At 37.5% G+C, this 72,089-nt stretch overlaps 2 protein-coding genes across 6 annotated transcripts in view; one reads left to right on the top strand and one right to left on the bottom strand.

Moving 5' to 3' along the window:
- Positions 1-10,830, bottom strand: part of CHID1 (chitinase domain containing 1) — a 339,220-nt gene extending 328,390 nt beyond the window's left edge. For 2 of the 3 annotated variants that reach the window (XM_072421678.1, XM_072421680.1), the window contains exons 1-4: positions 10,765-10,830; positions 4,430-4,558; positions 2,695-2,844; positions 935-1,067 (exon numbers count right to left, since the gene is read on the bottom strand). In XM_072421678.1, coding sequence (XP_072277779.1) covers positions 935-1,067; positions 2,695-2,844; positions 4,430-4,543 — 397 coding nt within the window. In that variant the 5' untranslated portion in view covers positions 4,544-4,558; positions 10,765-10,830. Of the gene's footprint in view, positions 1-934; positions 1,068-2,694; positions 2,845-4,429; positions 4,559-10,704; positions 10,745-10,764 lie in introns of those variants that run through there. The other variant, XM_072421679.1, reaches the window with a different exon arrangement.
- Positions 10,831-18,249: 7,419 nt separating this feature from the next.
- On the top strand, positions 18,250-66,467 carry SLC25A22 (solute carrier family 25 member 22). Of its 3 annotated transcripts, XM_072421674.1 has the most exons (11): positions 18,250-18,473; positions 28,495-28,581; positions 39,501-39,600; positions 41,718-41,843; positions 46,318-46,373; positions 48,407-48,497; positions 54,535-54,653; positions 55,125-55,281; positions 57,511-57,665; positions 59,720-59,795; positions 62,020-66,467. In XM_072421674.1, the coding sequence occupies exons 3-11, from the start codon at positions 39,581-39,583 to the stop codon at positions 62,171-62,173; spliced, it is 954 nt and encodes a 317-aa protein (XP_072277775.1). In that variant the 5' UTR covers positions 18,250-18,473; positions 28,495-28,581; positions 39,501-39,580; the 3' UTR covers positions 62,174-66,467. The 3 variants fall into 3 exon arrangements, with proteins under 3 accessions (XP_072277775.1, XP_072277774.1, XP_072277776.1); XM_072421673.1 differs by lacking the exon at positions 28,495-28,581; XM_072421675.1 differs by lacking the exons at positions 18,250-18,473; positions 28,495-28,581; positions 39,501-39,600; positions 41,718-41,843; positions 46,318-46,373 and adding an exon at positions 46,729-46,747.
- The last annotated feature ends 5,622 nt before the right edge of the window (positions 66,468-72,089 follow it).

Raw genomic sequence — 72,089 nt, 5'->3', positions numbered from 1 at the left:
CAGGTTGCAGACCCCTGGGCTAGGGAAAAGCAAAAAAAGTACATGAGAGTGCAAGTAAGGTAAGGATAATAGGCAAGGTGTTTTGACTCTTAGCTTTGTGAACTAAAATAAATATAATTATGTGAGGCAATAAAAGGAGATGTCTAAAAATAGGGGATACCCTGTCCATATGTGATCTATATATAAATACAGTGAGATTATTTCCACCAATATTCAATTTTACAAGAACTTTTAACATATTTACTTTCTAACACAACAAATATTTGGGATTGAAACAACCATTTCTTTGTTTGCAGATGACAATACACCAAGGTTATGTACACACATCAGATGATTCACGGACAACGCTTGCCCCTCTCCATAGAACAAAACTGTATGTACGGCGCTCATTCATTCATCTTTCTGTCGTTTGTTACTGGAAATGATCGTGAAAGATTGTTTCCAATGACAACAAGCGTGTGTACATTGCCAAAGTAATGGAATGAAGTCCTTACAAGATGTCTCTATCTGATCTATGTGTCTGATCAGGATGCATTGTTTGTTTAGACAATCAAAGTAGAAAATCCTTATTTAATATTGATAAATGGAAAGTTATGTGCTGGGGAGGGGGGGCTAACAAGAAGCATTGTTAGAGATGAAGACATACTGTATATTCCCAAGACCAAGATTTCCTCCCTCAAAATACCATAACCAAAAGCATCTTGGTATAGATTCAGGTCACACCTGAAAGTGTATCCTCTCCAGCCTTGGAGAGTTTTAATAAATCAGGCCCAATATGTAAGTTGCTTTGTTACTGACTTTACAATAGAGGTTCTCCCTTTGACTACAGAGTGGGGCTCCGGGTACAGTGAGAACATTGTCATGAAAAATGTTACTTATATACAGAGAGCTTCTATGTCTACCAGACATTTTACAGGACTAACAGGGCACGTACCTTGATCTACATCATGCAATCCAGTCATTTGGTAGGCCTGTCTGCCCTTTCTTCTGATCTGCAGCCATACTGGTGAAATGAGTGTAAATTTGGATGCAAAAATCTTTGCAATATCATATCCATGACCATTCCACTGTGGGTAAAGAAAACATCACTCATTAATGCAATGTATTATTTGTTTATATTCAGGCAAATAAATGCTGATAAATATCTTGAACAAGTTTTATTGGAGCATTCCAGAACTGGATAAACAAATTTGCAATACAACCAGATTCTTTTACCCTTTTTTTTAAGGTAACATTTAATGGTGTACATGTCTAACTTACATATACTTTCTGATAATAGTAGTTAGATGTGCATCTTTAAAGTCAAGGCCTGTTCACACTACAACACCCAACACAGGAAAAAGAATGAAGGCGGCAACTTTTTTTTATAGCACAGGTACATTGTTAAGATGAGTAGGGGTGCCATTCAAAATGTTTAGCACGACAGCGAAACAAACGCACATACTCAGTTTTAATGTGCATTACTGCAATGTGTATGTGTGAAAGGAGCCATCAGTATTTAAAACTTGATAAGCAGATTGCTTTATAGATTGACTGCTGGACAAGTTGTTAGTCTTCATCTTTTGCCACGACCATATGATCTGAGTTTTGAGTTGTTTGTTTTTTTGGCAAATGATATACATTTTTCTAAACTTTACTTGAACATATGTAAACATAACCAAATCTTTCATGGAACAACAGCGACATCTCCTGGAGTTTCTGTAAAAAAACATCTTCGGTCTACTACGAAGTCATTAAATATTGTAAACCTTTTAAAGGTTATTTTTCAATGTTTGCAGAACATACTCCTAAATTTTTAACATATTGGTTAAATGCTATGCAGCTTCTGGGTTTTTAGGGATTTGTAGATTTTTAAACAAAATGTAAACCCCAACAATTAACTCCTTTTTGCTTCATTTGACTTAACAAAACATTTTGTCATATCTGTATTTAAAGAGATAAAGCAGAAAGAAGTGCCCATATGATCCACAGATGTACTACATTTTTTTATTTAATTATACCTGAACCTACACCCTCTTAGTGGCCACTAGATAAACACAAAATTATTATAATTATTAGTACACAGTATTTATATAGCACCATCATTTTACGCAGTGCTATACAAAGTCCAGTCATGTCACTAACTTTCCCTCAAAGGGGCTCACAATCTAATGTCCCTACCATGGTCATATGTTATTTATACAGTCTAAGGTCAATTTTGGGGGGAAGCCAATTAACCTAACTACATGTTTTTTGGATCTGGGAGGAACCCCACGCAAAAACAGGAGAACCAGCAAACTGTAACGGTAAATAGCTATTTACCTGGTTTAGTGAACAAAAATGCACGGTTTATATTAACATAGGAGCCCTGATTTTTTTTAAAAGGCTGGAGAAGATAGACTTGCATCAGTGAACCTGGGTAATCCAGCTAACCTGGAATGAATTTCTTAAAGGTCATTTGTTATGTGTTAGCAAATGTTTTCGACCCTGGACCAGGTCCATTTCAGGTTTGCTGGATCACATAGATTCACTGATGAAAGCGTATCCTCTCCAGCCTTGGAGAGCTCGAATAAATCAGGCCTAGTGACTAAAGGGGGGCAAATAAGGTAATTTTAATTGATGGAAGGTAATTTAATTTACATACAGTAAGAAAAAAAATTAATTAATGCAAAAACTACTAGGAAAATACATTGAGTTAAAAAAATACTGACTTACAGGTGTAACATATCCAAGAACATCCCCAACCACATGACGTTCCTTCACATTTTTGGAGCAGTAACTCTGGTGATCAAGCACAATGTCCTTGGCTTTGACATCGTTGGTAACTAATCCTCGGGCTTGGACTGGGATATCAGAAAGGCGCGTCTGCAGCACCGAGAAAAACAACATTTAGGTGGACAAATACTTGGTAAATTGTACACATACACACTTCACAGACTTACCTACAGTCCTTTAAAGAAGTCTAATATTTGCCCATTTAGGAAACAGCATTTAGGATAAAGCAACAACCTATTCCTTACATACCACCAGTATAAATTCACCTTTCCTTCACCCCTCCACTGCTCTGTTAAGGGTGGAAAGCCAAAGAAAATACCTTACATGCAGATAATATAATAATGGTGGGCTAATATGTGATGTCACATGGCAAGTCAATATTCCTGTGTAACGTACAACCCCTTCAGCTCGAAGCTTTCATGAATCTTTCCTTTGTCCTAACAGCTGAACAGAGTGACGTGAGAGCAAAAAAAAAAAAAAAAAGAAAAGTATTTGCTGCTGGAGAGCACTTCACTTAATATTACCATATTGCTAGGTTTAAAGTGTAAGTATTGCCATTTTATTATGTTTACTTTGCTAGAGATGCAACAGAAAAAGAGAGGACATCTCTACAAATCGGAAATTTTGTCTTCACGGACACTTAACCTACCAGCTCGGGAACACACTGGTCAGACAACCTAACAACCACAAATCATTATGTGAGCACCATACTGTTCACGGGGAAAGAAAGCCCTGTCACATGAATCAGGGTGGAGGCTCTGTAGTTAATGTTTTTAGTATAGATAGGGATGGAAAGGTGGTGACTGCATACACACCAGTTATTGGGTAAAACTGTATATGTGGCTGGTAAGGAAAGAAAACTATATAGGCCTGTGTTGATGGCAATATTTGGTATCAGGTTGAGATGCTTCTGGGATCATTCAGAATTCCCTGACACTGAATGACCTACATTTTACCTGCAGATTTTGTATTCCCAAAGACATATGGGAATTCAAAACGCAACAGGTGACTGGCAAAAACAATAAGGTACATTACTATACAACCAGGTGGTTGGGCACAAACTCTTCTGCATCCTGAACCTCAGTGAGGCTACCCAACAAATTTTCAAATAATTTGTCTAAGGTCAAAGAAGGCAGAGTCATGTCATTCACTATTCATTTAGTATTCAAGACTTGGTTTAAAATGATTCCCAAAAAAACCTTCAAATTGCCTCCAAAAGTATAGCATACCCAAAAGCAAAGGTATGGCTTACCCAAAACATTATATTAGTAGCTTACATATTCTCCACATCTGTCAGTAAACAAGCATAATGGTCTGTAGATGCGTGGGTGCCATTTTCTGCAGGAAAAGCCATCAATACGCAACAGGAAGAGCTTATTGCAGCTTTTTGCATCCCAAAACAACTAAATCTAAATAACTTAACTCAATATAGACTATAATGAGTTATATGTATACTTAGAAAACTGTAAATAATATTCGTTCAGTTATTGCATCCACATCTCAGTTTAATAAAGAGGTTTCACTTGTTGGTACAGAGAGTGTCTGTGACCCTTTGCACAAGATAATCACTACTGCATACATGTAAAGATTCTTGACAACTAAAACTCAGTTATACAATGTGGGATTTGTGCAGAGTTAGTGTTTATCTCACACATCATAGTGGTTGGTACATTACCTTTGTCTCCAGGGTCTTTGCAGATGTTTTTTTTGAGTCGCTCTTCGACAAAGTGGCATTAACCAAGTAGCAAGTAACAGCTCCCAAGAGCAGGACACACAGCAGCCTCATCATTTCCAAGCTGAATCACTGCAACAAGAAAATGTCCAAAGTGACACTGCAGATACTAACCAGAGCTGTGAGTTTTGCTACTGAAGTGAGGGAGGGAGTCTGGCACAGAGCTGGAGGCAATGTCCGATCATCAAATCCCTCATTTCTACAAGCTGTGACTTTGTAACAAGCAAGGCTGGAAAGCAATGACACGCTTCTCCTCTGAACTGGAATTCATGCACAGCAAGTCATTTATCCCTAAGCAGATTCTAAACGCACTGTGCAGCTAGCTCGTTGCAGAAAGAAATTTTCTACAAAGGTTGAACTTTTGTATTAAAACAACGACTTGTCAACCTATGAACAATAGGCCAAAATGTAAAAATGTTATTCAACATTCAATCCCACCATAAAAATACACACAGTGACAAAATACACCTGTGTACTCCAACAAAGATATTTCTAATCCAGCTTCAGCCAAAATGTTTTATTTCATTTTAAATAGATTGGGGAAGGATAAGACCCTCTGTCAGGTTTTTAAATGCCACCCATGTCCTCCATTACAAGATTTTCCCATAGAACCTGGAACAGAAATTGATGAGAAATGTATCCCAAATACAAAAAAAAAAAAAAACACACTTTGTGTAAGGTTAAATGTCCTGGCAATATTATAATAATGCCTGTGCCTTTCCTGTGTAAACGTGTCAGAAGATTGGTCAGAGCCTGTTCACAATATTTTTTTTGGCACGTTTTAAGTGTTTTTTAAATGCCTAAAAAACCCTACCCTAGGTTACTGCCTGGTTTTGCTCCTGTGTACTTAGCTGTTGCCAGTGCGTGCCTAAAAGCAGTAAAATATGGCCAGCCTGAACACAAGCTAACAGAAGCTAAATCTTCCTAGATCTATCCAAAACTAATATAAAATTGACTAGATTCGGTTACATACACATTACAAGTACCTAAATCTTGGTATCACCCTTATCATTTACTCAGGGACACTGGGAGAGCGAGAGAATCACAGGGAGCTAATCAGATTCTGACATCCACACATAGGCTGACCAGAAGAGAGAGCAGAGCTCACGACTTATCATTGTGTGGCTGCCCTTTTCCACGTTCAATCAGCATGGCGACACCTTTGTATGCCTTGATTCTACAACATAAAGTAATGTCACTCTTCTTGCTTTGCTGTCTGGCAAAGCTGCATGAATCACTAAAGTGGCTGCATAGATTAGTCCACATTAGACCGGTCCAATACCTTGTGTGTGTCAAGTGTGAGTGTGGCCATTTGCCTGACAAATCAGCTTTCAGTGTCATCTCTACATAAACTGAGGTCACCTTAGATTGGAATCATTTAAACTCTGGCAATTATTCCTGAATTGGGAGCAGTTTTGAGTGATTTAGTACCATCCACTAAAAAATGTTCAAAAGCTGGTTCATTATAAACCTCTTAGATTGTAAGCTCTTCTGGGTATTGTCCTCTCCTCCTCCTGTGTCACTGTCTGTATTTGTCTGTCATTTGCAACCCCTATTTAATGTACAGCACTGAGTAATATGTTAGCACTATATAAATCCTGTTTAATAATAATAAAATAATTATAAGCCAGCGCACTGGCGGAGGTGGCACTGCTGGCTGTTCCCCCACCTGTATGAATGAAACCAAACTATAAACACTGAAAACTAAGTGTTGTATATTCTAAAACTTTTACTGCTAGATCCATAGCAATATGTTATAAAATAAAGTTTAGGAGCTCATTCCCACAAGTGAAATACATTAACACACACATTTTATGAAGAAGGACTGGTATGGTAACACACAGGACACGGATCATCATTCATTCTTAATGCCAACCCAAATGCACTTTGGCAAAACACTGCCATGCATTGCTGTATGCTACGCTTTTATAATCACAGCACGTATGATTTTTTTTGTTACCCCAATGCCGAGGTTCCAGCCTAATGCCCCCTGGCCAATCCGGCCTAATGCCGGCAACCTGCAGCTTCAGAGCCTCCTCTTGCTGTGGCTCCCGAAAGGGAACAATCCCTCTCCTCCGTTAGCATTGCGGAGGAGAGGGATTGTTCCCTATTTACCCCGCTGGGAGTGTTAACCCTGGCTGGGGTAAATAGGGAACATTCCCTCTCCTCCGTATGCATTGCGGAGGAGAGGGCATTCCCTTCAGGGGGTGTTCCTGGTAGGGGGTGGAACCATTAGGGTGAGACTCGAGAGAGAGTCCGGCCTAGTGTGCTCCTGCCCACTCCTGAAATTGCCTAGTGACCAAAAAAGTTTGATGACCCCTTCCCTAATGTAAGGTACATCAATGTGATGACACTGTGTTGTGTGTGTTTCACGTGTCATAATGCCTTGTCAAACCTTCCTATGCATCCACAAGTGTTCAGGCCCCAAAAACCATACCTAGGTGTGCAAGAAAGGGTCAGGTGAGAGAAAAATATAGGGGGTCTGTATATAGCATATAAATATACTCTGCTTCTATGAAGAATAGTTACTGCTTTGTTTGATTGTTTTCAGAGACCAGCACCTGTAACAGAAACAATCGGCGAGATGACCCTGAAAGCTGAGCACAGGATGGCCTTGAATGCTGATAAGAGACCCGGTGCAGTTAATACCAGCTTGATCAAGAATCCAAGATGGTGGAGAGTCATTGCAGTGCCAAAAGCGCTAGACATGTGGTTTATCCACCCCATTAACTGTTTGTGAATTTTTCTGCTTATATGGACTTCTGAGTATACGCTATTGGACTATCTGCTTAATGACAATTAGATAACGGCTTAAGCCCTCCTATACAGAAGTAATTCTGTATGCCTATAAAGATTGATGTATTTCCTTGTTTTAGTTAGAATCTCTTTGATTTAACTGCTAAGCATTTGATTTTCTCTGTTGCAACAATAAATCTTCCTAATTAGGATCTACTGTCTCATCTCTGATGGTCTGTTTGAACCCCCTAAAAGAAACAGACACAGGGATATTGTCATTGCATGGATATTACCTGGGGGCCCCATAAAATTAATGAACCCCCGCATTGTATAAACACATGTACAATACAACACTAATGCCTCCACATAAGAATGTGATCACAGGAGGGCAGCAGCCTGACAACCCAATAGTAAATAACATTCGGCAATAATGGTGGAGAAGTAAAAATCAATACCATTCAGGTGAACTTTCATATTGTGCTGATTTCAAATAGGAGAAAAAAATGAGGAAAGAAAAAGAACAAAAAAAAAAGAAATGTGTATTTATTTTACCTATTTATGCACAGGAAAGTGGAACTCCGATTGGTTTTAGTATAGTAGAAAAGGATTAGAAGAGATATGAAATGCTGGTGTGGGAAGATACATAATACAACAAACTGACTCAAAGACAGCAGTCACCAGGAGAGGAAGTGAGAGGAAATCTCCATAGTGGGGACACACATACAGCGATAAATAAATGTTTCGTCTATCCAAACATAATGCTTTGTTCCTGGGGGTAATGCGCCCACCCGGCTTCAATACATTCCAACAATAACTCAAAGACTTCTCATATGTTAAATTAACCTCCCTAGCATTCTAATTCTGTCTATATTTTCACGCAAAAAATGTTAGTTTTTCGCATGGAAATTTATTTTACATTGTAGGCCTGTAATTTTTAGGCATAACTCACCGAAATATGTCCCATATTAAATAAATTAAATATTACTTTAAAACTTTACATTAAAAAACAACACTTTGAAAAAAAATAGTGAAACCTGTAAGATAACTGTACAGTAGCATGTATAATATATATATATATATATATATATAATATAATTATATATATATATATAAATATTATAATTATATATATATTATATAAAGATTTGTCGCTGTAGTCGCTGGCTGAAGATTGGAGGAAGAGGATGTGTCCTGAGGACCTACGGGGACCAGCCAACAAGACAAGGTATGTGGGTTTTTTTTATTGTTTTGAGCTACCCCGAGTGTGACTCGGGTCTACGGCCTTTAGCATCTAAAATCCATCCCAAGTCACACCCGAGAATACCGCTAGGGGGGTTATTGTGACTTAAAGTGGAAAGAAAGTTTTAAGTTTCCATAATCAGGCCAGTCAAAATTTCAAAAAAGGTCAGGCAATGTCCCTTTTGAAATAACATGTCTTACCTGCCTGATCCCCAGCTCACCTGGAAGTTACATCATCCCAGCGCAGCCAATCAAGTAGGCAGAATATCGTCATACAGGAGGAAGAAGAAACAGAAGATGGCAGCACCCTGAGATGGAAAGTGGACAGATAAGTCAGCCACGTTTAGTTACACTTTAATATGTATGGGGGTGGGGAATCAACATCATAGCCAGCTAATATATGTTGGAGGAGGGTACCAATGGCAGGAAATGGCAACACTATATACAGGTAGTCCCCGAGTTAAGGACATACAAAATACGCCTTCTAGATACGAATGGGGCTTCCCTGCTCGCTGGTGTGCAGGACGGAGGCATGAAGGGGGGAAAGGGTGGTTTGCATGACTTGCAGAAGAAATTTTTTGCTAAACACAGCTGAGGTTGTGGGTTAAGAGCTGAGCTGATCTGTAGCATCTTGTAATTCTTTAATGACCAAGACAAACTCTAAAGTTGTTTCTTTTTGCATATCAAAGCACAGCTTTTTCCAGAAGTTAATGAATGTCTAGGCTCCATAGCTTAGCATATACAGTATACAGTATTCAGTGCTCAACCCAGAAATTTTTTTAAGCTGGGTGGGAAGAAATTTTAGGCGGATGGCAGCCCCTGTATTATGACCCAACTGTTCTGTAACCACCCAAAAACAGCTGGGTGGTTACTGAAATGTGCCAGGTGGTGTGCCCAGCTAAAAGGGGCTGGGGAGAACACTGGTATTATTATACAGTAACTGACACCACGCTGCCTGATATTATGTTGAAACAAACATCTGTCCCAATTGCATTTATTAAAATAATGTACCTGCTCCGACTTACATACAAATTCAACTTAAGAACAAACCCACAGTCCCTATCTAGTAAGAGGTCTCTATCTCATATGTAACCTGGGGACTTCCTGTATGTATAAAACAGAGGTCCTCAAGCACTGGGCCAGGAACTGGTACCAAGCTGTGGGCTGTGCCAAACCTGGCCGCAACCTCCTCAATGGCTGCCAATCATGTAAGCTGGCATCAATAATTAGCTGATCGAAATGACAGGAGAGAGGAGCTGTTTTTTGTGATTGCCTGAACTAAATGACAGGGAAAGGGACCAGCCTATGTGAAGGGCAGAACAAAATGACAGGAGAGGAGCCGGCTTATGTGATTGACTGAAGAAAATGACACAGGAGGAGCTGGCTTATGTGACTGGCTGAACAAAATGACAGGAGAGGAGCTGGTTTATGTGATTGGCTGAAGAAAATGACACGTGAGGAGCAGGCTTATGTGATTTGCTGAAGAAAATGGCAGGAGAGGAGCCGGCTTATGTGATTGGCTGAAGAAAATGACAGGTGAGGAGCCGGCTTATGTGACTGGCTGAACAAAATGACAGGAGAGGAGTCTGCTTATGTGATTGGCTGAACAAAATACCAGGAGAGAGGATAAATATCCTTCATGTCAGTACCAGTGCTGATGTTCCCCCCACCCCTCTGACCAGTTACATGCAAAATCCATGGAAGCCCAACCACCCCCAGTCTGTAGAATAATTTTCTTCCATGACACTGGTCAATGCTGCAGAAAGGTTGGGGACTGCTGGTATAGAGAACAGGAAGTGCTACAAACCAGACAGGAAATATGTGAACTCAGACAGTTGTCACCACATTGTGTCCCCATTGGAAGATGTCCCTTTATTTCTGGTTATAACAGTTTTCGCTTACTTTCAGTCCTAGTAACCCCCGGATTATTAGGGTGACCCTTCATAGCTAGGGGTCACAGGCAGCAATGAATCCTGACACCAATGTATACAAAAGTACAATAATATTCAGTATACAAACATAAACCTAATGACAACCAGAAAAGCAATAAGACACCTCACACACAGTGACATCTATTCCAGTCACACCCCTCCCACATGGCACCTCAACTATGACTGAACACTTCACCTGTCAGCTCACACTGTACTCACGTCTGCCTGTGACCACCATTTACTACAATACACTCCACATACACAGAATGCTGACACAGGGAAGCGTGTCACATAGTCATTATCACAACCTACAGAAGACAGAAGGCGCTTATTACTGTCCATATGTAACACTGCGAGACACTTCCGCATTACCTGACTCACTGCCGACGTCACTGTCCGCGTACAATCAAGTTTATTGAAGTGAAAAAAAAATTCCCGCCCCGACTACTAAAACATAGAAAAGGGAAGAGCATATTCTCACACCGATTGGATGAAATGACAAAAAGGGGCGGGTTAAAGTGGGATTGGCTGCTAGAGGTTGACCTGATTTACTTAGGGTCAGGGTTCTCAGTTTATGCTATCAGTGATAGAGAGGAGGGTGTGGCGATAATCAGAAGCCCTGTTTGCTCATATCGGTATTGTAACGATATGATCTGTCTGTAGAATGTCCTAGCTTCCTGTAACTTTAAATCATGGGTAGCACCATCTGATAGGCGGGTAGCTCACATTGGAGTGACTCCTATACAAGCCAACTGTGCAGTCTGATTGTAGTACCAGCTCACTAACACCCCCTTTAGGCCAGGGAGGGGTATAGACAATCATTCTGTCAGGTTGTTTTACCAGTCTCCCCAACAGGAGCCAATCCAATAGAATTATGGACAAAAGTCCTGCCAGGTGTCATTCCCAACTCTCCATTATCCTGGAATATGGACATTTGAAAATTTCTGGGCATATGTATGGATAATCATCCTGTCAGGTTGTGTTACCAACCACCAGCAGCTTCCCATAGGTGTAGCAGGACAATACAAACATTAGATGTACGGGTAGTCCCCGGGTTACATAGGAGATAGGGACTGTAGGTTTGTTCTTAAGTTGAATTTGTATGTAAGTTGGAACAGGTGTATTATTTTAATCAATCACAATTAGGACAGATAATAAAAAAAAATAACAATTTTACGGAGGTTAGACATTGATTAACTTCTGGAGCAAGCTGCACTTTGATATGCAAAGAGAAACAACTGCAGAGTTTGTCTTGGTCATTAAAGAGTTACAAGAGGTTGCAGAAAGAGCTCACCCCCTAAGATCACCCACAACCTCAGCTGTATTTAGCAAAAGATTTCTACTGCGAGTCATGCAAACTGCCCCTCCCCCCTTCAAGCCTCCTTCCTGCACACAGTGAGCAGGGAAGCCCCGTTCCTATCCAGGAGGCATCCATATGTCTGATGTCCTTAACTCGGGGACTACCTGTATATATATAAGTATTCATTGCTACTTTAAATGTAAAAGACATCAAAATTCTGACAGCCCTTAAAACACTTTTCATGTGCACATGGTTCAGGTTGATTTATATTATTGGGTGTGTAAGAGATTTGATGGAATAATTTGACATTGATTGTTTTATTTATGGGTGATTGTTATAGATACACATTTTTATTATCCTCCTAGTACTGTGCATCCATAGATGGGATTAGAGTCACCCATTTTTGTTGGACATTATGATAGTGCCCATGTTTAGACCCTCATAAGGTAAAATAGTACTACTAGATTGAAAGCTCTTCGGGGCAGGGTCCTCTCCCCCTGTATCACTGTCTGTATTAGTCTGTCATTTGCAACCCCTATTTAATGTACAGCGCTGCGTAATATGTTGGCGCTAAATAAATCCTGTTTATTATTATTATTAATAATAGTAATAGGATTTATGTTTACTGTTAGTTTTACTGTGAGGATTTATGGAAAGGGATTGAAGGATAGTTATACCCAGCATCAGTGGGAGCTGATGGCATCTACAATGGCTGCATCAGTAGCTGTTCAAGAAGATTGTTGGATGGTCCCAGCCAGTCCGTTATGATGAGTAACAGGCAAAGGTGGTATAATGATAATACTATGCTAACCAGCTATTGCTTTAGTGTATGAATAGATAATCTATGTTGTCTTTAGGACCATAAGAAAGAGGTACAAATACAGTCCATATATTGATTTGTGTCCAAGGGGATCAGACAGGGAGAGTGTTTGAAATATATGAAGCAATTTTGGAAAAGGATCATCTTTATTGAAGCCAACTTTTCCCATAAGGTCAACAGGCAGGTGAATCAACAGTTTGGAAGTAAGTAGTTGTCCTGTCTTGCTACCCATTTCAGGTTTTGGTTGTTGTATATATAGCAACTTTTCCTTCATTTGGAATAGCATCTATAAATTGTAGTAATCTGCAGATGATTCCGATATGTATAGTTCCTCTGCTCTGAAGACAGCAGCTTCTAATTCTTTTATTTGGACTTATGTCTAATAGTTTCTACCGAAGGCACGAAAACTATGCTCTGGGATATCCTAAAAGCTACTCCCTGCAACAACAGAGGATGAAGAATTATCCTTTAATTCTAGTAATGTTTATTTTAGTGGAACATCATCTTTCTAATATGGGATCCTCTAACAAGATTGATTTCCTCCTCCAATGTATTACACCTTTGAAGATAAAATAGTGAGCAGATACTAACATTGAGGAGTGATCAGATACTTCGGGGAGAATGGAAATGTTTTAAATAAAGAGGAGTAAAGCTATGAACTGATGCTAAAAGATTGCAGCCTAGCATGTGTACAGCAGTAAACCCTACGTCTCTTAGTGATACGGTATGGTGGACTATTTAACTATGGAGGAGAACCCATCAAGGTGCCACTCACTCATCCTCCCCTCTCCTTTCTCAATAGAACAGAACTTTGGATATAGCTTGTTTTAAGGATGTACTTCATGAGGGCGGTTGGAGCTGTAAACTGAATGGTCAGAAAAAAGCACGCAGCAACAACACTGTAAGCAAACACCTGTAAAAAACATTCAGCCCATTGGTTTCACTAGTAACCATATTTTGAGGGGTGTTGAAAATGGTTTACAGGGGTTAACCACAGCAGTACTGCTTGACACTATTATTATTCCTAACTTAGCCTAAGCAAAAGTCTCAAAGTGTCCAAACCTAATCGGCTACATACAATAGGGTCAAGGCCTGATTCTGCAGAAAAAGGCCAAGGAGGCCATTATTCGACCATGCAGAACAGAACCAAGAGGCGTAATACAAAGCCGGAGGGGCCAATACCCAACTAACCCACACAGGGTCAATATGGCCAGCATGTAGATTGTAAAATATCTTGTCGCTTTTCAACCTTCCAAATATTATGAGCAACATCATATTTGGAGAATCATCTTCTGTACTTTCAATGATTACTATCTTTGCTTGCCTTTGGGTGACCTTATCATGTTTACCAGGCACAATTAGTGTGGATAGGACAGCTGTAAGCAATGCTCTTCTATTTGTTTTTTCACATCCTCAACAATTCCATATGATAAGATAGAATCCGATTTAGATTGTTGGTTTCTTTGGCTTTTTTTTTATCTTTGATACCATTTATTTATACACAATTCACACATATACACATGTATATTTAATTATACATGCTACAAAACATGTTTTATATAAATAAATAAATATAAATATATATATATATATATATATATATAAATAGTTTCCTACTTCCTGGTTCAGCTTTATAGAACTTAAATGACATCTGTGTGCTGTGGTGCTTAAAGTTATCTTTTAAAATGTCCGTTCTTTTCATAATCACAGAAAAATACAGCACATTCTTGGAGTTGTAGTCTCTATACATATAGAGACAGAAGTGACTGAGAACTGCTTTCTCTCTAGTGACAGTATATGCTGGAAGTTGTAATTCCTCTACAGACAGGTGGAAAAGGCTGGGAGTTATGGTCCCTCTACATACAAGTACAGGGCAGACCGGTAGTAATAGTCCCTCCACACAGAGCTAGTGCATCCTGGAAATTGTAGTTCCTCTACAATAAAGGAAAGGCAATGACTCCTAGTGTATCTACAAACAGGACAGGCCAGATGTTTAAATGATTTTAATATCACTTTGCTTGCATTAACACATACTTGAATCCTTTTGTATAGGATATGCTTAAGCACACTTAAAGTGTACCTAGAATATAAACAAATTATATTACAATTACATATTCATAGAAAGCTTTAAATCAAGCCACCCTGACCTCTCTAGCTGAACTAAATCCCTCCCAAAGATCCCAATGAAGACTGTAAGTTTGGTTTTTGTAATAGCTCACAAATCACCAGTGTTTATACACACTACAAGGCTGGCAGGCTGACAAAAATTCAGTGCCTCTGTTATGAATTTTTCAGATGAAGTTCTCCACAATGCCTATAGCTACAGAGGTAGAAAAAAGCGCACTGTTTTCACTGCTTGTGGCTACTTTACTGTGCATAGTCTGGGCTGTTAACTTTAGGTTGTCAATTAGAGCAGAAGTTAGTCCTTCTAACACTAGAGGGCAGCAACACAACACCTCCAGCTTGATGAGCTTATGTTCTGCTGTGTCTGTTTATTTTGTTGAGATCAGAAGTTGAAGAGTGATTCAGTTTGATGATTGTTAGCTTTGTAGTAATGGCAGGATCACCTGAGCACAAGGAGAAGACTTCATCACAGAGCACAGGTAGTATATTCAATATCATGCACAATTTGGATTTTTTTTTGTTTAAAATTTGGCATTAAGTATATCAGATTTATGTATGTATTTATCACATGACAGTTTTGGAATGTCCAAAAGTGTTTTGCGTGGATAACCTAAATCAAAAGATTTTTTGCAAAGATCAAGTCAACCTTGTTAGGTTGCAATAAAAAATGTTTGTATTCACTTCTTCAGCATTTCGGACTCTCAAATATTTCAGGATTGTCAGGTGGCTGTGTGCTATGCTGTGCACCCCCTGTGGTTCTGTCCTCCCACTCCTAACCCACTACAGAAGACAGCAGTGATGAAGGTGGTGGATGACAGAGGACAGAATCACAAGTCATGGCAAGGGACCTGGACATCTAACATTCCTGGAAGTGTTGAATGCGGAAGAGTCTAAAGCTGCGTACACACGTGCAATAATTATCGTTGGAAACTAACGACCTTTTGTACGATAGACGTTAACAAAAAAAGTGCACAGGAAAGTCCCTGAAAACTAATGATTGTCCTGGTGGATCTGATTGTGCGACAATTGTTAGCTATCTATTGTGTGTACAGTCGGACAGTGATTGTGAATGTTCTGAGCGATACACACAGTGAAGCACCCTGCAATGAACGTTCCTCTGGTACACGTCACTTCCTGTATCATTCAGCCGATCGCATCTAGCATGTGTACATTATCTTTGAACGATCGTATCATTATCAACATGTACATAATCGGACACTATACGATCGTTCACAGATATCGTTACTAATTGTTGATCGTTCGTTTTTAAACGACAATTATTGAAGGTGTGTAGGTAGCTTAAGTCTGCAGTGCTAGAATAGAGCAAAGGTCAAGGGCCACCAAAGATTTTACTAGTTGCAGGGTGCTGCTGTTTATTTTTTGACTGACAGAGTTTTAAAAGCAGCTACTAATAAAGTATCCCATCAGCTTCATAAACTCTCCAATAGAAATTCATTTAAATGCCCAACAAGGATGCGTGTAGCAATGACCATTATTTTCAGAAATGAATTGGAGTTCTATTACCTGCACAAAGCTTTTTAAGATATAATATATTATGATATTTATGATATACAGGAATCATATTATGTTGCCTATAAATGGCAAAAGAAGCTTTTTCCTCTATATTCTTGAGTTATCATTTTATTTATGCAAAAATATGAAAAGTCACCTGATAAAAAATAATTTAGATATTCTTACACTTCTAAGCCAGGTAAGAGATGGGAAAACAATGAGATGTCCTGCAAAGAATAGCTAGTCCTAGCAAAACAAAAACAGTGATGGAAATCTGGGATGACGAGGAAACCATCTCACTGTATTCCATGATGATGAGTGAAAGGGTATAGTTGCCAGTAAAGCTGAACTCTGTGATGAGTTGTACAAAAAGAGGTTTGTGTATTCATATTTAAATCTTGGTGTTTATTGGGGTTTTCCTCCAGATATGTACAGTTATCCAATGTGTTTGTCTTTGTGCTGGGGCTTCCTGTATAGGACCAGTCACTGCTGTTCTCTCTCCTAGTCCAGGGCGATGGGTCTTTCTGTAGTTTCCTGCAGGTAGCCGGTTGTGGGTGGATCTGTTTTTTTTCCTCTACTTTGTATGTGTGTAGTACAAAACATCTCAAGCTGTCATGGTCCTTTGTATTACTCACATTGGGATGTAAATAAAGGACTGACTACTTATTGTACACTGCTGATGACTCCTTATTTGTATTTTTCAGTTCATTGGACTCAGCAAGGTCTGAGTAGCTGGTGGCATTGTCTGTGCTGAACAGTGGGGCCGGTCTCTGTTCTCTTGCACCAACAGGACTGTAAAAATTACAAGGTAATAACTGGGTTTGCAAAGGAAAAATGTATTGTATTCTTGATTAAAAATATAGACTTGGTTCAATAAAAAAAATAATACTGTATATAGATTTGGTAAACATTGCTTTCTTTTATTCTGTTGTCCCTTTGTTTTAGAAAATTTGCTGTTGAAAAATGTAAATTTTTGTATAGTTTAAATCAAAAACAAATCAACCAATTTGCCTGGGAGCAATAGTTAGCCTTGCCTTTTAATTCCACTCCTTTATTTTGGCGACACTTCTGGAGTGTTCTATTTGCCCCTCCACTTCATTCTTCCTTGGTGTTCAGGATATGTCACTGCAGAATTCTTTCCATCTTTTTGTTTTGTTCATTTGTTACCTTTCTGTTGTCTTTCTACACTGCAGCTCTTCAGGACAAAGCTTTACAAAGCAGAGATTATTCAGATGCAATATGGAAACGACACGGCGCAGTACCAAAATGTAAAGCTGTTATTTTGATGATCTCACATATTAGGGTATATTAGGAATGCAGTGAATCTGACATTCATTGAAGCATTCTCAGGCAGTAACTCTTCCAGGTCCATGTGTTTCAATGACAGTAATTGATTCTCCACCAGGGAATGTTTCAGTGAATATCAGATTCACTCCTTTAAAAAAAAAAACATACAATGCGTTATAGAGAACCGCAACATACAGAAGGAAATATTTTGTGCAATTCCCTGGAAAATAAAAAGGTGCAGCTGAGGTTTGTTATAGGCAATTATAAAAAAAAACGGACTAATGCAAAAAATGTGTGAACTAGATGCACTAGATGCGTTTTTGTTAACGCTGAATGTGAACAGAGCTTCTCGGTGTAATGCATGTGGCTAATTATACTAATGTACAGAATGCTGCACCTCTACCTGGCATCAACAGAGGGTGCCCAATGCTTGCCAGGGGCCCCATAATCCTGGCATTCTGTCACCATAAAGCAACTTCAGCTCAGGTTCTTTATTGGATCAAATACCACTTTCCAGCTCAGCCGATAAGAACAAGTGGCAGATTGTCTGAGGCTGCAGATTTCACTGTCTAAAAATTAACTTGAACTGCTGACTTCCGTAAATGATGACAGACTTCCCCCTTTTCCTGTGTGCAGGCTCTGCATTAACCCATCAGTGCAGCCTTTACTCTACTGCTTTCATTTCAGATCTGTGTCACTGCTCCCACTTTTCCAGTACCTAATGTTTTATAATATTTATTCTTTCAGATTGAATCCTCAGCTCTAGGTTCCATAACTGTCCTCAGAATTAGTCTATGGCCATCCTCTCCAATCAGTGAATGGCATCCTGTGCTCCCCTCCTCTGTCACTCCCCTCCTCTGTGCTTGTGTTCCTCCTGTAGGGGTTGGGCTCCTTTGCTCACACACATCTCTCTATCTGCCACCTCCTCCCTGTATCTCTCCTCCTCTCTCCCCTTTACACATCTCTTCTACACCAGGGAGTGGATTGCTGCTACATCTCAGTGACAAGGACCTGTCTCTCCAGCTCTATCACCAGCAGGTAAGATGCTGATGTTTGCAGGGCTCTTCTGCACTCCTTCTTGCTGCAGCTAAGTTATTAATTCATGTGCTCCAATACAATCCCTTAACCCTCTCTGTGAATGTCTGCCAAGCTATTGGTGTTCCTGTTTCGTCACTGCTGCATCTGTGCTCATTTTATTTCTATTACATTAGGTCAAATAGTGGCACAGATCACAAGTGACGTTACTGTGTAACATTTTTAAAAGGTTTATTTAATAAGCGAATGACGCTGCCCAGGGTACTGTAATGCAAAGCAAGCCATTAGTAATTATCCTTCATTGTTCTGCCAACATAAGAGGTGACATAGATGTTATGGGTTACTCTTTGCAAGGTAAACTGGGATGGAGCGATCACACTTTACATTGAAAATCTACTTATTTATTAAAAGAACGACAGTGTCCAGGGTACTGTAACCCATAGCAGATCATCAGTTATACCTTTCATTGTTCTGCCAACATAAGAGGTGGCATGGATGTTATGGGTTACTCGTTGCGATGTAAAGTGTGATGGATTAACTTTGTGATCTGTGAAGCATTTCAGCTTGGATTAAATGAATCCTTTGATCTGCTGGGATGTACATTGTGTCATTTTACACTGTACAGGAAATAAATGTGGTACATCTGCTCCTGTACAGTCTAATTCCAGTTCAAGAGAAGACCATGTCACCTGTCATTCATATGGCTTTCTTTCACAACTGTACTTTGCACGGCATTTCTGCCAAGCCGTGCTTTACCATAATGATTTTTTCTACATGTTCCAAATTAATCTTTTATGAGTAGCTGTTCAGCCTATCTAAAAGAACTTAGCATATCTCTGTAGAAATATTGCTCCCCAACAGAACTATACATGACAGGTGTTCACCCTCTCTGTCTTTGTGATTTAGTAGGGATGATGGCTCTTCTTTTGACAGCTTGCCCTTTGATTTTTTTTTCTGTTTACCTTTTTTCATGCATATTACAATTAAATACATTAGGCAAAGCCATTGATCATTTAGAGGTTTGAAAATACGCATTATCGAAGTACATTTTAAGGTGACTTGCAATTCGCATTCTTTCTGGCAATATTGCTGGACTGTGCATTCTAGAATAATATAAGATTCTTCTGTTGCAGCTACAAAATGTTTTTATGATCTTGTAAGATGTGAAGGTGCGATGATAAAGCAACACTAAGTCAACAGTCTCTACTGTTGTGACTTTCTTGACAGGAGGTAGAATGCCACATACTTACCAAAAGCCACCCTTTTATAGCAGGAAGATAGCAACTTTATCACATGAATCCTTAATTTTTATATGTATGGGATGCCAATAAATGATAGGTGTTAGAAAAGAAAACTTCATGGTCATTTCGATCCAAAAACACAAGGCTAACCATAAGGATTTAAAAAGTGTTTACAGAACACCCTGTAGATATGCCTCCTGTTTGCTCTCTGTTTATTTCTAGATCAGCTTTTCTTAACCAAGGTTATATAGAGCCATAGGGTTCCTCCTAAGGTTTCTAGGAGTTCCTTCAGCAATAAGCAGTGGCAAACTGATTATCCATCTAAAATGACTAGCAATGCTAGCAGGCATATTTCCACTGACCACTAATGTGTTTTTTCCTCATCGACTACTAATGGTAGGGTTTGACACTGTTTGCGTTTCTAGGCATTGGCTGTTTAAAGACTAACGTCCTTGACAAAGTATGTTTCTCTGTAGTTCTAACCTTGTGTAAGCTCCCTGTTGGATAGTGTTAGAGCTTGTGAACCTATACTTAAAACTCTCTTAAAATATATAAAAAAAAATTAGTAAAGAGTCATATGTCTACAGTCTTTGAACCCCGAAACCACCATGACCATGGTTATGGGGATGCATTTGGCCTCCTCCCATGATGAAGTGCTCTGGCCTTCTTGCAGTTGATAGGCCTGCACACTGTCACATGAAAAAACAGATGATATCTTCAGCCCTATGTATGTTCTCACACCATCTGTCATATAGCTTAGTAAGGGTTAGAAATATGTGAGAATAGAGTGGTTCAGGCTGAAAGGGCTTTGATGATACCTTTGCCCTTAATATTACCTGTGAGCTTTTATTCATGTAGCACCTACCCGTGTACAAGTGGGTAAAACTCTAAACTTTTTAGAGTTCTTTTCTTCAGGTGGGATAGAAAACACACAAAGGTTCAGTAAATCGATATATTGTAGTGGTTTATTAACTTAATAACAGGAGAGAGGGTTGGGGTGCAAAATGTCTAGATCAACAGCTCATTATCCAGATGGGTAAGAAATCACACACTACAATAAAGGCAAACATCCCAAGATCCTCTTCATATAATCTGGTCCATGGTCATCTTTCCCAGTAGCAATCAAACTTTGCAGAATCCTGGAGTCAAATATCCTCCCTGCTTGAATGAAGCAGTTATTTTCTGACATTCCTGCATCTTTAAGCACTTGTGGGTTTCTGCCTTTATCATCATAGTAACTTACTGGGCTTCTTTTCTAATAGGCAGATAACTCCAGTAACCCTTAGGACCCCTAACAAGATGTAGGTTCCAAGGCCAACTAGGCCTCAAGCCCAATGCCAGATTGGTCCCCTGTGATAGGGTCAGCAGTCCATGGCAGCTCCCTTCTCCTGTGAATCACCAGATCTTCTACTTTAGAAATAGATTTCTATTTCCCTAGACCCACCTCATTGGGTTCCAAATCTGTAATTGGGCTAGGAGACAATCATTCCTCGCCTTGGATTGCTGCACCTCTCTACTATACATCAGGAAGTTTTTCCAGCAACTAGAAAACGTGACCAGTCAGTCATGGTTGTAAGAGATTCAATCATTTTTATCTCTAATGTCACCAGACTCGGTGTTCTAGACACTTCTGGATTTTGGCAAAATCAGACTAGGGGCTTTCCCTCTCATAAAGAAAGGGTCCCTACGTTTGTGAAGTCTATGGGTATATAAAATGTGGTAGAAGTAGTAGGTAAAATACAGGCCAAAAACAAGGGTCAACTTTATTGCAAAGGCATATGTACCTAAACTCTGATTAATATAAGAAACTTCTCAACTGATGTTACAAGCCCAAACCCTCTCAACACAGACCCCTCATTCTAATAGCATTAACACTTTGATATGTCAAACTTTCTGTATGTGGGGGGGGGGGGGTGTTTGGGAATACCAATCTATAGAATTTCCCAGATCACCATATCCCTGACAAAAAGCAGCGAGGTGTGCACTGAGCAGATATCTGTGCCAATAAATTGAGTGTATGTGGACAAAGGTAAATACATAATGTATATAAACTATTTTACCTTCAAGAGGATTTGTAACTTTATTCAGCCAGTCTTGTGTTCCAGGCACCCCTGCCAAATGATTCAGCCTGATCCTAAACTCCTTGTAGCCAGTTGAGAAACACAGCAAGGTCAAAAATCCTTCCCAGCCTGGTATTGGAAAAAGATTTAACAGCGGCACATTATTCATAGATCACCATTGTACTATCTACTTCAATCAAGTGTTAGATAGGCAACACTCTTCAATGCAGGGTGGACATTGTTGGCCCTTCCTCTGCCAAGCTTAGTTTTGCTATACAGGTAAATTACTATACAGGTAGTTTTGCTAATCAAGTAAAAAAGAGCCTTTTTTAATAAAATAATGTTACTTTATTGGTAAATGCACAACCATGGCAGAAAAGAAACATTCATTAAGAAGACCATTCCAATTGGCAGTACAAATACTTAATAGTTACATTTTTGCAGAACTTTCATGAGTATTGGCTTAGTTCAGTATCTATTAAATATCAGCAATACATACAGTATATCAAGGAGGTGTAGAAAGTGCCTGAAGCTCTGATGTAAAGATTTATTTTACAATGCTCCCTACATGAAAAATATACAGATGGCGTCTTCCTATCCCTTCAGGGAGTGAAGAAATCTGATATGAATATATTTAATCTTCTAAATGACCATCTGTACAGACAAGACAGGATAATTAGGCCTAATAATGCATACAGTGGATGCACATAGCATAGGACAGAGAATACTGTGTGATCACAGAACTTTCTTTGGAATAGTTCACAGGTTTTAAAATATACAACAAAGACTGATTAAAGTGTCTCCGGAACCAAACAAAACTGCTGAAGGTATAAAGTGCAGACTGATGGCTTATGCTGGGCCATTCTGTTATCCCATGCATACACTGTTAGATGTATGCCCAATTCCCAGAAACAATTAAATATAGTTTTCTACTCAAAAACTGATACATGAATATGCATTCCACCACTCATTATTGAATTCTTTGTAATTTGGACAGGATGCCACCACCAGCTGGCTCTGTGCCACGCAACGCAGTACAAAGCTATATGTTTGAATAATTAAAATGTTTGTTTTTAATAGGCTTTAAATTTAATGTATTTTATTATGAACATTGGATAGTATATGTCTAGAATTAGACAAAGTTCCAACACTTCAGGGTAGTGTTGAAACTTGCCTACACTTTTCTACCGCTGAACTTTTCCAGTGGCCAGTATAGCAGCCCAATATAATGATGGACCATTTGGAAGTTGAGGGAAAGAACTGTCCAGAAAGGCTTTGCCTTTAAATGGTTGTATTTTATATCTGCTGCATTTTATTTAATTTGTGTTCTAGAGCCAAAGTCTAAGTATCCAGAGAAACAACCCTTTTACAGGTACGTATGGGAATTTGTGCAGGAAAGTTAAGTATCAAATAATTATACCAAAAGAAAAAAAAAAATATTAGGTCTGCGTTGGCCTAATGAAAGCAGTATGAGTAATTGCATTGCTTATTTGTTGGGCTTATTTACCAAGGCAGAGACCAGAATATACTAACCATCTAAACCAGCCATATTCATGAAAGAATATACTATTTTTAAAATAATGAGTTAGCCTGAGCATGCTGTAACTGGCTGAAGGGTGAGATACCCAACAGCTTCTGTACCCCTTCAGATTCTTAGTAAAAAGTATAAAGCATCATACAAAAAGATCAGCAGGCAAAATCAGAAGAAATAGAATATCAAGATCTAACCTTTTGACATCCTGAAAGCTCAAAGCAATGCATGATTTATCTATTCAGTACCTTCTCTAAACCGACATTTATGTTTTAGAGCCCAAACTGAACAAGGCAAATTATTAAAGCAATCATAATGATTAGTGTACATTCAGACAATTTCTCCCACCGACTTTGTGACCTCAGCTGCCTCTTCATGAAGGCAAATAGTTTTTACTGTAATGCAGGAATGCTGGGAAATGTAGTCAGACTCCTTTTGTTGTTTTTATTACTAGAGTGTCACTTATTACTTTGGGTTGAATTTAGAAATGAGATGTAGTGCAGTTGCAAACACATTTGGTCAATGAAACAGATATTCTGTCCACTACTTTGCATCTATACACTGTTCGTATTCAGTAATCAACCTGATTTCTATTAGAATTTGACTTGTTCACTTTTGGGTTTTGTTGAACTTAAATTGATTTATCTTGTATCTGCATTTTAACATGTACTTTTCTATTTTAACTATGTATCTTTTTACAGTATTTAGATTAAGAAAAGCATACACCTTACAATGGAAACATAAACCATTGAAGGCACATTATAGCCCCAATAAGGCTAATACATTTTTAAGGGGTTCACAACCTTAAATGTGAAGATGGTCCACACTGTAGTATAGTTTTGTGCAGCACAGTCTTTTCCTTTACTCCAAGAAACTTCACCTTTTTCTAAGACCTGTGGTTTAAGATTGGAAAACTGAATCCATTACAACAAATGATATTATTTCAAAAATGGTAATTTTCATTTAATTACAAACACTTTGAAAAAGACATCTCTGACGTGTATTCACCTCTACCTGATAGGACAAATATCTTCTCTATGTCCCACATTTTTACCAATGTGTACTTCCTTTTTTTTTCCTTGAATAAACTTTATACATATTTGCAGGGTAATGTAATAACTGTAATTCATATTAAGGTTGTTATGAATTACAATTTCTTATTAGCTCTATGTTATTCTAAAGCTGAACACACCCCGAATGATCTGAATAAGTATCCCAGGCTTGCAGATGTACCTAGCTTTAGGAAACTTGTTGTACCTAAAGTGTATAAATAAATTTTTTATCCACCTTTATTATTGTCTTGTGTATGTCCAGTTGTCTCATGAAGCAACTCCAAGACACCTCTTAATAAGCAATTCAGCTGTACAGATGACAGAATCCCTCTTACAGATGACAATTTCCCTCTTATTGATTTTCAGTTGCCTGTTAAAGCTGCAATTTATTTGCTCTCTCATTTGCTTCTCAGTTAAGACTTCCAATCACAAGCTGACTTCTATCAATTTAACAATAGAAAAACTAGATAAAGTCAGTTTATACCAATTTCAATGGTGAATTTAGCTGGATTCATGGTGAATTTAGTTAGCAGAGTGCTGCACAGCTGCAATCTTCTATCATTTAATCATCTATGTCATTTGACACTTTACAATGTCATTATATGTAACAACACTGTGATGAATAGGTTCAAAGCAACTCTGATACTTTTCTAAGAGATGAGTATGAATATGTCTTAACTATTTTCTACATTTAAAGAACACTGAATACAAATAAAATCTATCAGCATTTATATGGATAAAAAAGCTATATACAACACCAAGTGATAAAGAGCAGGAGTTTGTAAAGTTCCTACACTACACTTATGGGCAACTAAGAGTGTAGCATCTGTGTGAAAAGTATACTCATAACTGATATACCTACCACATGTCCATACAATCAACTCTCAATTGTAGCTCTTGGTAGTTTAATACTTCTCTGAATGTTCTGTTGTTCTTCACAGCTCAGGCAGAGGTTTGCTATATACAGGGATGATGTCAGATCTCATTCAGGTAGCCCCATTTTTTGCACCTAAAAATATTTGGTATTTGAATTAATCTAAAATCTTAATTTTGTCTGTATATGTTAAACTACCCTCCCTAACCAAGAAACTACCATTGTCTGTTCACTTACTATAGCATGAAAGCAGCTGCGTCTTCTACAACAATATCATACTAAGCACTGCATAATCCAGAGAAGGATAACCCTTGTGCAAGTCTATGAGGGCTCACGGCTCAGAGCCCTGCATAATGCTCCTTTTGCATTCTGTTCACTTGCATGAAGAGAAAAACAGTTCTTGCACAAACAAAAGCTGTGTACACAAGTGCTTAGTGGCACATAACAATAAAATGCTGGAGGAATATTGCTGGCATAATCTTGGATATTAGGACTTCATAGTAAATGCATGAACTGCTTTGCTTGTGAATCCACTAATGCTGCTCTAACCTGCTAATCATGACACTGTGTTCATTGTGCATTTGTTGCAGTATCATTCACTGATTACCACCCACTGTATTTGTTTTATAGACCCTACTTATGAGGACCTGAACTTTACATCTCATGTCCAAAAAAAAAAGCAAATAGAGGTCGTAAGCTAGTAATAAAACTAGTTATTGCTTGTAGTCTCCCAACAGCTGATCTGTTCCATACTATTTACTTACTTGGTCTTGCTCTGGGTAGCGGTGGCCTTCATAGTAGATGCCGGGATTTTGCTTCCTCAAGTCATAACCTTTGCAGCAAGGAACACCAAAGTGGTAAGATCTCCAAATGTCCTGAAATTACCCAACAAAGTCAGTTCACAAAAATGACTGCTTTATAATCAAAAGCCTCTGCTTGATGTTAATTTAGAGCTTCCTGGATCCTTAAAAAATATAATAAATACTAAAGCTTTTGATAAATAAACAAGTAAGCACGGCTTTGATTAAAAGTGTGCTGCAGCAGTTGGCTTATCACAATGAACTTGCATGGACAATATGCACCAGCACACTTTCAGGTGATGGCTAATTGAAAAAAAGACCCTTCTGCTGCGCTACATTATGGCTGTTTACTTACCAGGGATACAAAGGATCGATCATTCACTTAGCTCATTAAATGTGAAATTCACTTTGCAAAGAGTACCGCAGTGTTAAAGCCTCTTTTTTCATGTTGTGTTTCCATGATGTGTTTACTGGTATAGTGAAATTCTTTTTTCAGTCTTGAATAGACCAACTATTGTAACTTGTGTCAAGTTTCTTTCACTGTATGCGTTCCTTTTGGGGACATTGGTCATTTTGAAAGAAAACTATGGAAATATCTCAAAATGCATCAATTCCATGTATCAGCTGTAAGAAAGGAAAAAGCCAGATTACAAACAAGGAAAAGATTGAGCTCCACCTAATATCTTACATGTTCAAAGTACTGTATAAGACTGCTTGTTCCAAGTAGTGCCTTGTTGGGAAATCATTGCTGCCAGTCATATATATGTTTGGCAACCTGAAAACTGCAGACATTTAGCTGTCCTGCCTGGCTCTCATACATACAATCAGAAGACCTCTCTGGGAGAGAGCAAATATTATCCATGACATTGGGTATCCACCCACCCTGCTCATGAAGATTCCCAGTGAAACCAGCCCAAGTGTATCTTGTAAATGACAAGTAGAGACATAGGTTTCTCTGCAGTGGTGCTACATATGTCCCATCAAACATGAATCAGGACTGCTTACATGTACACCATTCTGCTGTCCCACTGTTACAATAAAAAGTTTAGAAATAACTCAAACTAGCCAAGGCTTTAGCTTTTCTAAACTAAAACTGTAACTAATTTTCAAAATGTATTGTAAGCCATAGAATGATCATTTTCTTGGTTCCTTATTCACAATTCAGAGTGAAATAAAAAAGCTCTGTGTATGTTCCAGGTTAGTCACATAGTTTAGACTTAGTTCACATAGGTTTCCAGGTGGCTGCAACCACCATGCTTGTTCAGCATTACCATGCATTTGTGTTGTTTGGATGGGTGGATGCCCTCTTCAACCCTCGTTTCCTGCCTATGGACAGTAAGGTGCAAGTAGTGCTTTGACCTCAGACTTGGTTGCCAGCAGTGAGGAAGTGGTATCCAAACTGCAGCCATACCACCTATGTTTCCCAAGTCATAGGCCCCCAAATGTATGATACAGTGAAGGGGAGTGAGTGACATGAAACCACCATGTATTGATGTCCCATGTGTGTCTTCATGGGAAGAAGGGGCATGGGCAATTATGCTAACATATTTGTTTTTGGCTTCCTAAAATGTTTCTTTCCTAATGTTTATTGGAAGGTGTTATTACAGTTGCCTTAAAGTGCCAAAGTTGCACTTAGTAAAGTATTACAGGACATTGGTAAAAGGCACCATCATTTGTCTTTAGACCAATAAAAAATTGGGAAAACTGAAGCTCCAACTACCAGGCAGAATCACTATTTTGTGGGTGAGGGTTCTTTCACACTGCTGTGCGACCAGGAGTGGTGAACTGCACCGTGGGCAACCAGATTTGTACTTCAGCTGTGGCTTTGCAAACCTTCAAAGAACAAATACATGGGAGAGGTATAAACTGTGGATGAGCACACAGTAGAATGCTGCAGCTCACCACAGGTCTAAAATGACTCTAACCCTGTGGATCTTAAGCCACTTGTCCACAAACCTAATAGCCTCATAAAAGGGGAAACATACATCTGCTAACAGACCTATATAGAATCCCAATACATCATTGTCCTGGTATTGAACAGTAGATTAATGTGGAATGCCTAGACATATTTATTGCTTCTGTGTAAGAGTTTAACCCACCATAGAGCTTGAAATATGAATTTGCCCAATATGATGTTTATTGTTTTATTATTTATTGTGCAATCTATACAAATCTATCTATCACAAAATGTTGAATAAGAAAGCTAATTAAAAATGAACAGATCTCCTTAATCTTCTGTGTTTCCCTTTTTTAAAACTAGGTGGTACATATATATATATATATTTTTTTTTTTTTACGTTTTTGTGTTATCTGCTCAGTTTTGCAGTTATTTTCACATTAAACCAAAATAAGGGATAGGTCACCCAGAACATCTTTATAAATTAGCAATATGTCAGAATCATTATCTTAATCAAAAAATAGCAATTCTGACTTTTATAAATAGGCCCCTTTGTTTTTCTTTTTCAGCTCCAGAGAAGCCTCAAGAGATGGCATGCACCTGGGCTGCCTCAGTAATGAGGTCCAAGGAGGGAAACATGAGCTATTGCTCAATAGGTACATATTAAATTACCACTTGTACAAGGAGTACACCTCTCCTGCGCCTACAGCCAGAAGCTTGTTAGCAGACAGCAAAATGAATCCTGGTCCATTTCCAAATTTTGTTGAAAATTGCCCCCAAAACGCTTGTAGTTTTGACCCCTGTCTATGTTCCACATTGGGATTAAGAATCACAATCAGTTTAACAAAGATTTTGTAGTCACATACGTGTTATTTCGCTATTACAATACTGTATATTCAGTAGGGGAGCTATAACATCCTGTCCTCAGAGAGTCACAGCATTTAAACCCAGCAGAATAAAGCAGCTTATCCCAATGCTTAAAGAAGGTAATGCAATCTAGAAGAAAAACATCAATTGGGTGATGCTGCTATTATGTTGTTCACCTTTATATGTGGCATTCATGCACAAGTGTATAATCCAGGCAGACTTTATTTATTATGAAGACAGCATAGTGTATATCATTGGTTTATTTTAAAAATCTAACACTATGTCAGATGTGTGTTTAAATAAAATTCAGTCTCCTTTATCACAAGTATTGGGAAGAGTAGTTGAGGAGTACATCTTTCTCCCACATTTTACAATAAAAGATGGAAGGTAACCTTTTTTCAGACACCTAAAGTCCTTGCAGACATAGGAGAATATATGGCCATTTGTAGGCAGATCATTTGTATGTGGGTCTCTCCATGACTCTTGGGCTGAGCCTGCTCAGGAGAAAGTCATTAGCCTGGGATTTACTTAACCAACTAATCAATGTTGTTTCCTTAAGGCAGCAAGCACCCTCAGCATTCTCCCCCACCTTTGTGTAGCTAAAATCATTTACATTCATGCAATACAACCCTTGTTGTATGTAAAATAGTCTGTGTAAGAATAATATCAGTAAGTAACTTTTTAATGTCTAAAAAAGGGGCAAAATGTATCATGTGAGGATTTATGTTACTGGTTTGCAATGAAGAGATGGTCCTTCAGAGAGTGTAGCCACATTTCCAGTCTTAAAGCCTCAAAATTATCATACAGCAAGTGTATTGGTTTGAATCAAGTAGACTCTTGAGCTCCAGAGGCTGAGCTACTAAAAGAATTTTGAGTGTTCACCTACAAGGGATTACAAGGGACCATTTACTAAGCTTAGTTAATGTGAAATTCACTTTGCAAAGAGTACCCAATTGCATGCAAGCATGTGTAAAAAAAACAAGATTTTCCTTGCACATACTTTGGGTGGTAAAAGTCAGCAGAGCTTCATCTCAGTTACAAATTAAGTAAAATAACCCAAGGTGATTATTCATTTTGTCTATATTCATTTATTAAGCCTGTGCAATTGAACAGGCTCATTTTGCAGAGTTTATTTTGGGCTAGTACACATGGGAAAATTTTTTTCTTTTTTTTTTACTTTAAATGAATCAGATCCTAGTTGAATACAAAGTTAAATCTACTTTTGGCCAGTCATGATCAACTCATGTTCTTCAGCTTGATCAGTTACCGCGCATATGGTTGTGTTATGTGTTGAGTAAACAAAAAATCAATTATATCTTCCAAAGAATTCTGATCACGGTTCATCCGTTTGATTGCAAGGGCAGAATATTATATTTGGGAACAACGTTTTGGATTTTGATCGATCATTGGGCCCTTTTCAAGATAGTCTATTTTGCACTTAAGTCACTTCTTTGTGTCACTGGTCTTTGGGAAATATATTGTAGCACATTTAAGGCAGCACAGCACACACAAAAAATTATGTATACTTTACCAATGGAATTGTCTTATTTGCTCTTTTCTGGTCTGGTAAATTAAATCTTTCAGACGATAAATATAGAAGTTACCATAACAGAACTCCTTCTGAAAGAGCAAGGTGATTGGTTGTTTTTAGTTTAAGTATGTTTTTAATTGTTTATTTTATTTTTTTTTTTTTTTACAATTGCAAGGTACAAAGAACCATTCAATAAGGGGAAGGTACAATTAGGTAAACAGGAGCAACCAGTACCAATATAATGTTGTACCTGTACTAGTACTGGTGGGACAACATGGGGCAGGTTGCTAAAGGGATACACTGGAACTATCATAAGGGTGCTCCCTTAGAACAGAAATGAGCTTGGGTATGTTTAAGTCACAAGGAATGGCATTCCAGAACACAACCCAGGAAGTCTAATATGTAGGGCTGAAGCTTCACACATCACGACAACCTTGCGCATTATTACAATGCACTATACCGCATTGCCATTCCTTGTAATGTGCTGTGTCAGAATAAAAGTACTTTTTCTTTTTTGTATGTATTTTTTTTTTTGTGCACTGCCCTCAACTAAATGGGCCCTAATGCAGTGTGCAGGATTATGCACAGTAGGGAGCATGCACTACAGCTGCAACACAGATGTGAACTTGGCCTTAAACCTCTCCTAAGTGACCCTTCTCATTAGGAGAGAAATAATAAATTCCTGACACTCATTCCTTCTAGTTTAGGTCATTGAGATTGTATGTACTGGAAAAATACAATATCTGGCACAACAATGACAAATCTTGAGATGTAGGTGGCAAGACCCAACAAGCCTGTCCCACAACTTTTGCTGCCAATATGAACGCCTTTTTGGAAAGACATGGGCAAAGCTGTAGTTTGGAGCATCTGAGTGCAAGCCAAAAACAGAAAAAACTTACACTGTTATTAGTGCGGAATAGTAAAGAGTACAATATTATTATTATAAATATGATGAAACAGTATTCATATAGTGCCAAAATATTATGCAGCGCTGTACATTAAATAGGGGTTGCAAATGACAGAAAGATACAGAAAGTGGCAGAGGATGAAGAGACGGACCCTGCCCAGAAGAGCTTACAATCTAAGAGAGAAATAGTAAAGAAAAAGGTGAAGGGTAATTTGTCATGGGTCAGTGTCTCAGTAGTCATTTAGCCATTTACCTAACATCCATAAAAAGGCCAGTACCTACAACCCCCATCCAAAGACAGACTTATTTCAAGAATTTACCATAACTACATTAGATAAAAAGACTGTGCAAAAGATGTGTGGGTACTGTTATTGTCACCTTCCCACACACACATTAAAGTTCTATATCCTTTGCTGTATTTAGATTGAATGCATATCACATATGATGACATTTTCTCTACCATTAAAAATCGTTTTTGGCAACATATCATAAAGACGTAATATATTAAGAAACATTTACTATATATATAGATTATAAGATTAAAATGCCCTATGCTAGTTGTTTTTGCATTAGTGAATGTGAAATAATTTTATAGAACAATTATTCTCACACTAAAGTTAACATTAAGCAGTTTGTTATATTTCAGTGATTACTTTGTGATTTTTGTCGTTGGAAACGCCAGGACGGATTCATGAACGACGTTGGATGGCCGCTGTACATCAAACATATGTACGTAGCCTTATTTATTGGAAGGACAACAGAGTGGGGCCTTCAAAGGACTGTAATAGTGAAAAAAAACTCCAATGGTGATGGTACAAGACAATGACCTAAAAGAATGCCCCCTCCTTTAACAGGCTGTCAGAAAAAAAAAAAAAAAAATATATATATATATATATATATATATATATATTATAGTATTTTTCAGCCAGGGTTCCCTGAAACTCAGGTTTCTTTAAAGGCTGCTAAAAGGTGCTCCTTGATCCCCAATATTAGATAGGCAAGAAGCTTTTGTGAACAGCCCTTCCACCATTATTCAGACATATTATTATTATTTTTCTTAACAAACTAATATACTATGTGCTGTGCATACAATAATTTATAGCATGAGAACTGAAAATTATTTAAGGGTTCCTTTGTGATGAATTGGTTTCAAAGAGCTCCAACATGTTCTGGAGTGGTAAAGACTTTAAATGACAGATAAACTTCAGCAATATTCCTCTTAATGTGCAAAATTCAATGAGTAGAACAGCACAAAGAAAACTTTATAGCTGCAATAGTATATAATAGTATTAGGGATTTGTGAATTATAGAGAACACAGCATAAGTCTTCCAGTCTATGTATTTAGCTGTTTGGCTAGATTTCCATTTTAATGTTTTATATCAGAAAAGCTTGCCAGCCGTGTCCTTCATGAAAAATGAATAAAAGTTCAAAATTAAATGCAGGTTTTTAAAAAAGTCAAAATCCTTCTACCTAATTATATACAGAGCTGAGGAGATTTTTCTGTTTGATACATGACCCATATTTACGACCCTGGAAGCTTTGATGTCGCAAGCTACCCCTCCCCACCTGTGCTGCATCATGGTGGATCAGATGCACCAATCCCAAGGCAGATTACCTCCGCGCACAAGCGTCTCACTGATGGGATGTGTATTTATATCTTCCCTGGGGAGCCAAGGTGTCAGAGAGAGCCAGCTCTCAGAATAAGTGATTGCCCTACCCTGTCTTGCAACAAGGAGGATATTAGTATTCATACACACATTATAATCATGTTATTCTTCACTGGAGTAATATTACTGGCCTCTTGATCATTTAACTCTTGCTGTATTTTTCAAGCATTTAATAACTATTTAATTTCCATTCCAATTTAACCTTTTCACTGTGAATTACATTTTTAACACATTTTTTCTGTGAATCTATGCTTCTGGGTATCAGCAGCTAAGAAACAGTTTCCATAGCAACATCATCCAGAAACAGAGTCTAGACATTGAATGGGGGTAGGATGGTGACACCGCCATGTCCTGTATGAAACATTGGGCTAAAATGACAATGAGGGGGTCCTATAGTTCTACCTGGGGGTGTCCCGAGTTTAGTAAATTCTAATATTGTTAAAAACTGAAAGTATTCTTACACAAACTATTTCAGTTTGCATTCAGCTATTAATGTTTAAAATGTTCCCCTAGAATTATTTTTTTTTGTCTTGCAACTGATGCAATAGTGTGCAAGTTTCAGTTTGTGCAAAAGAAGATCAAATTCTAAGCCTTTTGCATGAACTATGGTTTAGGTCCCGTTTTGCTGTAAGAAAGTGCATTGCTGTGTGTTCTACCAGTATACTTGGCGAGGCACAGTTATCTGCGTGTGTCTACTTGTGGTGAATGACCCCTTGCATTATACTAAACAGGGCCGCACACAATACACAGCAACAGATACAAATTCTGAAACATAATGGGAACATCATGTGAGGTTCTAGAGTATCACACAATATAAAATGTAGTAGGTACATGTGATATACCATACATAGCGGGAACAAGACTTACTGACAATCCCTCCTGTACAAGGCTTTATCGGTATTTTTTAGGTACTTTCACATATAAAGGGATTTTTATGAGATTGTGAGCTTCTTTTCAATTTATCTCAAAGCTGTATATAAAAGTGTAGGTATGTGAATCTCTAAACTGACCTGGGAGTAGCAAATAGTTCAAGGAACCCCTAGCAACCTCTGCAAGAACCCTAATATAGAAACATTGATATAGACATATTTCTATAAGCAAGATTGGATGCAGATGGGGTAACACTGGCCACAGGGGCTCAGAAAAGGTCCGTCCTTACCCCAAAGATGCAAATCAATACATGAGATCACATCACTGCAAAATTCTCCTTTTTCCAATGACCTTCATTCTACAAGGAGCAATGCATGGCATCGCATGAACACCATTCACCAGATCCTTTTCTGTTATGAAGGTCATGAGTTAGTCCATCTTAAGGTAAAACACATTGGAGAATGAAAAGCAGGGTCAATACCTTATTACTGCTTTAGAATTGTTATTCAATCAGATTCCTTTCAGGTAAACCTTGCAATGCAGGAAATGCTAATTCCCTGGCAGCCTCTGGCTTTATACCTTAACATGAACAAGCACGAAGATCAGGAACTTCATAGTCAGAACTTTTAATCAGAATACTTTGATTTACTAAAGTTATATTGACTATTCATGTTTTAAAGTGATAAACTGTTTTAGTGAATGTGGTGAAAAATATTTTTGTAAAGAGTAACCATATACGTGATAGGAAATGTGGAAAAACATGATTTTTGCATGAACGTGATTGAAAGGCTAATACAGCTTCACCTCATTTAATATACTAAATGAAATATCTTTGAAGAGTGATAATTGGCTTTGCTAAGTGAACAGCCCAAACTCATTTAGAATCTTTTATCAATATTCCCCATCTGCAAAGATCATATCCATCAAATCTCCTTCCAGAAAAGAGCAGAGAAAATTCTCCCTTGCAGAGGGTGTCTCCAGGATACATCCTGTTTGCTCAGACTGCATGTAATGTGAAAATGTGAAGGCATGCTGTAAATTTACAGAATAACAATGGGGTACATACTACATCTTTCCAGTTCCCAGCAACCGTAGAATGTTGGGAATTACATCATGACTGGGACTGTCATGTGCTTGGCATACAAATAATAAAAAAAATCAGTTGTTTTGTCATACAAGAATTATAGCAAAAAACTTATAAATATGCATCATGCAAACCATAGTAAAACAGTGACTTTAACGTTGGGTTAACAATGTGAGTTTAGTAGGTGATATAACACTTCATATTATGGCATATGGCAAGCATGGGGTTAACTGCAAGGGAAGTGACAATGCTTTCCTACAGAGCTTTAATGAATGTTTCTCCTTGACCATAAATACCGCCTTGTTAGGGGTGTAATCAGCCAATCCGAAAACTATCCTTTAATCCTCCCCAATCCCTCCCTAAACTAGAAGGATCCAATAGGAATATTCTCTAGAACAGGACATTTTTTAGCATGATTTAGCAATGGAAACTTGCTTGGAAGATTTCCTGCAGATCTTGTAAAAAGGAAACATCAAACTAAACTGAAAACATCACAATGTATAAACTCTGGTAAAGGTATGAAAAGCACTGCAGTTCCTGATGGGATATCAGAGGATATACATTGTAAACTGCAGCAAGAACACAGACAAAGATAAAGAAAAGAGTCTTTGAAAACTTTACAATTCAGATTTCAGCAGGCTTCCAATATAGCTTGACATGGTCAAATCAAGAGAACACAGGGTTTTCTATGTAGTATTAAGCTCCCAGAGTTCAGATCATCTCATACACAGAGAGGTTATAGAGATACGGAACAGGGAATAAACAACTTTGTACTGCATTGTAATCTCCTATTATTTGTATAGTTCAAATATATTTTGTAGCATTGTACAATAAAAAGCTTTATTCTCTTACATCAGTGTTCTAAAATATGTGTGGGTGCTACAAATATACACATTCACAGAACCATTTAGTTGTAAAAGCAATTAACAGAATAACTTCCTTTAAAACAATTCAGCATTGATTGTTGATGATTGAGGATACAATTATAAGCTGTTAAAGCAGATCTGTCATCAGATATATTGTTTGTGTTGTACATATAATTAATGTGTAAATGTGATACATTAAGGTATTTATTTCCTCTCAAAGATTTGATGATCTGATGTCCAGGTTGTGAGATAATATTGTATCAATGTGTCATATCTGTAACTGTTTGGCCTTATGATTGGAATAACTGCCCAGTGTGCTCCCCAGTCCCTGTTAGCCGGGCGGACCACCCAGCTATGTTGGAGCATCACCAGAGGGAGTATGTCAACATAACAAACACATACGTCAGTATGAAGGATTTTTGTGAAAGAATTTAAAATAGTTATAACCTCTGACAATTTTTTTTTCCTTTCACTGGTCCCACTGAAGAGATTTCTTCCACCTCCTGCTATATTCACCAAGGCCACCTTAGAGTGGAAATGAGCTTAAATTTTCCCAATAAGGGATAAATCCAGACAGTAAAATCAATTTGACAGACAATATTAATATTATTATTAAACAGGATTTATATAGCGCCAACATATTACGCAGCGCTGTACATTAAATAGGGGTTGCAAATGACAGACATATACAGACAGTGATACAGGAGGAGAGGACCCTGCCCCGAAGAGCTTACAATCTAGTAGGTGGGGGAATTTACACACAATAGGAGGGGGATATGTAGTGATGGTTTCAAAGACTAGACATTCTAGTCTTTCCTCGCTCTTTCAAAAACTAAAAGTTATAGGTTTTGGGATAACTTCAGGCAAAATATTGTGTGTGTGTGTGTAAGGGATTTATGTTTTTGGTTGTAATTATTAGACATTGCTCTTCACTGAAAATAGCAGAGTATTACATTTGGCAACAACAATTACTTTTCTCTATGGATTAGGGATTTACTAGAATATTTTCCTATTTTACAACTGTCATAAGGGATACATGGGACTGCAGTTGCTGGTCTTTTTATGAAAATTTCTTGTTACCCAACTGGGTCTGATTTCAATATTCCTTTGTAGCTGACCTCTAATAAACAAATACCTTTGTACTTGTTTCAAGTTAGTTACCTAAAAAGTACTGATGCCAAAGAATTATAAGCATTTAGCATTTTTACTGCGCATTGCCACCCTGTGTGCATGGAGAATTGCACTTTGCCCACATTATACTGTATCTCCTTGCCCTACTTTACTGCCTATAATGTCCTGAAATTTCTGCTTACACATTTAACAAAATCAAGTGGCTTTTTTTCTGTTCCTCTTCTACTGCTTTCTGTAACTCTGCTTTTATTGTATTTGTGCTGATCTTGCACATGACACAGTTATTTTCTAGTGTAGTATGTATGCACAAATAACACAGTCTTATGATATTAGTTATCGTGCCCCTGCCCAGCGCATACCAGCATACATAACAGTTTGTTTGTTTTATATGCACGTGACGGCAAAGTAATATTTAATTTTCAGCTCTGAGATCAAAGCTTTAAAGTGACCCTTTGTAAGGAAGATATGTTTTGTTAAAATGTCTTGATTTATTTTTACACAAGGAATTGGACAATTTTCAAATCATCATTCATGGAGAAAATATGTATGCATGTATTAAAATAAGAATTAAGGAGTGTCTTTCTTCAAAAACCTTTTGTAAAGGTCCCTATTCTTTATAGAGAGAGTAAGTATATGTGAACCTTATTAGTTAAATATATCCAACATAGATTGTGACATCATCTTTATTATATCAGCTGTTTCCTGCAGAACGTATTACAGGTAGACCCCGGGTCGAGATAGGGACTGTGGATTTGTTCTTAAGTTGAATTTGTATGTAAGTCGGAACAGGTACATTATTTAATAAATGCAGTTAGGACAGATGTTTGTCTCAACAATTTATTAGGCAGCATGGTGTCAGTTATTGTATAAAATCCTCAGCTGTGTTTAGCAAAGATTTCTTCTGCAAGTTATGCGAAATCAAGCATCCTCCTGCACACAAACGAGCAGGGAAGCCTTGTTCATATCTAGGAGTCTGCCCTATGTCGGATGTCCTTAACTCGTGGACTACCTGTATATATCAGGGATAGTACCCTATTTCTTGGGTACTAGGAATGGTATACAAAGTAGATTACCTCTTTGGCCTTGTTGATATGCATTACTTCATACAGTATCACATAAATATTGTTCCTTGTACTGCTTCATTGAATAAGCGTGTAGTGCTGTCCCATGAATGGCAAGCCAGTTCTTTGGTCACTGCCTTCCATGGCTTGGGAACTGCTGGAATAGAATGTAACTGTTACATCAGCCTAGACTTCAAAACAGATGGCGGTATGCCAGTCTGGTGGTGAAGACATATGCCAGAAGGGCTGATGGGGACTGCTTAGTATTAATTATCCCTGGTATAGTAAAATATCAATGGGGTCTTTACCCTATGCATATTATGCAACTGGACCTGTCCTGTACAGTTGACTGTGGTGACATCATTACATTAATGATATCATTACACTTTTTGCATTGAGCTCAGAGTGGCCCAACCTTCACTCCCTCTTGCCGTACAGGGGATTACAAGAGACTGATATCAGGTCAGGAATTTAAAGAAAAAGAGGTTGTTGACCCCTCCTTTTAAAAATGCTAACTTCCTGACTGTAATTCTAACCTGTTGCTTCAATACTTTTATTTACTTGCCTAGTAGAAATATGCAGATAAGAACATTTGACATTTATCTGATTTCCCCCATCTATATGCTTGCCGCAAGTCAGTCACTCATACAATATATTACCAGTGGGTCAGCATGGCAACTGGCATTTCGTAGTAGTCACCAATAGAAGCCAATGTATTTCTCTAATGACAGGTTTACTTAAGTTTAAAGAATTTTTTAATTAATTCACAGCCCTTTTAAATTATAAATCTTTTTGTCTTTCTAAAATTTAAACTTGGTTTAAAAAGAAAGCAGTGTGGTTGCTTTGCAACAGTCTTAGGGACTATTTTAATCAATGCAGTGCATTGTGGAGTGTTAAGGAACATGTGTTAACATACATTATGCTGCCAGTTAGCACTCCCGAATGCAGAAAACCTGCACTATTTTTTCAGATGCAGTGCCACAACCCTTGCCATGTGCTGCAAAACATGGCCAATAAGGGTGCATTGATTGGAAACAAAACTCACCCAACGATATGTTAATTGACTTGCATTGTGGTAACACGCATTTTACCCATTGCAAAAATGTAAATCGAATAGGCAGATGCAAAAGATGGTTTCAGAATGGCTGCTCTCAATGATTTTGTCTATCCACCAGCTCTCTAAAATAATACCTACTACCCACAGGATTTTCTGTTTTTTTTTTTGTTTTGTTTTGTTTTTGCTTTTACTATACAAGTATAAAAAATATACATATTAGAAAATAATATGTAAAGCCTTGCATTATTTAGCAATGTTGTAATAAAAAAAGACCCCCTTTCCTGAATATTTCTGAATAAATCTCCTTGTATTTTATACATCGCATTAGGATAAATGATAATATTATACGGTGTAGGATCCATTCAGTAGGGAATGTGTTAAATACACTGGAAAATTCTATATATGGTGAGAAAGGAGGGTGTGCAGCGCACAGCACTGGAGCAAAGTCTTCAGGTAACTCATGCTGGTGATTGTGGGATTAGGCGTTTTGCTTGTTATCAATGAATAGCTTGTCTTTGCTTTGTCTTTCATAGGAACTTGGCAGACTCCAGAGACCGGGACAATCGCCACTACAAGAGGACCTTGATTTTTATCTGGATTAGGTTGCAATTAAATGGCTGATAAACAAATTAGGTGAGTAACATACCTGCAAATATTATGAAAGGTTTTATGTCATGTATATTGTAGCATAGAATGACAGGCTGGGGTCATTGTGTGGTTTGCTCTCTTTAGTCACGTCAAATGAACAATTATTTTATAGCTCGGAAAGTGCCAGGCGATAGCATTCCAAATGTATTATATTGCAATATAATACTCTATATATAACATTTCGTGCAGGACCTGCTCAGTAATTCTGTTTCTGTGTGCAGTGCACGTTGGGTTAGTTATTCCTTTCTTATCCTAGATTCGAAGTACATTGCTTTTATTTCTTAGCTAAAAGTGTCCAAAGTTCATAGTGCAGTTCTATGACCCATGCAATAAATCTACAGTCTTCTCCCTATTAATGCACCATGGAAGAAACAGATCTATCAAAAGTGAGGAAAGATATTTGCTGTTCACTGTAACAAGTCAAATTTGAACTATCATATATGTCCTGTCTTGGAATTGGAGAGCTACAATCTATAAAAAAGAAATCCTTCCTTCATAATTTTTAAAACATCTAACAGTACTGTATGTGTCTTACAAAATACAGACTGATAGTTTATTTAATTAGAAGTACAAAATGTTAGCTGTTGTCTGATTGGTTACTTTATGCAATACCTCCTCTTTTTATATGTCAGCTCCACAGAAGATGGCAATATATGTATGTATATATATATATATATATATAGTTTTTCCTTACTGCCAGGTCATTGTACTGAAGGTTTTAAAATATTAAGATATAGTAATACCTGGATCTAAGATCTGATGCTCAAAGTAACAGGTTACAGTAGAGTTTACACTGGGCCATAGTGCTGGATAGGTGGAATAACTTGGTGGGTGTATTTGTTTTAAATAAAAGTGTACAGTAAGTCTCCTTTCAGACTTGCCCAAAATTGCATGGTTAGCTACTCCCAACCCCTCATATTCAACTACTATGTGTTTTTTAAGTGTTGTCTGTGTAGGTGGACAATCACTTGTTGTGCAGTTGAGGTAAAGGTGCGTTTTTTTTCCTTCAAAAGAGAAAAAGGAATGGTGCAGCCAGAACTAACTTGTCACATTCAAGAGCCAAGACACATTCCATCACAACTGCGGCCGAATGCAAATTGGTGCACAAAATTATTTCCAACCCATTTAGTTGAATGGGAGTGGTTGGGAATGTGGTTGAGCCTGTGGCAGTATGCTTTGATCAGCTCCAAAACTGAAATGGCCCTAAATCTAATAACTAGAGGTAGGCATTAAAATTCCAAGTATATGGTCATGGAAACTCATGCTTACTTATAATGTCATCCACCTTAACTTTCTTCCAATGCTAAAGGCTGCTTTTATTACAGTTATTCAAGGCTGCCTGTGTTGGGTAACAATGAAAATTGCTTGTTAGTTCAACAACTTGAAGAGACATCTTTGTACAGTCACTGCAAACCGATGTCTGTGCAAAGGGCACCCCCCTGTTCTACTGATACCTACCCTACCAGGGTTCCTCTGCCACTTCATCCATTATAGCAGTTGGCAATAAAATCCCCAGTGTCCCCTAGTACTGGGCACTAAGGAGTGTTGTCATTCTTTTTATTTTTATCTATTTATGTGACATTACACAATTAGGCCCAAGCATTATGACACTGGAAGGTCAACTACTCCTCTCTACTCAGAAACAATGGGTCATTCCTGCAGATGAGGAATCATACTGGCGAGATGAATATCTTTTCGTCAGGGTGGGGGCATCTGATGGATGACATGGGAAAACGTGGCACTGTTATAGTCATCCTTGCACCACCCATCTGAACCTGCTGTGTTGGCAAGAAAGCAGCACATTAATACAACATTACCTGTGCTCACCAATCCTTTAAATGCTGAACTGATGGCACTGCACAAAACAGTACTGACTTAATTGGCTCAGAATGCTGACCCTTCACTCCAAACTGTACATGTGATAATGGAAAGTTAATTTAAATACATTTTAAAGTATTTATACTAATCATTTTTAGATATACAGGTAATTGTTTTTAAATTAATGTATGGCTTGACTTTTTTTTTTTTTTTTAATTACTTATACAGATGGTAATTGCTAGATTACATTCCTCGCAATCATTATGTTATTATTCTATCTGCAGTTTGCCTGCCAAGCTTATAAATGGAGGAATAGCTGGACTGATCGGTGTAACCTGTGTCTTTCCCATTGATTTGGCTAAGACTCGTCTACAGAACCAGCAAAATGGCCAGCGAATGTATACCAGCATGTAAGTACAAAATTTGATAAAAGGTCTGTTCTGCACCATTATTTTTTCCTATATTATTGAAAACTCTGCTATTGGTTGCTGATTTTAATGTTACATTCCAAAAATTAGTGCCTACCAGTTAGTTTTCCCTTTAAACAATATGCTTTGATCATTAAATGTGTCAGTGACAGTGAATGACTGCAGTAATACTTTTTAGATAAAACATTTTTTTAACGCCTTTTTAACACATTAGGCACAGACTAGTAAACACCACCCACATTGGATATTTCAGGTTGCATAAATGAGTCATACTTATTTCGTGCACTCCAATAGTTTTTTTTTTTTTTGTCATGCCCCAGGCTAGCATCTGCAACACTGTCACAGTGCCAGTGCTGAAATAAATTTACACTTGATTTAAAATTTAAGATTAGGTCTCAATATGCATATTAAGATTGGAGTCTACCCTTTCAGTCTCTTTTCCTGCCCCTCTGGAGGCTGACTACTAGTCAAGCTAGTCACATATTGCTGCCCGGTCCTCTTTCTCATTGTCATTTGTAGGCTGGGTGGTTCTCAATGATACGAATAGGTGCATTAATGTGCTACTGTCAAGACCATTCCCTGTGCCATTACACAGGAAATTCAGGGTGATGAAGTTCTATGACACTCTGCACCTTCCAGTAAGTGCTCAGTCTTCCATCCAGTAAACTAAATTGATAAATTGGTCATACATATTTTGTGCACTCCAGTGGTTAGTTTTTGCCATGCCCCGGGCTACATCACATACGTCCTCAGTCTTCTATCCAGTAGACTAGGGACATCTTATGGCAGAGAAAAAATACTGTGCTGTACAGCTCCAAATTTAAATCCTAAATATATATATATATATATATATATATATTTTTTTTTTTTTATTTCTCTAGTGCACCCGACTATTTCATACTACAGTGGAGTGCAGTATGTAATAGCACTTATGAGTGCTAATGAGTACTAATGAGCTAATGATCACACAAACGCTCCAAATCTGTGTGATCAATCATTATTGCATACAAATATATGTGTAGTGATTGCTAGTGAATAATCATAGGCAATTTAAGTAGCACAATTTTTCTAACTAAAATCTTAGTGCTTTAAGTCAAAGTCCTCTAGTGCCCCAGGATCGCAGTGGAACTGCAGATGAACTCTCAATGGAGTTTCTCTATTGATAGTTCATCTGCAGTTCAGTTCCCACGGACACCGGGCTGTACTTATCATTGATAAGTACAGCTCGGGGAGCAAGAGAACTTGCGGTCACAGCTGATAGGAGGCATGCGAGTGCTTTCAATCAGGTGTCACTGCAGATGAACTCTCAATGGAGTTTCTCCATTGAGAGTTCATCTGCAGTTCAGTTCCCATAGTCACCAGACTGATAAGTACAGCCCGTTGGCCGTGGGAACTTTGCAGTCACAGCTGATTGGAGGAGGCACCCGAGTGCTTCCAATTAGCTGTGACTGCAGATGAACTGCTGTTCCGTATGTGTTCTTGGATAGAGAATCCCTATCCAAAAACACATACTACAGTTACGCCAGGGCTGCTCTTACGCTAGGGCTGCAAGAGCAATCAGGGGAGTGGAGCACTCTTTAAAGGTGTGCAAATTCGGCGTTCAATCACCCGAAAAATATCGGGCTATTCGATCAAATAGCTGCCGAATAGAACACTCAGCTGTTCGACCAACACTATCAGCAACATGCTTTTATTACACTGATGCCTTCTCAGGTAGCTGCTGATAGGGGATTTCCCATGCTGTAATTTCATAAAGTCAAATTTGTGGCTGAAACATGACCTTTATGTGACAGAAGTAATATCTTGACAAGCAGAAGCTCTGCAAGTTATCTAATTGGTCTACATTAACAAAGTGATTTACATAAAAATCACTGTATATGCAAATGCTTCTGTAAGTTTCTAGTTCTAAAAAACAGTTCATCTTAACGGGTATGAGGAAAGCCAAAATGGAAGGAGAGGCTGAAAAACCTCTATGCTTTACTTCTCCCAGGCTTTGACCTCCATGCTGTCCTTGAGGACTGGGAGAAGTCATATGATGCTGAAACCACACAAAACATCTGATGCTGAGTTTGCATAGAACAATGATAACAAAGAGGGCCATTAGGCCAGATCATCATGCAGATTATACTTCCTGATTTACTAGCAGCAAAACCATGTAAAACTATACTGTGGATATATTATAAGCCAGATTTACATGTTAAAGGATTCAGCTTGATATATATATATTTATATATATACACACAGACACATTTTTTTCCCCTGAATATATATATATATATTTTACTTCCCGATGCTGAGCTGTTGATCCCATGCAGCCTCTTCCTGTTGCACTTTAGCAGCGACTGCTGAATATAATTTTTCAGGGGTCATTTCCTGATGGTGACAACAGACCTTGCCTGCATATTGAGCGTTCTTATTGCGGACTATGACTGATATGCAAAAAATAATTTGCATCCTCTCCAATTCAATTAAATGAGAGGGGTTGGGTCTGTCGTCGAGCTTGTGTCAGAATTTGCCAAAGGTCAGATAAGACCCTTAAAATAAAATCACTGGAAATTATTTCAAAGATTTCAAAACATTAAAAACTACAACAACTTGCTAATTGTAACCCTGCAGAAAACCCTGCAAAAAGTAGGTGCCCTGCAAAAGCATAGCTCCTAGACTCGCCTTTTCGCTGTGATGTATTCTACCTGTCCTCTGTTACAGCACTCCGTAAGTATTTTCCACATTTGACACTTACTGGAAAACCGTGGGTCCTAACCTGATCCTTACATCACTACAGTGGTTCAGAAATAACGTGTGGCTGCCAAAGTGCCTGACAGAGGCTGCAGTACTGAAACAAATCATAAATAGAAGAAAGTGCGAAGTTGCATAAAAGAACACTTCTTTTGAAGCCCCTCCTCTTTCAAAAAAAAAATGTTGCCAGGGCTTGTTTAATGTTTATCTAAAATTTCACCCATTTGGAAAAATAAAGCACAGTATAGTTTTTGAGTGATGTGAGTCCTGAAAAGGGCCAATGCGCAGATTCCAAAGATCAACTTGATCTTTACCAGAGACTTTTAAGGTGTTGTTACCCGGCAGGCTAAAACAAGGTTGTAGATTTGACACATTGGTGTGGACAGTTAAACAGCGAGGTACCAATCGGCATGCAATCTTGAAGTCAGCAACAGTAAAAATAGTGTCAGTTTAAGCACAGAACAATCATGCTGATGATCCAACTTAGGTTGATAACAGAGAAAGCAAACAGTTGCACTGGAAACGATGAATCACAGGTGACACTCGGTCACAAGAGACATAAGATGAACTTTGGGAGGTGCAGGGTCGCTGCAAACACAGGATCACTTGGAAGCACAGTACAACTAGTGTTATTTAAACATTGAGTGATGCATTGCTAGACTTTAAATATACTAGCCAATCAAAATAATCTGGCTCTGATTGGCCCCAAACATCAGTGTTCTGGGATCAACCTGAAATTGTGGGCAGCTGTGTGCTGGAGAAGAGACCTGGTGCAGAAACCGAGGCACAATCGGTCGTTCGTTTCCAACGAGTTTCCTCGTTCGTCGGCGTCGTTGGTTACTTTTTTACGAACGATTTTTTTGCCCAATCGATCGTTCGTCGTTCGATTGGAACGATAAAAATTGGAAGTGTGTACGCACCTTTAGTGATCCGCAGGACCACTGCACACACACCAGATTTTCTTCTGATATGATCACTATTGTTCCTTGGATTCATTCATATAGAATGTGTGCATAGCTTTAGTCATTGTATATATATATATATATTGTATATATATTTTTTATAATATATATATTATATATAAAATATTTTAATATATGATCCCTTCAAATATACTGTACGATAACACAGTACACAACGATCACAAAAACACAGGGTCAAGCTTCCTTGGTTGCTTGGTTTTCCCTTGGCTATCCTTTCCCCCAATGTGTTTTTCCATAAATTGTCCTAGTATGATATATAATTTAATAAGGGCACTTTGAAATATGCCTTTAAGAACTGCATGACCTGTTCTTTTTGCCCTAAACATTGTAAGTCACTTGGTGGTACTTACAATATTCAGCCAAGACTGGTAATATCAATGTAATGTTTACATGCATTTTAGAGGTAAAATATGTGTATAGTGCAATTTTTATGTTTTTGATGTATACTACCCCAATTTTCTCTAGTCCTTACAATACTATGTGATATCCCATATTTTTCCCACCCCTTTCTTTCCCCTTCCGGGACCCTGTTCATCCTTATTTGGTTCTTTGACAAAGTTTAAACACATGTTTTTGTTGATATTGTATTGTATTTATTTTATTGATTTTGTATTCAATTGTTAAAAAATATTGAAACAAATGGAAGGACAAGAAGTGTCAGTTTACAACTAAGATTCAGTATAAAAAAATCCATGGTTGAAATGTACCACTAATGGCAATTGTTGGTTTATTTACAGGTCAGACTGCCTTATTAAAACAATACGTTCAGAAGGATACTTTGGCATGTACAGAGGTGAGTAAAACACTTTATATAGGCATAATCCCTAACACAATAAGGGAGAGTTTATTTCTGATGTATTAAGACAAACTGTAATAAAAATGAAGCCATTCCCCTCAACAACATGTAATATGCAATCTTTAATGTAAGAGACAAAAATGCACACAAATACCTCTGCAAGGGTATCCAAAGAAGTAAATATCCTGCATATAACTGCGATAGGGGGTTTATTGGTAACCACAATTTAAAAAAAAATCTATAAGCATTTTTTAAAGTAGAAAATGGAATGTTTATTACCCTTGTACATTTTTTTCTGTCGGTGTTTCAGATTTCCTTTTTATATCTTATTCTAGGGACATACATGTACTAAGAAGGAAAGTCCCTGAACTGTAAGGGGAAATCATCGGATCAGAACATCTTTTCTTGTTTCATTGATAGCTGTATTTTCATTTATAGTCCAATATTTTCTGATGCAGATAGTGGTCACTAGGACATATAGAGAGGGTTCATCTTCTCAGTGGGGTTACAGACAGTTATACAAACCTTAAGGGTTTCCCTACTTAAAACAGGCCAAAGGCGACCTGGGAGAAGTCTGGCAACATGTCATCTAATGCTGGCAATAGGAAGGATATGTAGATTCTTATACAGGGAAATACACTGTTAGCCTGAGTTATCAAAGATGGCCACGGATAGTAACTCGGAGGCCCATCACACATGCAGCAGACATTCCCAATGTTCACGTGTAGCTGATAAAATTATATCAATTGGAAAATGTTGTCTTTTTTTCCAATCATTCTTTCATTCCAGATTTGTAGGCAGCCACTCCTGACAATCTACCTATCCTGCTATAAAACGCCTGACTAAGGCTAGGTACAGACGTGCAATAATTGTCGTTAGAAAACGAATGACTAAGGACAGATCAACGATTATGCGCGATTATTTTGATCGTATGTGCACAATTCTGTACATGCTGTAACGATACAATCATTTAAATATATTCCACCAATAGTGTACACACACTAGATACGATCGTTTGAACGATGCAGGAATTGACATGTAAAGGAGAAAGTGTACCCCAGAAACATCCACGATCACGAGCACAATAGATAGTTAATGATCGTCACCCAATCACATCTGCCGGGATGGTTGTTCGTTCCCAGCGACATTCCTCGTTCATCTGCGTCGTTGGCCAGTCATTGTGCTTTTTTTTATTAGTGATTATCAGATGAACGGTCGTTAGTCGTTCGTTTCCAGCGATAATTATTGCACGTGTGTATGTAGCCTAAGAGACTTGTGTCCTGTATCAATGAATCTCATTATTACAATAACATTCAATACAGCTTTCAGAGAGGAAGCGAGTTCTGCAAGAAAAGTTGGATTTTTTTTTCCTATATAGAAAAATGTTTGGTGTACAATATGATGTCAACACAAATTGTAGACTATGGGGTTGATTTTTTGGGGGGGTTGAATATTACAGGCTGCTCACTTAGCAAAAAGGTGGTTCAGAGAATGAGGTGAACCTGCGTTCAATGTGAATACACAATGATCTCTGAGTGAAATTGTTTTTTTGTTGGGAAATGCTTAGTTTTTTTTTTTTTTTAAATGTAAACAGCTTCAACTTATTTACTGTTTATTTAGCTGGGCAAACATTATTCTGCTCTTTTGTTAATGAACTTGCTGAGGAAGTTTGCCATTCTACCATATAAATGGATTGTTTTCTGAAGGTCATTTTTAGATCATTGGCCACATCTTGCACTTACTTCTCCTTCAGAATAATATACAGAACATTTGCTTGAGCAGATCCCATTGTAGAGGGCTTTTGTATTACAGGAACTAACATCATGCAGTGTTACACTGACAAAGGCAGAATATTCATAAAAATTGCAGAACTGGTTCAGGACATATACCCCATATAGGTGTATGACATGTGACCGAGATCCAAAGCACCACTGTTTGCCCTTGGTTTTACCTTTGCACCACTGTTTTACCCTTGCCTTGGTGTTGTAATAGTTGTTCTAAGAGGTAAATTTCTTCTTTTCTCTCTGCAGGTGCTGCTGTAAATTTAACCCTTGTCACACCAGAGAAAGCAATCAAATTAGCAGCAAATGACTTCTTTAGACAAGCACTATCAAAAGATGGGTAAGTAAAGTGTAAAATCATAAGACACATATAGGTGGTTTGACAATAGTTAAGTTGTTGACAAACATAATAATTGTCGGTTGACAAATAAAAAGAAACAGAATATACTAAAAAAAAAAAAAAATAACAAAATACACTAAAAGAAGATACTAAAAGGAAAGAATTATGCCAAATTAACTGTAAAGTGGATTCTTGGATGATCTGGAAATAGGAATATGAGACAGATGGAGCAGAGGTGGATGCACAGATTTGGGGGAGGCTTCACACACACACACAGAAGATACTCCATATAACATGCAGAGAGGAGACGGAGAAAAAGAGAAGGATGCGTTTACTGTATAATGAAGTAGTAAAGAGGACATTTAATTATTATTATTGGGGGATATGGAGTGTTTTTTACTGCACAAAAAATACTATTTAGGCAAAATAGAATAATTGTGTCAGCAAATAGAGCTGTATGGATTCTAAATGTCGTTTTTAATAAAATGAGAAACATTTTAAGCACATTTATATTGTAACTTTAACAGTACAGTGATGGTTTTTTCTATGGCCAATTCTAAGGCACTCAGGGTGATTTACTAAGGTAATGCTGTAAGTGTGTAGGTCCCCTTTAAGGTGGTACATTTTTGAAGCACTGTACAATGAGAGTAACATAGACACCACATACAAAACCTCACTTGAAGTAATTGGTAATATGACTCTTTGTAATTCAGATGCTTGAGAATAAACATATAATTAAGGTGATGTGAGGGCACATATTTATTATAAGCTGCAGGTGAGTGGAGTAAAGAAGTATGTTTCTTTTATATAAATACAATGCCATGTGGGAAGAGGGCTTAGTGCCGTGAAGAAAAAAAGGACAGAATTCCGAATAGGTATATGTAAACCTTAAAATATAAATGTAATTTATTTATATGAATATTGCAGTTTACCAGTCCCTTAATATGGTGTCTGCATTATTTGCTATTGTCATGCTTTTTTTCACATTATGTTCACCTAATAATCTTGCAAAAAAAACACTTTGTTGTCCCTTGGTGGTTACGCTTATTCTATATCTCTGGGGAGAACTTTGGTTGTCTCCCAGCTGACCTTCATAAATGGGGGATGGGGCAGTTAGTTGTCAAGAGATTAAAGTTAATTGCTTTTTACTTTCAATTCAGCTCATAGGAAATTATAATGATCCTGCATTTCTGGCAAAATAAAAAGGTATTTTCTGTATTTGTCAAAAATGCCTGAGAAAACAAAAGTAATGCTTCCACCTGATCTGAGGACTGGTAAGCTGCAAATATTTTTTGTTCTTGGGTTTAGAATTTTAGTTTAGAGAGAATGCTAGCGCCTTTACATTGCTACACCTGTTCATGACACACATTATAGAAACTGACACTTTTATTGTCAAGCTTTCTATGAAGATGAAATATGCTTTTCCTGTGAATCATATAGTGGAAGTTTTTCAGCAGGTCCTTTGTTAGGTCCCTTGTTAGGTGTAATGGGAGGGGGATCAGTATGAGCAGAAAAAGCACAGGATCCATTAGCGGTACAGGAAAAAGTAGAATAGGTATAAATTTACTACGAATGATGGACACAAGACACCTCATTAAATAGATGTGTTTGTGCAGGAAGCCAGTTCTGCGACTAGTTAAAAATAACATATACTGTCAATTATCTTCTGCTCGTAACATTCATAGTATTCGTATTGTAGCAGACACATGTGCAAACTAGGGACTAACTTACCCATGAAAACAAAGAAACGTGTACTTGGAAATAAAAGCAGAACGATCTTCCTATTCTAGCATTTAGAGCAGCAGACGTGGCTATTCTTACATGCCCTTATATAAGCTTGCCACCTGATGATTATATGCAGTATTGCAACTTTATTTTATTGAAAACTTTTACAAAGCACTGTGCCTAAGTTTTTAAGTTTTTTCTAAAAATATTTCAATATTTCATCATTCTTGCTATATATAAGTAAATGCTATATTCATATTATATATTTTATGATATTATTGTACCTGTAATGATTCACATTTTATATGTCATGTAAAAAAAAGGAGAGTTTAATCTGAGGAGCCAAAAATAGTTTATTGAGGGTCAGTGGGAAAAATGGATGGCCAGTTGAAAGAATGCCTTACTTACAGTTGTGGCTATAATACTATCTTTATTGCCAACTAAAACATTAAAAGAGCCATGCAGCTGGCCCTGCCAAGTGGTGTTGGCCCTAGAACTACACAGTAATCATCAAGTGGGAGATCAATCAGCCAAAGTTAAAGGAGCCCCTATCAACCTCTGGTGGAGATTGGCTGCTGTATTCTCTCCTACATATTCATGCTGTCAGTGATATTAGTTTAATTATTTTGCAGGCTTTGATAGGGGTGGTGGTGTCAAGCGTGGGAATTCTTATTACATTTGCAACCTACGGGACTGAGAAATCTCTGTGATAGATTACCTGCATTGTTTACAGCTCACAATTCAGATCACAGTAGTATACAATTTAAAACGCGGATAAAGTTTGCCTTATGTTTACTGATGTTGCACTTGGACAAGCTAGGCTTCTGACGAACAATGAATAAATGAAGGCTAGGAGAGCTAGGCTTGTGACGGCCCAACACAAACACATCTTTAATCCATTTTTGGCCTCTACCCCTATTGCTAAAACGTAGGTAAAAATGGCTTGAAAAAGTACAAACAGTAATTTATGCCACGCGGTATTATCAGTCCCCAGATTACATACGAGATAGGGACTGTAGGTTTGTTCTTAAGTTGAATTCGTATGTTAGTCAGAACATGTACATTAATTTAATCAATTGCAGTTAGGGCAGCATATTATTAGGCATCGTGGTGTCAGTTACTGTATAAAATCCTCACTGCGAGCTAATCACAAAAAAAAAAAAAAAATTATGGAGCTTAGACATTCATTACCTTCTGGAGCAAGCTGTGCTTTGATATTCAAACAGAAACAACTGCAGAGTTTGTCTTGGTCATTAAAGAGTTACATGTTGCAAAAGAGCTCTGTCTCAGCTTTGTTTAGCAAAAGATTTCCCCCTCCCCCTGATCAAGCCTCGGTCCTGCACACTAACGAGCAGGGAAGGCTGTTCGTATCTAGGAGTCGTCCGTATGTCCTTAACTGGGGGACTACCTGTATAAACTCATATTAATCCACTGTAAGCACATCAGGGAAAGTGGCAAGCACCCAAACTGATAGACAATTGTGGGTACAGCCAGGGCTACATGGAACTTTCACCAAGGTGCAGCTTCAACCACTCCAAAAGGTATACAAAGATGCTCAAAATTGTTGAGCAATGGTATGCTATTTAAAAGGCAACCTGGTAACATTGGAGAACTACGAAGCTGAATTATTTTGCTCTGGGTTTTTTTCTGTAACCTGCCACCATTGCAGCTTAGTCACAGTTCCTCACAGTACTGGGATATTGGCTTTAAATTCAAGCTCCTTAAGACCTATCTATGTAAAATGAATGAATGAAAGTGTTTTGGAAGCTCTGTAATTCTTCCTCTTCAACCTGCGTGGTCAGGAATATTGGCTTCTTCTTCGGTTGGCCCAAAGTATGTCTGTGTTTTTTGGCTTTGCTGGAGATTTCAGTGTGCTTTAGGTTACTGCACAATAAGCCGGTACTAACCAAAATGTTGAATTGAAATGGCCGGTTATCAATCAGGAAAAGGTGTTTGGAAAGCAGATTTGTCGTATTGATTTCCCTATATTACTAGCCTAATTAGACAGTGTAAGCAGAACTGTAGCACAGATTGGGCAGCCACCTGCTGCAAACCAGCTAATAAGTGTATGCAGTTCCATTAATTAAACAAGCTGAGAATAGATTCTGGCTCAGTGTCCTTGGTAAGAAGCACACATAATATCACAATGACTCAGCCCATAAATTCCATACATCTGTAACACACACTGTAATCAGGCTGCTAAAAACTGTATTGTTAACTTGTGCTGTCTCTTTCTCTCTCTCTCTCTATAATTTGCTGACCATCTTTCTGTGTTGGCAAGCTGCACTTAACAAGGTGACCCATTTTTTTTTCTTAAAGAGGGCCTGTCACAGGCAGCACAGCATTTATTGTGAATCTGAACAGATACAGGTGCATTTGTAAACATTTTTGAAATGTGCTTAATATAACCCTTTGGATCAGCCATTCTTAATCAGGGTTCCTTGGAACCCAAGGGTTTCTCCCAGGATTGCTAGGGGTTTCTTGGCCAAAAAGTAGTAGTGAGTTAATTTCCTGCCAGGATCAGCAGATCCCGCAGATAAGTAAGTACAGTTGACAATCCAGCCATCGATAAACCAGTTCTTTCAGTTTTCTGGCATGAATTTGGGAGCACATTTTCAATACAGGGACTGTAGTACACTGTTTGGCCACTGATGTTTTGATGGTGGTCTTCTCCAAAACAGCTGTTAGGTCTTGCTTGTTACTCTAAATACACGTTGAGATGTCCCTGCTGCCTGTTCTCTGGAACTGTGCCAGATGTCCGTGTGTGCTGCGAGAGGAAGCCTGGCCTGTGTGTGGAGGTGAGTATAACTTTCAAAAATCCAAGATTTTCAAAAACCCGGTGCACCTCAGGTCCGGATATTTGAATGTCAACTGTCAACTAAGACAAATGACCCTTTGATGGGCTTTAAATGTGACAGTGACATTTTTTTTTCCAATGACCCCCAATATAGCAGTCATGAATGCAAGGGAAGGCCAAACCTGGGTGTCAAATATACAAGGAATGCGCTATAAATTATTCTTTTATTTATTGTACACAAACTAGATTTCATTCCAAGACAAGCACACCAAGTGACAATCATCTGACCTCTGTACGTAGCCTAGGGCTGCACAGAAGATTCCGGTCTCTTAATAGATTTAGCAGTTGTCTCATTTGCAGCATGTTGTCACCAAAGTATAAAATTTTTATTTTTAGATTTTATTAGATTAGATATAAGTTTAGAGAATGTTTGGATACTGATCCAAATCATAAATTTTAATTGATTTTTGATCAAACATTCATTGGGAATGCCTGTCCTTTGCACATTTGAGCACTACAAACAGTCACCAAAGTACTCTGCAACTTTAACAAGCTAATATAAATTGATAGTATACTATAGGCTCCAAGAAAGCTTTGCTGATATAGTAAACATCTGTACTCATAATTGCTGCAATTGTTTTGCAAATGGTCTATAAGAAGTGCTCCTTGACAGTTTTCATTACACTTTAGAGCAGCGGTCACTAATCCGTGGTCCATGGACCATTAGTTGTCTGCAAGAAAATTTTGGTGGTCCGTGGTTCTGTCCCCTGTATGGACAGAACCCACCCACTCTGGAGAGTAGCGCAGGGCTGTGGACACAACTACCAGTGAGATACCAGTGAGCTGAGCCATTGATCATTTACCTGGTTGTACTCGCATCGACCAGTGTTTTGTGACCTTTAGTGACCTTTTTCACTAAGGGATTTAACCACCCAACCAGCTCATTGAAAGCATGTTTATTTCAACTTGCTACAGATGAGGTGATTGCAAACAAGTGATTAAATCATTCAGTAGCAAAGATTTAATGGCCATGGTAGACCTGGGTTAAAGATTAGGTGATCAATCATTTCCTTTACATAAAATTAATATGAACTGCTACACAAGAAATTTGCAGCTGTACTCTTAAGTAATCGATCCTACACCAACGTGTAATTCTGCAATATAAATACGTGGCAGAAAGTGAAAGTCATTACTATTCTCTCCACTATAGACTTTAATGTAGCTTGTACTGCAAGATTAATGAGACCAATCTCCTAACAATTGTCCATGAATCTCCTGCGGTAGTACTAAAAAGGCCTTTTCTCTTCTCTAGGAGACTTTTCAGGTTCTGTGATTGTAAATTGCCAGTGTACCCCTCACCATAGAAATAATAGTCTTATAACAGACTGGAAGCTTAAAAAACACCACTTTACTGGATTTATTTGCAAAACATTAATATACCCATATATTAAAGTTCATGAGAAACAGTATGCCTTATTGTAATTACTAAGTAAGTACTAATTTTTCCTTATACAGGAAGAAGTTGACACTGGTGAAGGAGATGCTGGCTGGTTGTGGTGCTGGCACATGCCAAGTAATTGTTACCACCCCTATGGAGATGCTGAAGATCCAGCTGCAGGATGCAGGAAGATTGGGTAATTCAGAGAACAGTCATACAGAACAAATCCTTTATAGAAAAAATAAATAAACTCATCTGTCATTGTTCTCCTGCCACCAATCTCATCTTCACCCAGCCTTCCCACCAACTAAGCAGGGACAACCACTATTTCTTTGAAGGAGGATGTAGCAGGGACCTCATACTCCCCCTGCCTTCTCCTTTTAAAGTAAACCGTCTGGTGTCGGCATAGGCATTGAATACCGCATGCAAGGTGGAATGGTGCAGATTAGTTGGTGTTGCAAAGTTAATGTTGGCTGACCACGTAATATTAATAAAATTACAATACGGTACATTTCTAACACTTCACTACTTTGTGTGCATTGGGGTTCATTCAATATTCCATTCCGAATTCCAGTTTATTCAATCTATGATTTAAAAAAACACAAAGTTATAACTGGTTATTACCCCTATAACTCCCTGTAACCTTGTTAATTTTTGTGTTTGACAGCTGCCCAGAGGAAGCTCATGGCCAGCCAGGCTGGTGCAAACAGTGGCGCAGCAGAGGCCAGCTTCGTACGGCCCACAGCCATGGCAATCTCCAGAGAACTGCTGCGTAGCAAAGGAATAGCTGGATTGTACAAAGGTCTGGGAGCAACTATTCTAAGGTGACTAGAATATGAATACGATCACTGTACACATATTCAGAAAAAAATGTATATTTGGCTAGATAAATAGAAAAGGTAAATCAGCTATTGTTTGTATGATCTGGACTGTAACCGCAGTAGTACACAGTACAAATTGTAACATAAGGCTATAAACAAGGCTCAGATTAAGAACAACACTTTGTCTTGGATACAAAACACACTTACTGATGGACACAGATAAAATAGCAACATTCTAAATATGGAACAGAAAGAACACCGAGCTACTGCCTGCCAATACAGAATAACTGAGCCAGGCTCGTGCTATGTCATTCTGCAACACTGTCTCTCCTCATTCACACCTTTATCTATTGTCAATGATTGCAATAACTTTTAAAGCCAGACCGCAAAATTGCATCATAGTAATCAAAACCTGAAAACGTGCCTGTCACTTAATGGCAGGATAAGACTTTAGAACACTTTTTAGATTTTTTTGTAAAAGCAGCATTAGGCTCCACACACCCATACACTTTACCAATGCAAACCATTACCCATTTACTGTTAGAGCTGTTAAAGTGTCACTAAATTTAAAAAAACATAAGAAAATAATATTTATTTTATGTCACTGTTGTGATCCAAAAGTATTAAATTAATTAGTTCTCCATAAATACATTTTTTTCTTTGCAGAGAATTGCAAATTTTCAATGCCTGTGGCTACAATTTATGTTCCATTTAAAACACCATTGTTTGTAGCCACCCTAGCGTGCCTGTATAGAGAATACAAGTGTAATACCCACATTCATTGTACATAATACAATGAATCATGGGATATTTGGCTTTGTTAAAGGCTGGAATCTGGCATTAAACTGGTTAAATTGATTAGTTTCATAAATAAGAACATACACTGAGTGTGGGCACTGCTGTAAGGAGAATATTTCTTTGATGTACATAGAATAGGAGAGAACATTTTAATTTCTGTGTAAACCAAGTAAGGAGACTGATGATCTGCATGACAGATGAATTGTTTGTATGCAATAAAATGCCTTTTATATATTAACCTTTTATCCTTTGTTGTATTTCAGAGCTTCTAATATTCTGCAGTTTCATTGCAGCCACTTCTCAGTGCAGGTTTCCTAATAGTGACAAACAATGCCTGTGTATTGTGCTTTAGCACGGCTGTTTTAGTCTCTATTTGGAAACATATGACAACACTATGACATTTCTAAACAATGATCTTCATGGCAAGGTTTAGATATATATTTATTAAAGCTAAACATTTAAAATAATTACCAATATCTTAATGATATATTCTTGTTAAAGCTTATACATTTTAATGACTGGTTTCCACATTCTTTAATCAGAAATCTTATAGGCCTCTCCATTTTTATTACTCTTTGTTTACATTTTTATGGAAATATAGTGTCACATCATACAGTAACAAAGTCTGGACAGACTTAACAGGTAGAGATTCCACAGTAAGCACAGTAAGATGTACATACAGTAATGCCACCATAACTTAGCACATTATCAGCAAAAGAAAGGTATGAGAACTGTAAAACTGTAATATCCCCGGATTCCTAAACCTAAATATAACAGCAACCCTCATAACACTCCACATTTATAATGTTTAGGACATTGGGCCTGGTGTATTAAAGCTCTCCAAGACTGGATCGATTAGACTATCATGGGAGAGCCCAATATTGGTAAATATTATTCCAGAGAGACTCCACTTATTGCGTTCAGCAAATCCAACTTTACTGCTCCTTACTACTGTGAAAACTTGCAATAAGATCCTCATTGTGCATTATTAAATTTACCTTTTGGAAACACAGGTGAACAATGGGAGGATGTGGTCTTCTCTAGTAGGCTTCTCCATATTTTATCGGACACTTTCATTTGTTTTCTTTTCCTTCATACAGTGATATCACTGTATATGTGTCTACATGCACCCCACATCCCTTTCATCCTGCCTTTACACTGGAATTATTAAAAAAAGAGACTTGTGTGAAGATCATTGTTCTACAAGCTGTTATAGACCTGCGCTATCAGTAAAACATACATTGTAGCAAAAATGCAGCAAAATCAGTAATTGTCATTTTTGAATTGCCATCAGGCACACTGGATCAGTAATCTCCATGAGCACTTGTAAAACCCCATAATATGTAAAGAGAAAATTAATGTAGAAGAGACTGCTTTGTGCACATACTGTACTTGTTTTATCCTCTTTAACCTTATCATTTTTTTTCCTTGCAGGGATGTACCCTTTTCAATAATATATTTTCCCCTTTTTGCCAACTTGAACAAACTTGGTCAGAAGAGTCCAGATGAGAAGTCTCCATTCTTTGTGTCATTCCTTGCTGGCTGTGCGGCAGGGAGCGCTGCTGCTGTTGCTGTTAACCCATGTGATGGTAAGTTTTATAGAGCAGTGATCGGGTGATTATAGATTGCATTGAAGCCTTCTGCTATGGCCTACACCTGTGCCCTTCATATGCACACCCTTGAATCACACTATTGGAAAAATCAGAGGGCACAGGTAGGTACACTGAGAGATGCCAAGTCAGATGTTTACACATAAACCTTTGATACATGAAAAATGTAAAAACCTTATGATTTGACTTAAAGCGGAACTAAAGTGAACTGAAAATAAAAAACATCATCTGATTTGATATTCATTTTAGGCGGCAGACAACTGTGAAGAATGTTGGTGCATTTTGAATGGCATACAACTCACTTTGGTGTCCTGCATGTTCTGTGTTTTGCAATGGTAAACAAAAGGAAATTGATGCAGTTCTTGTCATGCTTTGCTGCTGGGCATTACAACACACATGGCATATGTGAGCCAGGCTTTATGCAGATACATTTTTAGCTCGAACCCTAACCCTGTACAATCTATAAATTAGGAATAGCATCATTTCTTTGTATAATTACTAAGAATTTAAATTGTTTTGAACAACATTATAACTAAGCTGAAGTAAGAACCAAGGCAATACAGCATATAATGGAGGAGGGTTTTTATAATGTACTGAACGCCTCTTTTATCAGCCGATCACTTGCTGACAGTGGCTGCAGAAGGTAGTACAGGTCACACAACTGGTAGTCAGCAGAATGGAAATTGAAGTCCTGTTCATAGAACCAATTGATGGGAGGAAAAGAGGAGCACTAAATAAAGTGAGCCCAAATTGCAGGCTTGCTGTTGTTTGTTATTAGGCACAATGTCTATGCTCACCTTCTCCACTATATGCTGACACCACAGCAGAACAGTGAAAATACATTTTGCACTTTAGGAAAAAAACATTTCCCTTGTTCAGAACTGCTGAGAAAGAAGGATATTACATCAGTGTTTTTCATAAATGCCTGAGTGTAAATAAAAAAAAGGTCACAAACAGAATTAATATTTTTACAAAATGATTGCATAGTGATTATGTTTTGTGCTGAACAAAATTTTAATATTTCCCTATATAAATAACAGATGGTCAGACATATTTACCTGTATAGCAGGTTGCTGCTCCAGCAGTTCCCTATCATTACCAGCCAGATCATTCTGGTGTTTACAAAGTCTTGTGGACTAAGATATTTTTTTAAATTTAGGTCACACTTACAGGGCCTGATCAATTGAAGCTCTCCAAGGCTGGAGAGGATACACTTTCATCAGTGAAGCTGGGTGATCCAGAACACTTGGAATGGATTTATTTTGCTATTTGTTAGCAAACGTTTTCAATCCTGGACAGATCCATTCCAGTGGTTGCTGGATCACCGAGCTTTATTGATGAAAGTGTAACCTTTCCAGCCTTGGATAGCTTTATTAAATCAAGTCTATAGTGTACAACAGTAAATAGGGTTCATTAGACTGTCCTAATTCTTATTTCAAAAGATACATCATAAAAGAAGGGATTGGTCGGTACCCTGCGATATAGTCACATGACACTAGGTGGGGGACCATGCTGTCAATCCACCTCTTAAGCGTTCCCCCCAGCACTGTGAGCCTTGCTTTTATTGGAAGCGATCACTGTTTTATTGTGGTACCACTACTACAGCCCACAGGGAATAGGGAGAGTCCAGTCTTTCTCAACCTTTTTAACCCAAGGAACCTCTAAAATACTATTTGCATTGTAGTCTAGTTGGAAGAATGCCCCCCCCCCCATATATCAGCTGTCAGAATGCAAATTGGGAAGAAAGTTGAGAGTAGCTAGTGTAACATCTTAAGCATGCTGGTCACAAGGCAAAGCAAGAGATATGTGACATGCTGGGGGAGAGAAGATGCATTTTATCTTGAAGGCTGACAAAGGCCCAGTGCTGGGTTGGTACAACTAAAATATATTGTAGCATTTTTGTGTAGAAGATGAATTATCGAAAATAATTTAAATATATTTTTGTTGAAGAAAAATTATGTATGGCAAACATTTAGATTAGTAATAATCAACAATATAAATAACCTTGGTTTGTTAAATCTCCTTTTTTCCAGTGATTAAAACAAGATTACAAACATTGCAGCGAGGAGTCAATGAAGATATTTACTCAGGGATTATAGACTGTGCCAGGTAAATCTGATGTATCTAATGTATACACACATATGGCTGTCTTCATTTAGGCTCTGGCTATTGGGCTACGTACACACGTGCAATATTTATTGTTGGAAACGAACGACTAACGACTGATCATCTGATAATTGTTAACAAAAAAGTGCACAACAACTAGCAGACGAATGAGGAATGTCACTGGAAATGAAAAACCGTCCCGGCGAATCTGATTGGGTGACGATCATTCGCTATCTATTGCGTGTACAGTTGTTCATGGATCGTGGATGGTTCTGTGGTACACTTTCTCTGGTACACGTCCCTTCCTGCATCATTCAAACGATCGTATCTAGAGTGTGTACAATATTGGTGGATTAAATTTGAACGATCATATCGTTTCAGCATGTACAAAATTGTGCACAATACGATCATTTAAAATATCATCAATAATCATTGATTGGATGTTAATAGTTCGTTTGCTAATGACAATTATTTCACGTGTGTACGTAGCCTTGGACACTGAGGGAGTATTCTATTGTTTGTGGGGACTGATTCTATGATAAGCACAAGAAAGCCCTGCAAATAACATAGCTAATCATTAGAAATAAGTATAATTTGTTTAAAAAAAATTTTCAGTATGTTGCATATTCTATGTGAAAAGTAAGGTAAATAAATTGGATTGATACATTCACTATGTATGCACTTGTGCTTAGTATCAGAAAAAGTTAGCAGATCTCTCACAATGTTGACCAAGATTATGGGATTGATTTTCTAAAGGAATATAGGCGTTGCAAGTGGCTGTGTAAGCGAACTATCACTTTTCAAGGTTTTTTCATTTAGTTTAAAAAAACAATGTAAAGTTTTGCTGATCTATGTAACCATATAATAATGTGCAAGCAAAAATCATTAACCAACAACACAAACCAATGGGACTTTAAGGGTGCAGCGTACAAAAATAACGTTGTAAAGCTGGAAAGAGAACAAAAAAAGAACCTCAGCTAAGAGGAAAGGCTGATTGCACTTGATGAACCTTAACATTTAGTCCATTAAAGTGACTCCATGCAAAGCAAACCATTAATAGCTCTTATACAAGGGAGATAACCTTACACCAAAGGTCCAAAAGTTATGAATGCTGCAATTCCTTCATTGTTTTTTTAGGCCTTCCTTTGCAACCCTCTCTTCATACCCTCTCGCCGTAGCTGAAAGTGTTCCAGAAATAATACTAAAAAAAAAAAAAACATTTTTTTTGAACTTTGAGGACAAAGGAAATGGAGCTGTTGCCCCTAACAACTAATTAGTATTATATTTTCATTGTTCGCCTTCGGATAACAATGTCAGGAGCACTTTGTTGACAACTACTCGAGTTCTTCCCTTCATTTATTATAAATCAGCCTTTCTAAGGACTAATCATGAAGTAGGTCAGACTGGGAGTAAAGAGCAGTTTAGGCACACAAAGACATCAGCCCATATTTTATGTATGTGGCTGTACTTTGATGGAGCAATAAATCCTATGAACTGCCATTGCTCCCTAATTAGCAAAGATGCAAGGCCAAGTACAGATTGTAAGTTAATAAATAATATGTAATAAATATTGTAAGTTTGTTAAAATATGGAAGACCATCACAGAAAAACCTATGCAGATTAAGCTATTTAGGTTAGTTGTATTTACCAATACAATAATGCACAATAATGCACATTAAAAGGCATATTTATATATGATTGGAGTTCAGGTTTAGGTAGGAAAGGAGCTTTACCATCCTTTATAGAAAACAAAAACATACATATACCTTACATTCTAGAAATCTTTAGCATTAAGAATAGTTTTGTTTTACGTGAGAATACAAGTTTTAAGTTCTAAATGCACCCAGTACTACATGTAGTTATCTAGTACTACACCTAGTTCCATGTCTTTTTGAGATTCATAGTGCAGTGCTATTGTGGATGAAATAATGTTCATTAAAGTTTTATAATATATATATATATATATATATATATATATAAAAATATATTTATATATGAAATTAATAGTGCTGCTTGCTTTCCTAACATTGTAAAATGAACAAGTAAAATGACAAGTAAAATGAAATGACCTGCTGATTTTGTGCATTATTAATATTATTATTATTATTATTATTAATAATAATTAGTATTTATATAGCGCCCACATATTACGCAGCACTTTTCAAAGTCCGTAGTTGCATTGTCCCTGAATTTTGTTTCTGTAAAATGTTTTAAATTTTTTTTGCAGGAAGATCTGGAGGAGTGAGGGTCCTGCTGCTTTCCTGAAGGGGGCGTACTGCAGAGCCCTGGTTATTGCTCCACTTTTTGGCATTGCACAAGTCGTCTACTTTATAGGCATCGGTGAATTTATTCTGGGCTTCTTACCTTCCAAACGCGATTAATGACAACCTTTGATTATCTTTGTTTAGTTGCACCCTAACTTCAGCTCCTCTTGCCACACAACCCATGTGTGGACACTTCCTAGCCCTGCCTTTTGTCGCTTGTCGGTTTACAAGCTGGAAGACCTTTTTAAACCAATGCAATCAGTCCTGAATACCTGCTAAGCCTTTCAGCTAGTCAGCTCGAGTTCCACACTGGCAGGCAGGACACAGTGTTACCTTACAGGCAAGAAAGCTGTAGTGTGTCTGGTTGTTATTGCTTATGTTGCTGGAATATATTTTATTTTAATATTTTAAAAGATGGTTTTAGAGCTAATAATCATATTGTTAATGAAATCTCTGCTGCATGGACCTGCAACATACCTACATGAAAGGCCAAATCTACATTAATTTTAGATGGGTAGCTTATTTGCAAATTTAAATTGTTTGCCATTTTTATGAATTATGTGAGGGGGTAAAAATAATTATAGTGATTGGAATTTTATATGAACAGTATTAGTTTTACCTGAGATTGATCCAGTCAGGATATCTAATGTGATAGAGTACATGTCATACATAGGCTGTAATTTTGTTCTAGGACAAAAAGGTAACTAGTAATTTAAAAAAAAAATCAAAAAATCAATAGGGTAATCTAAAATTTACTCCAACACAAAGAATGGTTTTCTTTTATGTAGTTTACAGCTTAATTGACCTACTGTTTGCTTATTTGGACCAAAGCACTGTACCAATATTTTATATCTATGACTCTGTTTTTAATCATTCCTTTGCCTAAAATTGGTATATTTGTCAGATTGACTGAACGCCAGTTATGTGCTACCAAGGCACTTTATAATGTGTTGTAGAAGACATTGGACCCTATAAATAATATATTTTATGTGTCTTATTTTGGCTATATTGTATATTATTTTGGCTTTTAACATGTCAGGAAACGACAGCTACAAAATGATTGGTTGTAGTGGGCTACACAGACTTTTTTTTATAAGGTCCATAAAAGAAAGTGTAACCCAGTTACCTCTGATACATTGCCAACCTAAACCTACTAAAAGTTTACTTTCAGCAAAACTTTTTGCTTTGGAAAAATTGGACAAGCATTATAATCTGTGTTTTATCTTCCTGCTGTCTTTCTTCCCATTGGGAAGGGGTGGGCAGGGATTTCTTTTCCTGTTCCTGCAATGATGGGCACCAAAGATGGCACAAATATCAACTGGAACTTATTTTTAGTAAAAGAAAGTGTTATTACAACCTCCAATTTTTATTCCCAGTGTGAAATTTCAGTCACTTCTGTCCCAAAGATAGAGGTCACTGGGACTGTCAGTGGGGGTAAGTCTTCCCATTTGGAACTAAGACAGCAAAAACAAAATTACAAGAAGTGAAAGAAAAATGTTTTGTCTAGAGTCACATTTTAAATATTGTCAGAGAAGAATTACGTATTACGATTTTCATAGCAAGGTCCATACAATTTAGGAATATTTGGTAGGATTATTGTGTTGATTGTTAAAGCTACTAAAAAAGAGGACCAAAGATGTTTGCAGTCTGTGAAAACAGCAATGTGTTGCAGACCCATGTGGCAGGGGATTCTTTTTAAAGGGTCAGTCCACCCAAAAGGGATATTTTAGCCATAGGTGGGACTTGGAGGACTGGGATAAAACTATTATATTTTTGTTATAGTATATGTAGGAAAGTGGTATGCTGTAATGGCCACAGAAGTTGCCCAGAACTCAACAGTGATGGGCAGAGTTCCTCAACACATAAAAGGAATTGTACAAGACTTGGAAATTGCTATATTAAGGGACTGACCCTTTAAGGACACTCATAGACATAGGGCATATATCTGTCATCCAAATGTGATTCAATGTCAAATCAAGGCACTGTAAACAACTGCAGCTCAGGTTGTCTGACAGTGCCATCAGTAACCAAAACTGAATTACATTTTTGTACAATGCAGTAAAAATGTTGAACACAACACTAAGTTACAGAAAAAAAAAATCTTGCAAAAAAAGGAATTGCCACATTTTGTCAAATCAGTATTTTTTTTTATTTGTGAATGCTGTTAACAGCTTTTTAGTGAAAAAGATTGGCATTTTACTAGACAGTTTTAAAGGTCTGTTCATTCTGTAACACCTTGTGCAGGCTGAAAGATAAACAATTGTTTCTTACAACTTACATCCAATGTCTATGAGTACGTGAGAGGCTTATGCCCAGGGGCATATTTATATTGCAGAAAAGGTTACATTCACGAAACATTCTCAATTGATAATCATTGCCTGAAAGATTCACCTGCAATGCATTGGTTTGATGGTCATATCCGCTGCCTTATAAATATTCCCCTTAGAAGTTATTAAAGTCACAAGCATCAGCAGCAAAGTGTACTTCACTAAAAGTGTGCAAGTGATTGTATTAGTTTATTATTTATATTTCGTTAAAAACTCCATAGGTTTGTATAAAAGATATTTTTAAAATATATATGTCCTTATGCTGTAGTATTGAGCCAAAGCTAAAATACTGAGGGTGCATAAAATAGAACTTTCTTTTACATGAAATTTACCCACTTATTGTGCTATACTTGAAGATCGACCTTAATGTTCCATATCATCAATGTGTGAGATTGTCATAACTAGGATATCATATTGGTTAGAAGATTCTAGATTGACCCTTCATAGCTGGCATGTAGAAGACTGATAGGACCTGCTTAGCTGCAGGCAGATCTTAAGAATATTACGTATATATTGTGGGGATCAGCAACAAATGCTAGGATGGCACAGAGGCAACTCCACACAGCAAGTTCACTTTAGGGGTCCTGCCGGTGTTTATTGGTCAAATACAGAAACCGCAATCATCCCTCGCAGGCGTTGGTTTCAGTAACAGAAAAAACTCCATAAACAAATAAGTCGGCCTCTTGGCTAGCATTGGCAGTACACAGACTGACCCACAGCCAATCTTACCAGCAGCCACCAGCCACCTAGCACAGGGCGTGGGTTTTCCCCTTAGGAAGATGTGGGGCTTGTAATTGACAATCCACTACTCTTGCAGATTCCCAATAAAGCCAGACCCAGGACAGAAATTCTAAATAACCACCAGAGAAACTAACAGATTTGCACAAAGTTTAGAATATATGCCCTGCTTAGGATAACCATTTGGCTACACATTTTAGTCTCTTGTAAAATGAAAACCCAATTTGTGGCATAAGACCCCTTATTCTGAACACAAACACCAGCAGACTGTGTGACTTGATCAAAAACAATCATACCAAAAATCAATGCTGGTGATTTTTATAATACCTCATGAGGACTGGAGGTAATATTATGTTTGCATGGCCCTGTCGTGGTTATCAGCAGGGCACAAATCAATGTGACTAAATTGCATTATTAGGTGAAGCACTACCTCTTTCTTACTATGAATAATATAAAAACATTTTGCTTGCAGCCTAGGCACCTTGGATCACATGATATTGGCTACCAATCGTTAAACACAACTGAACATATTGTTTAGCTGCATACCGATGCTAGAATAATGTAGCCATTGATGACCACAAATTTAACAAGTGATCGCCCTGGGCAAAAATCTAGCGTGTGTGCAGCAGTCCCCCCAAAATCACTTTGTGATCTGACCTGCTGTATCACTGGCCAGTTAACAAGCATTGTTGTTTCCTATAGAAGAGGAAGCCACATTTGTTTGCTCCTACTGTTGCTGGAATTGATCACCAACGCTCTTTTCGTGATCTAGAATTTGTTTATAGATTTAATCTGTTAGGCCTGCAATGGTATCAATGAATAAGCCATGCACAAAGTAGGGAAATATGGCTGCTCTTATGTACATTGGTAATAACAAACATTATAAATAATGTTTTATTCGATCATAGCGCCTGGTAAATGGTTTTCAGTCCATTGATTTTCCCATGTATAGTAAATTAGGATAGAAATACCATTATTATATATTGGTATACTTCACTGATGAATGTTGTCATGTTTGATGTTCTCCTATAAGAGGTGCAATATAACATTATAATATTATTGTTATTCACAGCATATTAACTCTATTTTCCGTTTTCTGTTCTCTTTGATAACCTACCATATTGTTGTGGTGGTAAGAAGTGGTAACTTTATGTAGAAGTCATGTCTGTACCAGAACTAGGCAGTTGTCACTATTTAAAGGGTATTATCTGAGTTAACTAACAATTGCATTATGTCATTAATAAAGCCATGTTATATATTGCCAGACATGACCCAGTCGTAGCAGTTAACAAAGTTGCCTTAAGATAAAATAAACATATATTTATTACTTTACACCTTAAAAATAATTGCTAATGGTAAATGATAATCACCAGATATTTAAGTCTGGCTGACTCCTTGCAGCCTTATGTTAGTCATCTTGTTAATAATTGAATAGAATCACTATGCACTTTTACAGCTGTTTGAACAGGAGGACACCTGGTACCTCAACCTGGTAAATACAATCAGTGACTTACCCGTTTACCTAGCACTTTGTATGATGCACTTTGCAGCTCAGAGAAATTGTGTTTTCTGGTTTGTTACTGTGTTGGCAGCCAATTCTAATGGAATAGACTGCTTGATACAACAAACCTTAACACAAGGCAGTGGAATATACAAGTGTGAAAGGGCCTTTAAATGTCTTACAAAAATCAATAGGAGCAGCCTATAGCATCAATGGACCTTTACAATGAATGTTTATTATTTACACTGTATTATGCTCCATATGATTTGATGAAAATACCCAGCACTGACAGTTTGTCCTGTATGTATACATACAGTACATTTATGGTAAAGACGTACAGGGATTGTACTTATTTGTCTGTCATTGGGCTCTAATGTTTTGCACTTCTGTATGCAGAATATGATGGCTTCACAATAGAAAAGGTTCTGTCAGTGGTCAATGTCTAAGTACACCTAAAATATGTGCACAGTAATAAGCAAAATGTTACCGGTAAGTGACAAAGAAAATATATAGTCGTTTTACATGTGATACTTACACATTATAGTTAAACAAACATTTCTTATGACTCTTTTTTCCTCCTTCAGGTTTCCTCCTCCTTCCTTTATTCAGTTTATAAATATATATACATTGGGGCATTGCTGTTTATTACATATGCAGTCTTTGATTCCTGCAAGGTAGTCCTGCACAATGGATATGCTTTCCTGACCTTGTATCTTTAAAATCTGTCATTTAGGTCTGGTGGAGTGAAGCAGTGGTCGTTCTAAGTTGCTGAGATATTAATTCAACGGTCATAATGGTGACCGCAAACATCTAATTTACAAAAAGCCAAAGGGGGCAACATTTAAATCCATACATGCAATACAATAATTATAATATGTTACAGCAAGCATGTAAAATGTAAATGTTACAGGAAATGACAATGCATTCCTAACTAATCAACATTTTTTGAGTACTTGCTGGTAAATGTAATGCAGTCACCACATCTTGGGATTAGTAATATGTCATATTACTATGTATTAAATTATTAATATTATGTATTGTATTTTTGTTTTGGGGTTTCGATATGCTTTAAAAATCAGGTGTATATTAATTAAATAAGAGCTCAGTCAAAATACAAAACGCAATGTACTATATGTAATATCCCATTATGTACACTTGAAGTTTTTGTGTTGATGTACTGCATTGTACTGATATGTTGGTTTATAGAACATACATAACCAGTTATTATGTTTGCATGCAAATCTCATTGTTAAAGGGAAACACATTTTTGGATACAGTATTTTGTATTTCTAAAGAGTGGCCCTAACAGAAGGAACATACTACATGACCTATTTTATTATTGCATTTGTAATTTGTCTGAAGTCCTCCTTTAAGTCCTGAAAAAGACCATGTTACTAACTAAAAAGTAAGTAAGCACATTATGAAGTGGAGAATTTCAAATGCATTTTTTTTCTATAAATCATTTTTAATAATGTGTAATGTACCTGAACCTGATCTGAACCTGTTGGAAGATATGACTAGTCCAACTTGGGTCAGTTCTCTAGCCCAGCCCCTAACAAAGCCCCTCCTTTTTGAGGAGTATCTGATTAGTGTCTGTGCTGACCCAGCCAATTTGCCCCTCCCTACATACCCATTTATGTAACAGCTGGGTGGAGGAGGAAAGGGGAATACTCAAGTCATACACCAAACGCAGTATACATTTTGGTATAAACGGAGCCCATTTTTTATAAACTATTCCTGACTGCTGTCTATTAGAGATATACAAAAATGTGTTCAGATCCTGGCCCCCGAGGACTGGAGTTGAGGACCCCTGCTATAGAGTGTCACTTTAGTGTCTGTTAGGGCTGATCACATCCAAGATAACAGCGTCTAGCAGCAGTCTCAGGTATTTTGGATGTCTAAACAAGGGAGGCATATTAGCATGCATAAACAATGTTAAAAGCACATAAATTCTTAAGGGAATTTAATGGTTGAAATACATGATGTGGTGACAGGGCCTCTTCATAACATCAAACAATTACCAATAAGTTGAACTTGTCCAGGAAAGGGATTTAGGCAGGAATCCAAATAAACACACTTGTTATATTTCTATTATATAATATCTGCATCTAAATAGATGATCTGTATGTATTATACATGACAGATGTGTATTAATATTGTGTATTTCCTCCTACTAGATTATTATATGTAGTTGATTTTGAGAATAATATATCATGGATGTAACTTGTTTTATTAACCTGTTATAAAATTGTTAGGATGTATTTTAAATTTGAGATTATTAGGCAGCAGTGGAGTTAGTCAAATAGCATATTAATGACCAGGTATTTCAGACAGTGCCTACTTACCTACCAATGATGTCATTGATTATAATGCTACCTTTCTAAGCCATGTCTGCTCACATGATGCTAGAAGCCTGATTCAAATATACAGCTTACACAGCACCATTTCTGATAAATGAACCGTGTGGTTGTCCTTCACCTTCAAGGTTCAGAGCATGCTTGGAATATGATGCTTTATTCGGGTTACTAAATGTCACATACAGTTATTTTCTGCCTTTTTATTCTGTATTTGCAGAGATTATTACCAACCAGTTATTAGGATTGTGTTGATTAATGTTTTGTGCATTTCATATGCATTTACGTAATGGTCCACACAAAAATCACCAGATTTCTATGTACTTTGATGTGACTTCAGCTTGCTGATGTTCAAATGTAACCGGCTATATTGTAGGTTTTGGTAAAGTGGGGGACTGTTAGAACGTCTTTGTGGTGGCTGTTCCTCTTGGGGAAATTCACCCTCGATTTCTGTCCTGAGGATAACATTGTCACCAGTACAGGAAATAAAGAAAATGTGATATAGACTGCAATAAAATAGTGAAGGGGAGCTAATCCTACCTCCCTTTACTAAAAAGTGTTTGCAATGTGTTTGATTTATGTTGTTAGGGGGCTCTATGGTTTGATTATAATTAGCTGCTTCAGAGTATCGCAAATGCACCAAAAGCAGGTGATACATAATGTGAGTTGTGCTTGACCTGCATTCAGATTCACTTATCTACATGAGCCCATATAAAGGATCATAGCCACTTGCTGACAACAAATGATATATTGTAGTGAAAGAATACCATTATGTAAGTTGAAAAATGTGATTAGTTTTGTGTAGAAGATTCTTAGTTGATTATAATGCAAAGTTCTGGAAAATCCCTACCTTTTTTAGCCATGCGTTTTAAACGGCCTTCAAATCATTTTAGAAAGTTCAAAAAATATATGTAGGTTATATACATATTTTTCAGAACATGGCATCTACATTGAAAAGCCCAGTCTATCTGTGAAATATGAAATTTAAAGAGAAGTATAAATAACATTTTAGGGAGATCATGCAACAAAGGGAGAAAAGAAAGCAATAAGTGGGGTTTCTTTGGAAATTAAACAATAAGATTTACTTATAAGTTCTTCGTAGTGAGGTTGGCGCCATATATGGTGACCACAAACTAAAAAAAGTTCACCTGTGCTAAAATGATAGAATGTCCCTGATGAAGCCTTATTGGCGAAATGCGTTGGGACAGAAATGATTGTGTTGCTCTGCGCACGATCTTACTATGCTCGGAACTAATATTACAACTTTTTCATCATAGCTCAGGTGAACTTTGTTTAGCTAGTGGGCACCATATATGGTGTCTAACTCTACTACGTAGAACTTATAAATAAATCTCATTGTTTAAATCCAAATAAGCCCCTCTTTTTTCTCTTTCTTTTGTTACTTTGCTGTATGCCAGTAACTCGGGGCTTCGAGCTTAGTGGCTAGTTCTATGGTACTCTTTCCCCTGTTATCTCATTATGGGGGGGATCTTCCATTCTCCAAGAAATGCCCTCCAGTGGGTGCCATGTCCACCAAAAGTGCAAGGAAAATCTTTACCAGGCCTTTCAACTCCCCTACTGCATACAGTGACACTGATTACTTTATTGTAGGAGTTTGGTGTTCAGGGTCATGCTTAGCACCTAAAAGTGTGGAAAGCAATCATAACCTTCTGTAATACTTCCTATATACACATAAATTGTCATCTGGTTTCAGCTACCTTCAGTCATCTTTTTGATCCTGAAATCAATAGAGTTGTTTAGGGAAAACTACAAGCTGCAGTTCTGAACATTTTATAGTTATAAAGATGTTGCTATTAAAAGTTGCAGTCAACAGAGTGATGTGGATAATGCATTTTCCACTCTGCAAAAGACCTTGGGTTCCTATTACATTGGCCTATTACTACGCTTCAACTCTGATGCTTTTGTAGCAGCTTCAGGTTATTTTAAGGAGTTGCATTTAGAGTTAGAATTTTCCCAATGAGAAAAAAAATTTGAATATGTGATATACCAAATAAAATTATTTCGAATGGCCCCTTACCTTGTCCAATACAACTAAAAGCCTGTCTGCAGTTGAAATAAATTACAAATGTTGTCCTAAAAACTGGATAGATGTAAAGGGGTTCACATGGGCCCATGCGCTTAATGTTCCATTGAGAGTGTAATTAGTGCATTATTTACCTGGTCAGCTCACAACCACTACCTAGCACCAGCCAGGCTCTTTCACCATATATAATAAGAATTCCATATGAAATGTTCTACTACATTTTATGACTTACGATGCAGCTCTCCCAATGGTGTGTTAAGAAACATCATGCAGCAATATCCTTCTGTGTATGAGGAACTTTTAGAATATTAATGTAGCAATGACATTTTATAAAAAAAAATTAAAAAAACAATTGCTAAAGTATGCTTGAAGAAAACAAAGCTTTCCCAGATTGTTTCTAACCCTTCCTAACTAAGTGGACCTAACATCCTTCATTTTACGCGCACCCATTTTTGGGGGGATTTCTTTTGATTTACTTGTGCTGTACTTTGCAACGTGTGCTGTCTTTTATGTGAATTAGTAGATTGTTTTGTCTTGATGTAGTAACCATGACTCTGCTGCCACCAATGCATCTGGTATACAGATATAGCACATTTCTTCATGTTTCTTTAAATGTCACATGCAATCTGTATTTTGTGGTATACATTGGGGAAGTTGCTTTGTTAACATATACTGTTCTATGCTTGGAAGAATCTTGCGTTACTTTGTGTTCAATGCATTCCATTCCAACTTTTAGTCATCTACCTATATTTTGTTTACGTATGTGAGTGTTTATGTTCTGTTTGGAATTGTCATGCTTAATTTTGTGAAAAGTATTGTACTTAACCAGACAATGAATTGTCATTGAAAATGCTGCTTTGAAAACAAAACAAAATGTTATTTTAAAATGTTTTACAGAAAAGTAGTTAGTAATTTTGTTTGATGTAATGTAATGTACAATAAATCTAAATGACAATGTTTTATCAACTTGTGGCCTTTTTATTCGTGCGTATTTACATGTCATTTGCTCAGGTAAAGTTTTGCGGTTACCAAAAAGATTTTGTAAAGTTTAACTCAACACAAGGTAATA

The sequence above is a fragment of the Pyxicephalus adspersus genome, chromosome 9 (genome assembly GCF_032062135.1).
Source record: "Pyxicephalus adspersus chromosome 9, UCB_Pads_2.0, whole genome shotgun sequence".
Classification (NCBI taxonomy): domain Eukaryota; kingdom Metazoa; phylum Chordata; class Amphibia; order Anura; family Pyxicephalidae; genus Pyxicephalus; species Pyxicephalus adspersus.
This window is presented reverse-complemented; position numbering and strand designations above follow the sequence as displayed.

Coding starts and splice junctions, on each gene's coding strand:
- SLC25A22 (XM_072421673.1), top strand. CDS start 39,581: ATGGCTGATAAACAAATTAG. Junction 41,844..46,317: donor CAGCGAATGTATACCAGCAT/GTAAGTACAAAA, acceptor GTTTATTTACAG/GTCAGACTGCCTTATTAAAA. Junction 46,374..48,406: donor ATACTTTGGCATGTACAGAG/GTGAGTAAAACA, acceptor TTCTCTCTGCAG/GTGCTGCTGTAAATTTAACC.